General features: G+C 36.3%; 5 protein-coding genes and 1 pseudogene across 6 annotated transcripts; 5 read left to right on the plus strand and 1 right to left on the minus strand.

Moving 5' to 3' along the window:
- The window catches only part of LOC120225237, a 1,047-nt pseudogene extending 286 nt beyond the window's left edge, over nt 1-761 (minus strand).
- Nucleotides 762-17,542: 16,781 nt separating this feature from the next.
- Nucleotides 17,543-18,540, plus strand: LOC120225264 (olfactory receptor 5T2-like). The gene has a single exon (XM_039223516.1). The coding sequence runs from the start codon at nt 17,620-17,622 to the stop codon at nt 18,538-18,540; it is 921 nt and encodes a 306-aa protein (XP_039079447.1). The 5' UTR covers nt 17,543-17,619.
- Nucleotides 18,541-25,222: 6,682 nt separating this feature from the next.
- Nucleotides 25,223-26,170, plus strand: LOC120225257 (olfactory receptor 8J2). The gene has a single exon (XM_039223510.1). The coding sequence runs from the start codon at nt 25,223-25,225 to the stop codon at nt 26,168-26,170; it is 948 nt and encodes a 315-aa protein (XP_039079441.1).
- Nucleotides 26,171-31,570: 5,400 nt separating this feature from the next.
- LOC120225254 (olfactory receptor 8K3-like) lies at nt 31,571-36,458 on the plus strand. 2 transcript variants are annotated; one of them, XM_039223507.1, is made up of 2 exons: nt 31,571-31,592; nt 35,539-36,458. In XM_039223507.1, exons 1-2 carry the CDS (start codon nt 31,571-31,573, stop codon nt 36,456-36,458), a joined length of 942 nt encoding a protein of 313 aa, XP_039079438.1. The 2 variants fall into 2 exon arrangements, with proteins under 2 accessions (XP_039079438.1, XP_039079437.1); XM_039223506.1 differs by lacking the exon at nt 31,571-31,592 and having other exon boundaries at nt 35,508-36,458.
- Nucleotides 36,459-43,706: 7,248 nt separating this feature from the next.
- Nucleotides 43,707-44,693, plus strand: LOC120225238 (olfactory receptor 8K3-like). Its single transcript, XM_039223491.1, has one exon. The coding sequence runs from the start codon at nt 43,707-43,709 to the stop codon at nt 44,691-44,693; it is 987 nt and encodes a 328-aa protein (XP_039079422.1).
- Nucleotides 44,694-68,732: 24,039 nt separating this feature from the next.
- LOC120225246 (olfactory receptor 8J2-like) lies at nt 68,733-69,680 on the plus strand. The gene has a single exon (XM_039223498.1). The coding sequence runs from the start codon at nt 68,733-68,735 to the stop codon at nt 69,678-69,680; it is 948 nt and encodes a 315-aa protein (XP_039079429.1).
- The last annotated feature ends 2,409 nt before the right edge of the window (nt 69,681-72,089 follow it).

The following is a 72,089-nucleotide window of genomic DNA, read 5'->3' on the forward strand; positions in this document are numbered from 1 at the left end:
GCCAACAGAATGAACCCATAGGAGATCAGAACTATCAGGATAGTGACTATCTCAATAGAGCCCACGAAGTAGAAGAGCAGGAGCTGGTATGTGTGAGTGTCAGAACAAGAAATGGCGAGGAGAGGAGGGATGTCACAAAAGACATGTCTAATTTCATTGGATGCACAGAAGGACAGGCTGAATGTGGCCACTGTGTGTACAGAAGCATGCAAAATGCCACCCACAAAGGAAGCAACGATGAGTGGCACATAGACTGTGGGTGACATGCTCACTGAGTACAGGAGAGGGTTGTAGATTGCTACATAGCGGTCATATGCCATTGCAGCCAAGAGAAAGCATTCTGTGGTCCCAAAGGTAACAAAGAGAAGCATCTGTGCTGCACATCCAACATAGGAAATGGCTTTATTCTCTGCGAGGAAATTGACCAGCATTTTTGGGGTGACAACTGAAGAGTAGCAGGCATCCAAGAAAGACAATACGCTCAGAAAGTAGTACATGGGATTGTGGAGCCGAGAATCCTCAATGACCAATATAACCAGTCCCAAATTTCCTACCAGAGTAAAAAGGTAGATTGCTAGAAATAGTAAAAAGAGGAAGATTTGCACCTCAAAATCACCTGTGAAGCCCGTCAGTATGAACATGGTGACTTCAGTCACATTTTTCATCTGAATTCTGTAGAAATTTAAATCTGATGGGAGCCCTGACATCTCACTTTTTATTTATGGGTACTAAAGGCAATATCTTGTGAAATTAGAGTCCATCCAATCAAATCCTCATATTTGTTTCTTAGCAGGGTACCATGATTTCCTTGGCAGTGATGATAAATTAAGCATTGATAAAGGTATTGTACTCAACTGGCTTCATTTTGCTGTTAAATAAAAGGAAGAAACTCATGTTCAGTCATTGACTACATTTATCAAGTTAAAGATATTCTGTTGATTGAAATGGTTTCTTTTCTAATTCATTTTATGCTAAATATTTTGCTGTCTTTTTTCATATCACATAATCTTAAAAGGCACAATGATGAATACAGATAGGAATATTGAGTCTTAAAACATTATGACGGAAAGTACACATCTGAATACTAGTTCTGGGCTGGCTACCATGTGCATCATAGTCTTTTCTCTAATATTCTCATCTGTTAAAATTGGAGTAAGCATTTTCTATCACAAATTTGGGTTGAATTTAAGTGAGAAATACTATGGAAATTACTTATTTTTAACATGTTTCCAGATGACTAGCAAATGAATAAGTTACACATCTCAACTTGTACAAGGCTGCCTTTCCCAATAAAATGGTTTGCATATTTTTTTCTGACCATTACCTGTTCCATTGGTTTCTATTCCAAAGCAGGGGTGAACAGAATAGCAGATAATATTCTATAATATTCTTGAGATAGATGCACCTTATTTCCAACCAAAAACAGCACAATGTCTTTTGTTTCAGTTTTTTTTTTTCACAAAATACACATCATCAACTTGTTCATTTTGACCTTTGTGGCTTATTGTACTGTTAATTTTTTTCAAATTATATCTTAATTAAAAGGTAAGATTTTTTCTGTTTATGTGATAATTGCTACAAAATCCTTGGATAGATTTTAAGATATATTTCTATCAAAAATAAATCCTGTCCAGTTTTTAAATAGATTATAGCTGTTTATGGAGTTTCTAAAATAACTGTGAAATTAATGTCACCAGATAATAGATATTAAAATTGTTTCTGAAATTTTTGCTATGAGAATAAAATCACTAAATTTGTCACAAAATAATTTTTTTCTCTTGATGTCATCATACCCTTTATCATTAAGTGGATAATGAATAAAGGAAACAAAAAAAAGTTAAAGAGACACCTATATCTGGACTGAAATCTCAGTTATTGAAACACAGCTAATTACTGGGTCCATCATACGTAGGGGACAGATTTCAGCATGGTGACTTTTGGTCCTCCTTTGGTATGTTATAACCAAAAAGTGTTTTAAAAAAGTAAAATAAAAATCCACAGTATATAAGGCCGTGGGATTTAGTCACTTACAAATGATTTATATGTATGATGTGAAATATGCTACAGTTTTGTTATGTTGAGATGCCCACACATCAGTAGACAATAAATAAGTTAAGCCTACTGTTAGAAAGAAAAGAAAGTCACATGTCTTTATTTTCCCAGAAATGTTCCCAGAGATTCTCGTGGAAGGCATTTCTAATGAATAGAATAGATTCATAAATATGAGTGTCCAAAACCCCAAAATGTTCACTTGATTCTTAGAAAAATTGAGAATAAGAAATATATAATTAAGTTAAAATATGATTTTTGTATAAATCTAGATAATTTACATAATTCTTAGGAGAACACACACATATACTTTAAGTAATGTATAGTTAGGTTTAATTGTTATATTAATAAAATAGTTTATAATGATATCAATGAGGAATATAAATACGATTAATGTGTTTGGGGTATCACCAAAAATATATTTTTGTTTAAAAACATTTCTATTCTAGGGGCGCCTGGGTGGCTTAGTTGGTTAAGCGTCCGACTTTCGCTTAGGTCATGATCTCGCGGTTCGTGGGTTCGAGCCCCGCGTCGGGCTCTGTGCTGACTGCCAGCTCAGAGCCTGGAGCCTGTTTCAGTCTGTGACTCCCTCTCTCTCTGACCCTCCCCTGCTCACGCTGTCTCTCTCTCTGTCTCCTAGAAATAAATTTAAAAAAAAAAAAAACATTTAAAAAAAATTCTATTCTCTCTCTTTCTCTCCCAAACTTTTCTCCTCTTATCTCTCAATTCCATGAATACAAAAATATCTACTAAAGAGAGTCAGATACAAAATAGGAGTTAAGCAGATAAGAATAAGTACAGTGAAAACAAAACACACAAGCAAGTTTTGAAAAATGTACCAATAGGTTGTATGCTAAAAATTTCCATCACAAAACACATTTTGACTCATATACACAGAAGAAACATCAAAAATATGACAAGTCTAAGCTTTAATTAACCATTGTGCCTGAGATAAGAAATTGTGGGAGATTAAGAACATTATATTTGGACTCTAAAACCACCTGGTCACAATGTGAACTTGGAAAAGTTACTTCTTGTAAACCAAAGAATAACTAAAATGGACCCAAATTTTCAGGCATATCTTTTTAAACTACATCTGTATGACAATTGTAAAGTGTTTATTTATCTGATGCATTAAAATATTTTGTGTTACCTTGACGTGCTAATCATACGCAGGAGGTGCATATAAATGAAATATGACCTCCAAATTTATTTAATTCCAACAAAATAAATAGGGATTATACAATCAATTTTTTTTTTAATTGAGGCATTTTGGAGCACCTGGGTGGCTGAGTCAGTTGGGCATCTCACTTCAGATCAGGTCATGATCTCACAGTTCCTGAGTTCTAGCGCTGTGTCAGACTGTGCTGACAGCTCAGAGCCTGGAACCTGCTTCGGATTCTGTGTCTCCTTCTTTCTCTCCCCTTCCCCTCCCACACTCCTTCTATCTTTCTCGAAAATGAATAAACTTTAATAATAAATAAAATAACATAAAATAAAATAAAATATAAAAGCATTTTACAGTTAAAGGTCCCAAACAGAAGCAAAGTACTTCAAGTTATACATATGTTTGTTATACGGCACTAAATATATTAAAATATTATTCTATTGAAATTAAATCCAGTGGATCCCAACATTCTGTGCCCTATGTAACTTTAAAATCCGATACATTTGTTTTTCTAGTAATGCTTTGTGTCTCTACTCTTGCCTGCAGAAGGAGAAAGTGGTTTATGAATGAAGGTATGTTCTATGCCAAACCATGTCTCATTAGAGCATTTACCTACTTCACTTCAGTGGAGTCATGATAGAGAAAATTATGAGGTTTAGGTCCTGCATCCAACTGCTTTTCAAACAGGCATTTCTATTAATTGAAATTTAGGAAAACTAGAACTGGTTGCATTTATGTCTTGCTATTTCACTTCTATAGGGGCTAGAAAGACAAAAATACAGATCCTGAATTTTTAACAGTGTGATCAATCTGGGAGACTAAAATAAAATCAGTTTCTCAGCACTCCTGGTCAGACATAAAAAGTATACCCATGGCAACAGTATTACAAACACTCGGTTCAATAACAAGGAAAGCTATGATTGTAGTCACTATATGTCATTAACTGGCTGCTAAGAGTTAGGAATTTTGTGCACATTATTTAATACAATCTACGTAGCAACCTAGAAACTAAATAATTCAGTGTCATTTTATAGAGGAAAAAATTAAAGTGTAAGTAGATATATAACTTGACCAAAGTCATAATATTTAAGAGATATAGGATTCAAGCTTTGATTTTTCTGACTTCAGACTCTACACTATTTCCACCTGACCGTATTAAAACTAAATTATGAGATGCGATAATTCTGGAAATGTTGTCATATAGAACCAGTGAGATAACATCCTTGTATGTTGGAATTCTATTTTTTAAGCAATTAAACTTGAATAGACCATGAAAAAAAAGCTATATTTGCCACATCAGTGGGCTAAGTAGTAAAGTAAAACTTAAAATTTATTTATATCCATTCATCAGAAAAAAAATTGTGATTACAAAGTTGTGTACACATTAGCTGGTTAATAGTTAATGTTTCCTCCATTAACTTTAAATATAACCCCTTAATTCTATTGTCCCTAAATTGACCATGATCTTTCATCAAGAATATTTAAGCATTCTAATTTAAAAACATTTAAGTTTCTAATTTACAGCTCTATTGACAAAATATGTAGGAAACTCTTTCTATTTTCCCTGCTATATCCCTGAAAGGCATGTCATCAATTGTTACTATAAATTTGAGTTAACTAATTAACTAGAACCTTCTCTCTTAAATACACACATTAAAGCATATTCTCTAGTTTCAAATTCAAAGGTCTAGTTACTAAAATATTTTTAAGTTATGAAAAACCTTTCCTTTTACCTGTAGAAATGAACTGCCTTTAGGGTATGCTGTGAATATAATGCATTTAGATTCTTATACCATCTCAAGGTCTTAAAGTTCACCATGATGCCCCAAGAGGAAAATGCACTAATTCTTTTCTGGGACAGAAATGTATGAAGATGATTTTTTTTTTCATTGTAGACAAGTAAATGGTTCTGGATAATGAACTACATGGTAAAAATGATTACATAAATGCACTTTGGCCTCTGGTTTGAAATGATCCCTCAGAGGAAAAGAAAGCTAATGAAATGGGACATAGTCCTGTCTCTGATACTAAGTGGCTGTATGTCATTGGGTTGATGACTTAAATTCTCTGAAATCCAGTATCTTCTTCCCAGAAATAAAACCTGTTTACTTCCTTCAAAATCCTATAAACATGGACATAATGAAGTAATAGGAAAGCATAACCTATGGCAAACTTCATAATAATTTAATAAGGATTATTTTATTTTCAATAAATTTTAAAATTTGACACTCCCAAGTGGTCTGAGAAATAGATTCAAGCTATTTGAGAGTTAAACAAGAAAGGTATGAATACGTGAATAGGAATTATTGATAGGAGAGACAGAGCATTGTATAGAAAATGGTAATATTCTATGTAATAGAAAAATAGAAATATGTAATAAGAAAACAACAGAGGTAAAGGTGAAAAAATTTAGTTGCATAGGATTTTGTCTTATATTTGAGATATTAAATATAATACAAAGTAGTGAGTATGTACATAAAGTACTCTTAGAAAAATTATGGAAAGGGGCACCTGGGTGGCTCAGTCACTTAAATGTCTGACTCTTGATTTTAGCTCAGGTCATGATTTCATGGTTCATGGGTTTGCGCCCTGCATCAGGTTCTGTGCTAACAACACCAGAGACTAATTGGGATTCTCTTTCTTCCCCCAACCCCACTCATTCTCTTTCTCAAATAAATTTTTAAAAGAAAAAAGAAAAATTATGGAAAATATATGGATGCCTAAGTACCACAGTCAGAGATTATGAGTTACTAGATAGGCAATGCTGCACATAGAAATGGAATTTAAGAAAAAGAGATGATATTGGCATGCAGCCCAACTGTGAAAAATTGGGTACACCACAGTTTATTTATCCATTTATCTATTGAAATGCATCTGGTTGCTTCTAGGTGTAATTTTGGCAATTACAAATAAAGTTGCTATGAGCATTTGTATGCAAGTTTCCAAGTGAACATAAGTTCTCAACTCCTTTTGGGGCTCCTGGGTGGCTCAGTTGGTTAAGCATCCAGCTTTGGCTCAGGTCATGATCTGATGGTTCGTGGGTTCGAGCCCTGCGTCAGGCTCTGTGCTGACTGCCAGCTCAGAGCCTGGAGCCTGTTTCAGATTCTGTGTCTCCCTCTCTCTCTGACCCTCCCCTGCTCACACTGTCTCTCTCTCTCTCTCTCTCTCTCTCTCTCTCTCAGAAATAAATAAATCATTAAAAATTTTTTTTTTAAAAGTTCTCAACTCCTTTGGATAAATACCAAAGATTGTGACTGCCAGATCACATAGTAAGAGTGTTTGACATTGTAATTCCTCCCTCCTTTATCTGTTATTGCTGGTCATTTATTTCTCTTATATGTAAGCATGCATAAACATATATACATGCACACATACATAAACATATATATATATTATATATATACATAAGATACATACATATGCATATATGATCAAGTGCATTGTTCCTATTCTATCATTTCACTGCACTCACTTCTTGTTTGAACACTTATTAAGAAGTTGGATGTTATTCTTATTTGCATTCCTCTACAGGTGAGATGCTTTTTACTTTAGCCTCTTTCAGAAGTTTTGGGGTTATTAAATTTTTTTTTAGTTTTTAATTTTTATATGTGATTTCCATAGTTTGAAAATGATACACCAGGGTATAATTTCCATGGGATTTATCTTGCTTAGTGTCTTCTGAAATTTCTGGACCTAGATCTGTGGTCTGGTGTCTGGAATTAATTTGAGGAAATTATCAGTCATTTTGATTCAAATAACTCCCTTTTCCACAGTCTTTGGATATTATATTCCAGCTTTCTGTTTTTTGTTTTGTTTTGTTTTGTCCCTTTTTTTCAGTCTTTGTTCTCTTTACTTTTTGGTTTTCAAAGTTTCTGTTGAGGCATTCTCAAGTTCAGAGATTCTCTCCTCTGTCATGTCTAGTCCACTAGTAAGCCAGTTAAAGGCATTCTTGATTTTAGTCACTGCATTATTGACCTTCTAGCATTTCTTTTGTTTTTTCTTTCCTTAGGATTTTCATTTCTCTACTAACATTGCTCCACTGTGCTTTTATGCTATCTACTTGATCCATTAGAACACTTAACCATGAGAGACTCTTGAATGCTGACAAAAACTGAGGACTGATGGATGTAGGGGGGAGGGGCGATGGGCATGGTGGAGGACACTTGTGGGGATGAGCACTGGGTGTTATGTGGAAACTAATTTGACAATAAACTGTTTGTAAAAAAAAAAAAAAAGAACACTTAGCATATTAATCATAGTTGTTTTAAATTCCCAATCTGATATTTAAGTCCCAAATCTCTGCCAAATCTGGCTCTGATACTCGTTTTGTGCCTTCATAGTGCTCTATTTTGCCTTTCAGCATGAATTGTAATTTTTTTCTGGGTAGCCAGACATGGTGTACTGACTAAAAGGAACTGTTGTAAATAGACCGTTAGTAATATTTTGGCCAAGTGTGAGAGTTGGAGAATCTTTTTTTAGTCTTAAGATTTGATCTCAGCCTTTTAGCGAGCCTGTGCCACCAGATTGGTAACTTCACAATTGTTTCTTTATCATATTCTTTCTCCTTAGGTGTGTCTGGATGGCTAGAGCACCTGAGGTTGGATATTTCCCTCCTCCCTCATTACTTAGGCTCTGATAATACCCCACAGCCTAGGCACTGGTTAGCTAATTTCTCCTGAAGCAGACTTCATTTTATTGCATGTGTGTGTGTGTGTGTGTGTGTGTGTGTGTGTGTGTATAATTTGAAAATAGTTCCTTCTCTCTCCCTTTGCAGAAAGCACAAGGATATTTTCTTTGGTATTTTCTGTGGGAATCAGGTCAGAACTCCTGAAGGTAATTTACCTGAAGGTAAATTGAGGCATGGGGGGGCACCCTATGTCTAGATACCCCTGAAATCTTTATGACACAGAGTTGTTCACACTCTACCTTCAGCAATTTGTCAGTTATAGTTCAGGTTTTCTTATCTAGGCACTGATTCCCATGGTGTTTTCTGCTCCTGAGCTTCTGCTCAGGTAAGATTTGACTCCTTTTATTTGCCTGTTTCTGCAGTCTTGGAGGCTGCTGCTTGCCTTCTGTCACTTTCTTTACAAGAATCCAAGAAGGGTATAGTATGTTCAGTTTTTTCCTTGTTGATAGGATAGAGTTGTGTTTTCCAAGCTCCTTTCCTCTGGAGCTACAGATCAGAATTCTCTAATTTTACTTTATTAATTGTTTCTTTTGTTCTCTTTCCCATAGTAGAGGATTTAATCAAATGTCTGGTAATATATGTTGTTTGTCCATCATTACAAGTGGGTAACTAAAAGAAATTTTTTAAGTTTATTTATTTATTTTGAGAGACAGAGAGGGAGTCCATGAGTGTGGGGGGGGGGCAGAAAAAGAGAGAAGGAGAGAGAGAATCCCAGGCAGGCTCCACACTGTCAACACCAAACCTGGTGCATGGCTTAAACTCTCTAACCATGAGATCATGACCTGAGCTGAGACCAAGAGTCAAGACACTTAATCCAGGTGCCAGTAAAAGCAATTCATAATATCATGTTATATCACTTCATTCAAATTTGTTCCTGACATCACCATAAAAATATGTGTATTTCTGTGCACAGAAATGTATATGTGCTGTGCACCACCATGAAAATATTCCCCATCCCACCTGCAACATCCCATTTTACCTTCTTACTTTGTTTCTATCCTTGGTGTTTATAGTCCCTAACATCCTTTTGTTTCTTCCCAACCTAGTAAGCCCTCAAAAGTGTTTTTGGAACAGATAAATACATGAACAATTTTCAAGTTATTTTACTACCCCAGAGCTTAGTTTTTTTTTTCTTTAGAGTGAGAAATTGTTCACTATATCTAGTGTTTCCAATCCAGCTCCTCATTGGGACCATCTGGAGAATTGACAAAAGATAAGATTCTTCTGATGCATAGGGGCACATGTACACCAATGTTCATAGCAGCACCGTTTTTTTTTATTTTTTTATTTTTTTTACAAATAGTTTATTGTCAAGTTGGTTTCCATATAACACCCAGTGCTCATCTCCACAAGTGCTCTCCTTCATGCCCATCTCCCTCCTCCCCCCACACACCCATCAGTCCTCAGTTTGTTCTCAGCATTCAAGAGTCTCTCATGGTTTGCCTCTCTCCCTCTCCCCTGCTATTTCCCCACTTCTTCTCCCCCATGGTCCTCAGTTAAGTTCCTCCTAATCCTCCTATACATGCAAACATATGGTATTTGTCCTTCTCTGCCTGACTTATTTCGCTCAGCATAACACCCTCAAGGTCCATCCATGTTGCTACACATGGCCAGATTTCATTCTTTCTCATTGCCATGTAGTATTCCATTGTATAGATAAACCACATCTTCTTGATACATTCGTCCATTGATGGACACTTAGGCTCTTTCCATGTTTTGGCTATTGTTGAGAGTGCTGCTATGAACATTGGGGTACATGTGCTCTTATGCATCAGCACCCCTATATCCTTTGGGTAAATTCCTAGCAGTGCTATTTCTGGGTCATAGGGGAGTTCTATTGCTAATTTTTTGAGGAACCTCCACACTGTTTTCCAGAAGGCATAGCAGCACTTTCAACAATAGCCAAATCATGGAAAGAGCCTAAATCTCCATCAACTGATGAATGGATCAAGAAGATATGGTTTATCTATACAATGGAATACTACATGGCAATGAGAAAGAATGAAATCTGGTCATTTGTAGCAATGTGGATAGAACTAGAGGGTGTTATGCTAAGTGAAATAAGTCAGGCAGAGAAAGACTGATACCATACGTTTTCACTTATAAGTGGAACAGGAGAAACTTAACAGAGGACTATGGGGGAGGAGAAATGGAAAAAGTAGTTGGGGAGAGGGAGGGAGGCAAACCATGAGAGACTCTTGAATACTGAGAACAAACTGAGGGTTGATGAGGGTAAGGGAGAGGGGAAGGGGGTGATGGGCATGGAGGAGGGCACTTGTGGGGATGTGCACTGGGTGTTATATGGAAACCAACTTGACAATAAACTATAAAAGAAAAAAAATAAGATTCTTGATAAACTTCCTTTGCCTATCAATGTTAAATTTCTGTATTTAAGTTCTAGATGTGTGTGTGTGTGTGTGTGTATGTGTACATATAGATATATAGATATTACCATGTCATCCAAATATGCTATAAGTTAGTATTCAGGAATCTCAATATTGCATGATTTATGGAGTCTTACTGAGCTGTGTCTATGTCTTGTATTCCACATGCTTATGGCATTTTGTATTTTTCTCATCCCTTGAATAACAAATATTTCAACAAGTTCAAAATTTATGCTTTTCACTTTACACATAGCACTTGATGATGCGAACAGAGTAGAACTATAATGAATGCAATGAATTTGGATTACTGTAAATCCATGTGCTATATATTGCAAAAACTGTAGTGTAATTTTACATTTTATAATTTCCCATATAAACTGATTTGTTGCAATATAAATAAGTGACACTGCCAAGATGAGGAGACTGAATGTTAGAGAAGCAAAGTGCTAACCCGGTACCAGAGATATTATATAAGATCATAACTCGTGTCGGGGCGCCTGAGTGGCTCATCCAGTTAAGCATCCGACTTTGGCTCAGGTCATGATCTCATGGTCCGTGGGTTCAAGCCCCTGGAGCCTGCTTCGGGTTTTGTTTCTCTCTCTCTCTCTCTCTCTCTCCCCACCCAGATCACACTGTCTCTCACACTGTCTTTGTCTCTCAAAAATAAATAAGTGTTTATAAAAAAAAATCATAACTCATGTCTTAAGAGTTCTCATCTAATATTAAAACACATATGTATGTGTGTGATTTCACAGATATATACTTACGTCTTTATTAAGGTATAAGTGACATGTAAAATGCTGTTCCTATTTAGTGGACACCACTTGAAGAGTTTGGGGACAAGTATACACTGTGAAAACATCACCACTATAAGAGCCATAAACACATCCTCACATCCTCAAGTTTCCTCTGTCCTCTTTGTTACTATCATCTTGTAGGAAAAATATTAGCATAAGATTTCTGCTCTTGGTAAATTTTAAGTATACAACATGATGCTGCTAATTATAGGCACTATGCCAGCACTTATTTCACTTGAGTTATTGAAACACTGTATATTTTGATTATTACCCCTCCATTTTCCCCACCCTTTAACTCCTGGAAACCACCATTAGAACCTTTGATTGTATGAGTTTCACTATTTTATTTACTTATTTAAAAATTTTTAATGTTTATTTGTTTTTGAAAGAGAGAGAGAGAGAGAGAGAGCACAAACAGGGGAGAGGCAGAAAGAGAGAGGGAGATATAGAATCTGAAGCAGGCTCCAGGTTCTGAGCTGTCAGCACAGAGCCCAATGAGGGGTTTGAACCTGTGAACAGTGAGATCATGACCTTGAGCTGAAGTTGGTCCCTTAACTGACTGAGTCACCCTGGCGCCCCTGAGTTTCACTATTTTAGGTGACTCATAGAAATGAGATTGTATACTATTTGTCTTTCTGTGTCTGACTTACTCATTTAGCAAACATCCTGCAGGTCCGTTCATGTTGTTGCAAATGACAGAGTTCCCTTCATTACTAAGGTTGAATAATAATACTCTGTTGTATGTATATACCACATTTTCTTTATCCATCTATCCATAAATAGACATTTTTTAGGCCATTTCCGTATCTTGGGTACCATGACAAATGTTGCAGTGAGCATGGGAGTGTTCCTCCTCCATCCTGATTTCAGTTCTTTAGGATGAGTACCCACAAGTGATTGCTAGATTATATGATAGTTTTATTTTAATGTTTTGAGGAACTTCCATCCTCTTTTCCATAATGGCTGTATCAATTTCCATTCCGATCAGCAGTGCACAAGGCTCCCTTTCTCCATATCCTCAGTTTTTCTTTAATAGTTACCCTAACAGGTGGGAGGTGATATCCAATTGTATTTTTGGTTTGCCTTTGATAAAATATCCATACTACCCTAGGCAATCCAAAGATTCAACGCAATACTTACCAAATATCAATGGTGCTTTTTATAGAAATAGAAAAGAACAATTTTAAATTTCATGAGGTAGCAGAAAAGACCTCGAATATGCAAAGAAATTGTAAGCAAGAGGAACAAAGCTGGAGTCACCACCCTTACTGATTTCAAAATATATTACAAAGCTAAGGTAACTGAACTGTACAGTATTGGTATAAAAACAGACATCTAAGGCGATGCAGTAGAAATAAGCCCATGTTCATAGAGATGATTGAACTTCAACAAGAGTGTCAATACTACACAATGGGAAATGAAAAGTAACTTCAACAAATTGTGTTGGGAAAACTGGATATCCACATACAACATAATGAAATCCAACCCTAATCTTACACCAGGCACAAAAGTAAAACTCTTAGACGAAGACAGAAAAGGTGAAGCTTTATGACATTGGGCTTGGTAATGATTTCATGGATATGACACCACAAACACAGGAAACAAAAGGAAATTTAAGTAATGGGAATACATCCAATTAAAAATCACATCACTTGAACGGTCATTCTCCAAGAAAGACATGCAAATGGATGTATGTCTTTAGAGAACAGACATTGGAGAACTTGGAGAACAGTCATTCTCCAAGAAAGACATAAGGTATGGAAAAATACTGAACATCGCTAATCATCAAGTAAATACAAAACTAAAGCATTGTTATATATTAGACGCTGGGGCGCCTGGGCGGCTCAGTCTGTTAAGTGTCTGACTCTTGGTTTAAGCTCAGGTCATGATCTGGTAATTTGTGAGACGAGCCCATGTAGGGCTGTGTGGAGCCTGCTTGGGATTCTGTCTCCCTCTCTCTCTGCCCCTTCCCCACCTGTTCTCTCTTGCCTCCTCTCTTCAAAATAAATAAATAAACTTAAAAAAATTAAGTACTGGAAAAAATATGTATTCAGTCGATATTAACGTGTAGTGAATTATTCCAGAACCATTTTTTTTTTTACTAGTGAGTAAATCACCATGAGAATTTTGAATGAGTAGATAATTGGAGCATATTCCCCTGGGGGCATACCTGTGGTTTCATCAACAATTGAGTGATTGGATATAAGCAATATGAATTAATCATATTCATGTTGTATCTACTCCTGCTTTTGCTGTTCTACAGGTAAGAGAAAATTTCAAGTCATTTGTAGAATATTTTAAGAGGTGGGATCTAAAATATCAAGGTCAAACATGTTATGAAATCCCTAATACTAAACCATTTAGTTTTTGCCTGTTGCACAGGTGAATAAGACAACAAAGAAAATAGCAACTAATGAACTTATGTTTGTAGAGTAAAATAAGGGTGCTCTAAATTGAGAACACTTTCATTTTCCTGATGGAAAACAGAGAAATTTCGAGCAAAAACAATTAGGAAAATGTATCACTGAAAGGCAAGAAAACATTTGGCCTATTCACCACTCTGGGAGCTTTTATTTTGCTATAATGAGGAAAACAATCAATTACCTTTTTATTTTGTTAGCTTTGTGAGGTCAAAGCCACTTCAGATTATTGCCATTTCATAATGTTTCTCTAATCTTAATGTTTAAAAATTATCTAAATATTTATCGAGAATCATATTGTATTCTACTAGCAGTTGCACGTGAGGAGGTCCGTTACAGAACGAAGCCATGATATTACAAGAGGTAGTATAAAATGGTGAAAAGTGCATGCACTCTGAGTGGGGCATGGGAGTGAATCTGGGCTCTGAGACTTATCTGTGACAATTGCTGTAAGACTGAAAAAAAAATAGTACACATAAAAGTCTGTTCTGGCTACATGTGCTCAATACACAGCTATTAATTTTCTTCATTTTTAAAAACAGTGCTTCAATGCTGAGCCAGACATATTTGCAAGTTTTCTGCCTCTAAGTTGTACTTTTAAAGGTGACTTTACCAGAATTTTAACAGTTGACGTTGTATTAAATTCTTCCAGAATCTTAGTTATTTTTCCTCTGTCACATGGAGTCCTTTCAGTCTTCTAATATTGACATGCTTATATTCAGTATGCATTTTATCTGGACATCTAGTAGAAATTCCTATTTCAAGGGAGATTTAGCTAAAGTTCTTAACATTATAGTCTTTCCTTATCCTTTTTAAGTCCCAGTAAATTTAAGTCCACTGTAAAGTAGCGAATGGAAATGTGATGATCTATGTATGTATTTTTGGTATCAGCAGATCATACAATTCACAACACTTCTTTACTCTTTAAAGAATAATCCAGGGGCACCTGGGTGGCTTAGTCAGTTAAGCGTCCGACTTTCACTTAGGTCATGATCTCGCGGTTCGTGGGTTCGCGCAACCGCGTCGGGCTCTGTGCTGACTGCCAGCTCAGAGCCTGGAGCCTATTTCAGAGTCTGTATCTCCCTCTCTCTCTGACCCTCCCCTGCTCACGCTGTCTCTCTCTCTCTCTCCTAGAAATAAATAAAAATATTTAAGAAAAAAAGAATAATCCAGATACTTAAAGAGTAAGAAAATAATAACATAATTATAATAGAAGTCATTGGATTTAATCCTGAGAGGATAATGCTTTAATGTGTATTAACAATTACTAAAATAGGGGTTCCTGAGTGGCTCAAAGTACTAAGTATTCGACTTCTGCTCAGGTCATGATCTCACAGCTGGTGAGTTCAAGCTCCGTGTGGGTTCTGTGCTGACAGCTTGGAACCTGAAGCCTCCTTCAAATTCTGTTTTCATCTCTCTCTGCCTCTCCCCTGCTCTCTCACTCTCTCTCTCTAAATATGACATTAGAAAAATAATCACTAAAAAATATATCACATGTAGCTGAAGAATGAATTATCTGGCTCAGGACTCTGGAAATGTATACTTTTCAGTGATTCCTTAAAATATTAATTTTGTGACCCAATATTTGCTAATGTTTTAAAAAGTATATCTGATTACATTCAATCATATGGGGATCTTAAATTTGTTTTATGTATTTCTTGTTTTATACATTTAAATAGTCAGCTGGCTGTATTTTATTATATTATTTTGTCTACTTCATCATTCAAATACATTACTATTTTTAAGAAAAGTAAACTTTGGATAGAAAGCCTAACATCATACATGGCTTTTAATCATGAACCTGGCTGAGGTAGCCTGGGTGTCTCAGTCAGCTAAGCAACCAAATTCGGCTCAGGTCATATCTCACTGTTCCTGAGTTCCAACCCTGCATCAGATCCTCTATCTTCTTCTCTCTCTCTGCCCTTACCCTGCTTGTGCACTCTCTCTCTCTCTCAAAAATAAAATAAACATTAAAAAAAATCCTGATCCTGGCCGATGAACACCTGCTTTCAGATTCTAAATGTTGTCTTGTCTTGAACAGGGCATATCATTGAACTGATCGCAAGAATTGTATTTGGGCTGATATTTTTCTTGTGACTCCCAGTCACACTTAAAGAAATAGACTTCATCATACTCATCAAAGTTTGTATTACATTTCTTTTGATTGTGCTTATAACTCATGTACATAAACTCTTTTACCCTTTGTCTAAATGAACACTGTACCAACATCTGTTCAGCTATATGAAGTTTTCTCAATCAAGTTAAGACATTTTAATTCAGTTATACATTTAAAAGCATCTTATAATAATAGAACTACTTAAGAATAGCTAGTTAATTAGAGTACATAGCTTGTGGGTCTAATTCATTTTGTTTATATTTTTATTTTTAATACATAAGAGTCAACCTAAAATCTGCCTTCTTGATGTTTTGTATAAATTTTTTTCTTTGTTTTCTTTGTCTTTTATCTCTCCAATAATCCTATGGAAATGCTTTCTGATGATATTGACAGTTTTTCTAGGCATGATTTATCTTTTCTAGAAAGTTTTTGGGATGTGCCTCCTTCTGCTTCCATCATTATTTCCAATCCAAATGGCTCTTTCTGTTACTGATGGGATCCATGTTAATGTATTGAAACAAAAGCTTGACTTCCATTATGAATTTAAATAGAATACACATTTTTATTAGCAACAGGTCATGTGCTCTGAAGACTGACTTGAATTTCATATGAGTATTTAAAAAAACAGAAAGAAAGAAAGGAAAGAAAGAAACAAAGAAAGAAAGAAAGAAAGAAAGAAAGAAAGAAAGAAGAGAAAAGGAGAAAGAGAAAGAAAGAAGGACAGAGACAGGAAGGAAGGGAGGAAGAAAAAAAACCCTAAAAACTTACTTCAATAAAATTTGTCCTCAAACTTGTGCTATATAATTGAAACTCTGGATTCAGGTACAGGTTTGACTCTGATTTTTTTTAATAGTGGGGTTACCCACGAAAGATTTTTTTCATTTTTTTTCATTTCTTCCTACTTTTTTTGCTCTCGAATATGCTGTTTTGATGTATGCATTGTTTATTTTTGTTGTTATACTTGAATTACTATTTTTTTAATGAACTGCTTTAGTTGTGACTCTTAGATAATAAATATCTAATTGTTATTTCACTAGGTAATAAATAATACATGGATAAGAATAATACTTAAAATGTATTAAATATATTTCAGAATAATTCTTCCTTTTTGCAGCCCAGTTTTTGAAAGAGCCAACAGCTTATAGAATTTAGATATCCGGAGTAATAATATGACCAACCATCTCATCAAAGAAGGACAGTGTGATGTCAAGTGTTTGAGAAATACATTTGAATGAAATATAAATGGTCATATAATTGCTTATTTTAATTGTGTCCTATCATCCTGAAAAATAATTGTAATTAGTTCTGTCAGATACACTCAAGATCTTACAGAGCTCGAAAAACTTTAGAGATTATTTCATAAAATATTACCACTCAAAAGTCTGCTACTTTGTAGATCAAATCTAATTTAACACATTCTATTTTAACATAGTTTTAAAGATTCAATCTTATTAACATATTTTGTCTTTCAGCATTTTCTCCAATATTGTAAAATAAGTACTAACATTCTCATTCTACAGGTAAATAGATTATAGCAGACCATTTTATACAATTACTGAAAGGTCTAGAATCCTGAGATTTTGTTCCAGTGTCTGTATACTGATAAACTTTCTCATATGTATAGATGTCAAAGGAAATCATTGTTTAGCCAATCACTTGGCAATTTACTGTGCGTTATTACAAAACAGCTAATAAAATGCAGTGGCAAATTAGCCAGTTGACATGATCATTTTAGAAATGAAAGTAATTCAATCCATGAGTGAACACCCATATTTTCCACTTGATTCTGCAGTGAGTGGCATGAACACTTGACCCACCATCTTGTCACTGTCTTCTGATCTGCAACTGAGAAATTTCACATTGCCAAAAAATGAATGTGAGGGTATACCTCATGTTTTCTTGAGTTAAAATAGTGAGTCACAATATTATTTATTCTTTTTCTAGTGAATAAATTATTATTTTCTGAATGTCTTCAAGTTTGTTCCATGAAGTATCAACATGAAGAATGTCACTGAAGTTACTGCATTCGTACTGAAGGGCTTCACAGACAAACTTGAACTACAGATCATCTTATTCTTCCTGTTTCTAACAATCTACCTCTTTACTCTGATGGGAAATTTAGGACTGGTTGTATTGGTCATTGGGGATTCCCGGCTCCACAATCCCATGTACTATTTTTTGAGTGTGTTGTCATCTGTGGATGCCTGCTATTCCTCAGTAATTACCCCAAATATGTTAGTAGATTTCATGTCAAAGAAGAAAGTCATTTCATTCCTTGGATGTGCAACACAAATGTTTCTTGCTGTTACCTTTGGGACCACAGAATGCTTTCTCTTGGCTGCAATGGCATATGACCGCTATGTAGCAATCTACAACCCTCTCCTGTACTCAGTGAGCATGTCACCCACAGTCTATGTGCCACTCATCGTTGCTTCCTTTGTGGGTGGCATTTTGCATGCTTCTGTACACACAGTGGCCACATTCAGCCTGTCCTTCTGTGCATCCAATGAAATTAGACATGTCTTTTGCGACATCCCTCCTCTCCTCGCCATTTCTTGTTCTGACACTCACACAAACCAGCTTCTACTTTTCTACTTTGCGGGATCTATTGAGATATCTACTATACTGATAGTCCTGATCTCCTATGGTTTCATTGTGTTGGTAATTCTGAGGATGCATTCTGCTGAAGGAAGAAGAAAAGTCTTTTCGACATGTGGTTCTCACCTAACTGGTGTGTCAATTTTTCATGGTACTGTTCTCTTCATGTATGTGAGACCTAATTCCAGCTATGCCTTTCATCATGACATGATCGTGTCAATATTTTACAGCATTGTGATTCCCATGCTGAATCCCATCATCTATAGTTTGAGGAACAAAGATGTAAAAGAAGCTATGCAGAAAGTGTTCAAGAAAAATTGATTTATCAATGATGCATATTTTACAGTAAAAATTAAATTAAAAAATGAGAGTGATGTTCTGCACTTCAATATCAAGAAGATATGATGAAAATATTTTTAGTTTATTAATGTATTTTTGTCTCTCTGGATATTTTAAAATAAAGGTCAGAGGAAACACTCTACTCACATTGTTTTCATATGGAGAATATACGTATCATCCATTTGCTTTTTAGTATGTTCCTGCTGATACATGTATGCACACACACATAAATATATACACACATATTTATATGTAGAAGCTATACTAATGGATACAATACCAATGCACACATAAGTATATATGTATGTAACCTTTACTTTAGAATGTTACATGCTGTTTTCTTTAATCTCCATATTAATTGAATGTATAGACTACAATGTTTTCAATTACAAATTCCATTACAATGATATCTGACTAGCTTGATCAACTTCCATCTAATTGGTAGCAAAGCCACATCTCACATAATCCCAATCTACTTTCCATGGTTCATTGGTTTAGACTCTAGTTCAAAGTACTCTGCTCCATCTTTAGATTTATGCATTAGCAGCAATCCAATCCCAGTTTATGGATCAGGGAACGTAGATAATATGTTCAAATCTCTGGAGTTACTAACACTCTGCGAGGATGCATTCCCTCCCCCACCTTTTTTTTTTTTTTTTTTTTGTCCAGAGCATGGGGTATTCAACCAGCTTTAATTTCTCATAGAAAACAAGGTCTAAGCACTAGCATCTTTCAAGATCATACTTATATTCAAGAGTGACAAAAATCAGCACCTGGGTTTGCCAGTTGGCTAAAGGTCCAACTCTTGATTTCAGCTCAGGTCATGATCTCATGATTGGGCTCTGCTCATATATAAATATGAGGGTATACTTCATGTTCCTACAGGTATGTATGTTCATGTATATATGTATATACATTACTGAAATAAAAAATTGTGGACCATAATTGGGAAATATATATGTATATATACGTATATGTATTTATGTGTATATATATACATATATATTTTTTCTAATTATGGTCCACAATTTTTTATTTCAATAATTGTAGAGCCTAGACTGTGACACACCTTTTTTAGGTATTAGGAATTTGTTAGATATTAAGAACATCAATATGAAGAGGAACACTGCATCCTTCCCTAAGGTTGTGAATATTCTAGAGAATGAGGTGCAAGTTGTCACTATTTCTTTACCAAAGTTAAAAACACATTAAAGATACTTGACAGAGCTAAAAACAAACTCTCATATTTTGTTTCAGAATTCTAAGATGAATATTTTATCCACTCATTCACTTAATCTTCATTCATTCCATCAGTCAGTAAGTCAGCAAATAACTTTTCAACACCTACTCTTTCCTGGGTATTATTTTAGAATCAATTAATAAAAAGGCAAACTATTTAGACTACCCTTTTCACTTAAAAATCTTACAGACTAGAAAATCCCACACAAACAGTAAAATAAAATATTATCACTATTTAATTACAATATTTATACCTATGTGAGGAAAGATCACAAAATAATATGAAAAATGCAATTTCCATCAAATGATTTTAATTAAAAGCCAACAATCAGACAAGGCTTTCTGAATTTCAACAAAACAACTGATAATTAGTCTTCTTACAGTGATGCACGTTTTGAATGTATGCTGTATATCATTTGATTTTTATAGCAAATAACATCAGAACGTGTTCCTGGCACCTGAATGGAGGCTTTGGAGTCAGTTCTATTCTGAATATTCACAGCAAAATGGAACATTGGGGCCAGAATCCTGTGCTTTCCAACTGTTGGATTTTCTCCACTTCAGGGCCAGCAGTCACTCTTCCCAACCAATACAGGGGAAGTCATTGCACGTGATTGTTACTCAGTAGGATCACCTACGTGTGTCCCTAGGCTAACCCCACATTTTCACTCTAGGGAGCAAGTGTTGTGTGGAGACTTGAATGTTTGGTCTTTCCTTCCCTGGGGAATCAGAACTTTACCTGGGATTCCTGTGTTCATGTGTGGGGACTGGAGCCATAAACAAGCTTAGTTCAGTGTGTAGGTCTTCAGGGACTTCACACACTTGTAAAACTCTTAAGAAGACCTCCCGCAGAACCTCAGAAGAGGGTCTCAGCAGATCTCTGTGCACAGGTGGGTTCAACCCAACAATTTATTTCGTACTCATTCTGGGTATGAAGACCAAGTACTTGGGGAGCTTTACCGATTCAAAGCAAACTTGGGACTGAAATGATATCTGCTCTATTCTCTTTTCCTGAAGACTCAAATCTGTGCTGTCTGTTGGCTAAATGGAAGGGACAGGGAAATGACTCAAACAATGGTATCCAGCATCCCTGTTGATAAATTGGACTGTGTGAGCATTTCTACAGAATAACCAATAGTCATTATGAAGTGTCTATTTCAGCTAAGGGTAAAGAGGAATGCTTTCTGCCTTAGAGCTGGCAGAACTGAAGGCACTCCACACCACAAAGGCAGCATATGAGGTGTCTTTGAAAGACAAGATTTCTTCCCCAAGAAATACCTACTAAATTGTTTAATATCAATAAAAGTAAGTTACTCTCCTTTCTGATTTTCACATTGCCCAGGGTGACAAACCATTTGGTGGAAAGAGTCCCTGATGTGAACAAGCCGGTTTATGTTGTGGTGGGCACTGAGAGCTCATATCAAGATGCAGTTTGTTACTAACATAACTTGGGATTAAATAAATGTAAGAAAATTGTACAGTTAGAGACCAATATTGAAATCATTTCAGAAGCCATTTAAAAATTGTGCAGTATTATTTCTCAGCCATACTGTTATATAAATGACTCATATTAGGTAAATATTTAAAGTTCCTTTACTGACATGTTATTATTTGTTAGACTTATAAAATACAGTAAAACCTTGCATTGCGAGTAAATTGTTCTGTGAGTGTTCCCTAAGTCAAGCAAACATTTCTAATAAATTTAACTTGATAAACAAGTGATGTCTTTTTTTTTTAATTTTTTTTTTTTTATTTCTAGGAGAGAGAGAGACAGCGTGAGCAGGGGAGGGTCAGAGAGAGAGGGAGACACAGACTCAGAAACAGGCTCCAGGCTCCGAGCTGGCAGTCAGCACAGAGCCCGACGCGGGGCTCGAACCCACGAACCGCGAGATCATGACCTAAGCGAAAGTCGGACGCTCAACCGACTAAGCCACCCAGGCGCCCCAATAAACAAGTGATGTCTTGCAATACAAGTAGTACATGATGCCGAACATTACACGATCACAACTAAGCCCATAGTTCTTCTATCTTCTCTCTATCTCTCATTGAGGGATTGTGGGTGATCGCCTCCTCTGCTCCGAGGCTTGGCCTCAGGCCATGGTGTTTGGCAGAAATCAGGGATTTTTCAGAACATTAGAAGATGCCCACAACTGGCACTAGTGTATTTTTTTTTTTTTTTTTTGTCACTCTGAAGCACCTATGGAAAGTCCTGTGCTTTTCCATTGAGGAGAAAGCTTAGGAATGCTTTGTTTCATTCTAGGTCATTGGGCAGGTTCTTTGTTGAAATTGCACAAAAAGAAAAATGTTCCATTGAGTCCATAGATAGCAGTGATTCCCTTAGTGGTAGTGAAAGTCGTACTACACAATAACTCTCCTCTCTCTTGTCTCCCTCATACCAGTCACAACGGTTTTCAAAGGTAAGTGCAGGTGAATTTGTGTGCCTTTATATTTTTTATTTTCTATATTATTTTGTATCATATTACAAAATATATATGTACTTATTTTTATATGAATATATTTGGGTTGTGGAACGAATCACCTGAGTTTCCATCACTTCTTTCAGGGAATTCCCTTTGATATACAAGTACTTTGGATTACAAGCATGGTTTCAAAATGAATTATGCTCTCAAATCAAGGTTTTACTGTATTTATTTTCAAAAACAAATTTGAAAAAATACGTATAAAAAACTAATGTAACTAAACAGAAACAATTATGTCAGAAATGGTTCTGAAAAAACAGGAATAAAATTCTTAATGTCAGTGACATACCTCAGGGAAAAAAAAACTAACCTAGCTTTGCCATTAGTGATATTTCATTAGAAAAGGAATTAATAGGGGCACCTTGGTGGCTCAGTCGGTTGAGCATCCGACTTCGGCTCAGGTCATGATCTCACGGTTCATGGGCTTGAGCCCCACATCAGGCTCTGTGCTGACAGCTAGCTCAGAGCCTGGAGCCTGCTTCTGATTCTGTGTTTCCCTTTCTCTGACCCTCCCCTGCTCACGCTGTCTTTCTCTCTCTCAGAAATAAATAAAACATTTTTAAAAATTAAAAAAGGGAATTAATAACAGGTAGTGATACAGGCAAATATATCTGTTTTCAAAGTTAATTTCATGAATTTATAGTAGACAAGTTATAATTACTGCTGTTAGTGATTTCTCTTTTGCCTATGTTAAATTAAGAATACTTTTCTGAATATATTATTTCTCAGAGTGAAACATGCACTGAAGAGCTTTATGTGCAGCAAACAAACAAGAAATGTTTTGTATAAAGTGAATGTCACCACTGGGTTTTCAGCCATAAACTTGCTTGTGAATTTCTTTTCAGATGCGGTGGTAGGGAAAGTGAGATGGGGTGTCTGGTGCAGCACAATTGTTCTTACAAGTTCATCAGACATACACTCGATTTATGGAATACAGTATTTTTTCAATTTTAATTTTTTTATTCTTTAGTTTAGAGAGAGAATGTGTGAGTCAGAGAGGGGGCAGAAAGAGAGTATCTTAAGTGGGTTCCATGCTCAGCATGGGACCATCCTGAGGCTTCATATCAGGACCCTGGGATCATCATGACCTGAGCAGAAATCAAGAGTCAGACGCTCAACTGACTGAACCACTCAGGTACTCCTGGACTACAGTATGTTTAATGAAACAAACAAACACCACAGATTTAAGAAAGAATAAGGTTGTGGGAGAACACAACCTGATTTGTTTGATAAGTATATAGCTATATATTATGTGTCCCAGTTGCTTGGATATGCACAAAAATAATTCATTTGCTGTCCTATTTCAACCATGAACTCCTCAGTGAGGTAGAATGAGTTACTAGGACACAAACCAGAAACTACATTAGAAAGTCGTTCAAAACATGCTAATAACAATCATTGCTGGCACCAATTATTTTGCATTTATTGTTATCAGGCTCTGTACTAACCTGTGTTTGTGTATTACCCAATTACATTCACACAACACAAGGATATAAATACTTGATCAAAGTCACAAACTAGTAATTGGTGGACTAACATCCAACCAACCAAGTAACCAAACAAACCAGTGAACAAAACACATAAAGCAAAACTGTAAAACTACACAATTTGCCAATATTCTATATAGACTCCTTGAGTGGCTTAATCTCATTGAGCTTCAACTGTCTCATTAGACAAAGAAATAATTACTTCCATCTACTTAGCACACTCTTGAGGAATAATGAGAGGATTATTTTGAAATGGTGAGCATAGTTCTGGGCCCAGAGTACACTACATACTTAATAATGTTGAACTGTTCTCCAAACATTTCTCTGTACAAGTAAAACAAAGTGATCAAATTTGAGCAAAACAAAAGTAATATTTTTAAAACATCAAAACAGTCCTGAAATAATTGATTTTACTTAAGTTTTATTTATTTTGAGAGAGGCAGAAGAGCATGAGCGGAGGAAGGACAGAGAGAGAGGGAGACAGAAAACTCCAAGCAGGTTCCATGTTGTCAGTGCAGAGCCTGATGAGGGGCTTGAACTCATGAGCAATGAGATCTTGACCTGAGCTGAAACCAAGAGCTGGATGCTTTACCAGCTGAGCTACCCAGATACCCGAGGGCCTTAAACAATTTAAAAGATAGAGATATAAGCTGGAAAAAAGAAAGGGCTTCCAGAGCACAATAATAGAGAACCACTGGAGGATGTAGATGTCAGAATGAGAGAACGGATTAGTTTATTTGGCCAAAGAAATGTGATTTTTTAAAAATTCAGTTACAGAATGGCACTGAGGAGGAGGACTACTAAGGTGAGGTCTGTTGGTGGACAGGTGAAGCAGTGAGGTGTGGTAGAAATTGATAAGAAAAAAAACCAGCATACTCAATAATTTCTTCCACAAATATTGACATTCCCAAGGATGGCGGAAGAAATGGGCTAAAGGGAAAACCAGTGGCAGCTAAGGAAAAACTAACTGAATGTCAGTGAAAGTCACTCTGGCTCATCAACTTCTCATAGGTAGCTATGTTTTATCTTAGGAAATATCACAGAGACTGTGTATATATGTAAATGTATACAGGCATGAATATATATATATATATATATATATATTCTTTCAATGTTATAATCAATATATTAAATAAAGTCATAAAACATTAATACATGTAATACTATAATAATGTATATTCATCCAATAAGCTATATCTAACACTGAATACACAAATTGATAGCTTGCTAATACAGTGTTAAGAACCTAAAATTGGCTTTCAGAGTATTCATATTTTTGAATTTTGTGAAAGAATTGGAACAAAAAACTTAAGACCTGACACTTTTAAGTGTTTGTGAACAAAAAAATTCTGCTTTAAATGAAACATATTACTTTCTTACATCTACCAGAAAAATTGATTTTACCATCTATTAATCTCCTTCCACTTTCTCCTTTAGAAGATGAAAGCCACAAAATAAATGGCTCCAGGGAATCTCACCCAGGTGACTGAGTTCATTCTCACGGGAGTCTCAGACCACCCAGAGCTCCAGATTCCACTCTTCTTTGTTTTCCTGCTGATCTACGGGCTGACCGTGGCCGGGAACTTGGGCATCATCACCCTCACCAGTGTTGACGCTCAGCTTCACACCCCCATGTACTTCTTCCTCAGGCACTTGGCTGTCATCAATCTTGGCGATTCTACTGTCATTGCCCCTGAAATGCTGGTGAACTTCTTGGTTTCAAAGAAGACCATATCCTACTATGGATGTGCAGCCCAACTGGGTGGGTTCTTAGTCTTAATTGTGGCTGAGATTTTCATGCTGGCTGCAATGGCCTACGACCATTATGTGGCTATTTGCAACCCCCTGCTCTACATGGTGGTGGTGTCTCCACAGATCTGCCTTCTGCTGGTATCCCTCACATACCTCTACAGTCTGATCACAGCACTGACTGTCACCTCCTGTGTGTTCTCTGTGTCATACTGCTCTTCCAATGTAATCAACCACTTTTACTGTGATAATGTCCCCTTGCTGGCATTGTCCTGTTCCAATACCTATATTCCAGAAACAGCAGTGTTTACGTTTTCAGGGATCAATTTGCTTTTCTCTATGGTTATTGTTCTAATATCCTATTTTAACATTGTCCTTGCCATTTTGAGGATACGTTCCTCAGAGGGCCGACGAAAAGCCTTTTCCACCTGTGCCTCTCACATGCTGGCTGTCACTGTGTTCTACGGGACTCTTCTCTTCATGTATTTGCAACCAAAGACCAACCACTCATTGGATACTGATAAAATGGCCTCTGTCTTCTACACCCTGGTGATACCAATGCTGAATCCCCTCATTTACAGCCTAAGGAACAAGGATGTGAAGGATGCATTGAAGAGATTCCTAAATAAACCATGTCAGTCTTTCAAATTCATGTAAATTTAAAACCCCATTTAAGGATTTCTCTTTGTTTCTGAAAAGCTAATCTCTGCCAATTGCAGAGGCAATAGATAGTTAAAAATTCTATCAATTTCAATGGTAAAGTCCTAACCCTTTCTCTTCTAACCTCAAATGCACAACTTTCTCTAATACAAAATGTATTAGTTGACCCAAGAAAGTAAACTTATTTAAGTAGTAAACAATAATTTCAAAATAAACTTATTTTAAAGCACAATATAACCCGTTACTGGGTTTTTATAATTTCTAATCAAGGAAGAGAAAGTCTGAAAATTTGGATGTTGGTTAAGAGTCAGGTCATGTTCCTCACCATACATATGTTTTGGTCAACTGTAAAAAGTTTTATTTTTAATTGTGGCAGTATTTTATAATTCAATTTCTTAACCTTTTAAAATCCATATTTATCTTGCACTTAACATAAATTTAAATCACAGAAAAAGAAACCTGTCAGAGAAAATAGAAACTAAACAAAAAATGCTTAGATATACATGGACATAGGACACATGGGAAAATAGAAAAAGAAACCTACAAAGGGGGATTCCACTTTTCCATTCTTCTCCTGTGGTATATGTACACAAAGCAAAATGTTGATATTCATGACAATGTGACAAAATTAATATTCTCCATGTCATAATCTCATAACAAACACTGGTGTAGAGTTCATTGTATGTGTTATTGAATCATAACAGCTAGCGCCACATCTTTTAAAACATGTATTTTTAGTGTTTTGAAATAAAGTGTTATTAGAATAAAAATAAAGCCAGTGTTCTCAAAGTGACACCAATTTTCAAGAGCACCATGGCCATACACGCTCCCAGACACACACACACACACACACACACATAGAGTTTATAGTCATTATACACACACACACACATACACATAGAGTTTATAGTCATTATGTGTCATATCCCTGTCTGTACATGTAAAATGCTGCTAACTTACAGTAGAGCAAGGAAGACTAGTTAGAGCATGCAGGATCAGAAGATGTCTGTAAATAAACTAGATTTAGGAATTATTGAGGGAAGTCAGAAACAAGCCAAATATAGGAGCCATGACACTCAGGTCTATGAGCTAATTTCTAACTTTAGTCATGAATAAAGAGCAAAGCTGTAAACAGAAAGTCACACTACATGATGGCTACTTCTTTTTTTAAAATTTTTAAAATTTATTTACTTTTGAGAGACAGAGAAAAACAGATAATGAGCAGGAGAGGGGCAGAGAGAGAGAGAGAAAGACACAGAATCTGAAGCAAGCTCCAGGCTCTGAGCTGTCAGCACAGAGCCTGATGCGGGGCTCAAACTCATGGACCACAAGATTGTGACCTGAGCCAAAATCGGACATGTAACCGACTGAGCCACCCAGGTGCCCCTATGATGGATACTTCTGGTCTCCTTTTCCATAGAAAGGAACAAGTTCACACTTCTGGGGTTTGCATATGGGCATCTTTGGTGGGTAGGTTGGGGCATATGATTCTTCCTAAAACATCTATATCCATATCGGCATATTTTGAGAAGCTGGGCAATCTAAAATATTATGTCTGTCTCATTCACTATTGTTCAATGAGATAGTGTCCAGAGGCAATTAAATCCCCTGAGTGGTGACAGGAGAGAGAAGATGCAAGACAGTCATAAGACAAAATCTGACAACTTCTATAAAGTTAGGACAGACTTCAAAGGACACCACAGGGCCCCTCATTCTGCAGCTGCCACAGAGGCAGTAGATTGACCTGACTCCATAGATAGGGATGTTCTAAGCAGAGAGCAGGTGGCACATTCTGAATCCTCTCAAGACCACGAAAATAAGAAAAACCATCAAACTTTCCCAAATTCAGCATAGCAAATGCAATTTCATAAATTCAAAACCAAAACTTACTGAAGGATTATTTTCACAGCAGCTGATTTTGTTTTGAATCATCATGATCATAAACCTTAATATTTTAAGTATATCCCAAGACATATGCCTAGTATTAAATATTACCTACTATATCAATAATATGATAGATAATAGAGATTGGCATGATTCTGAATTTTTTTTTCATTTCAAAGCTTAAATTGAGGAAATGTAAGTCTCCTGATGGAGATTTTCTTGTCCTTTAAGGTTTATATAAATTTGATTTGAACTGCTAATACCATCTTGGTGGAAGTCCAGAAGAATTCACCAGATGTCTACATGTCATAGGTCACATCTATCATCTCTGCTTTCCAAATGGCTATTTCCACAAGCCACCTTAATGGCAAAGAAAAAAGTCCTTTCAAGGAGATTATCCATAAAAAAATGACATCACTTCACTTATGGGTGGACGGAAGCAAAATAGAGATTTATATGATAACACCAGGTTTCTTTTTGCTTAGAGGAACTTAACTAAAGCCCAACAAAGTAATTCCCCACTGCTCTTCTTATATCCCTAGACTTAAACCTTATACTGGCTCTTTGTCTTACTCCCTGTCTTTACCCCAACTTTCTTTTGTCTTTGTGTCTCAATAAAACCTACAGAATTTTTTTCCTTCCTTCCTTCTATTCATCAGAAGTGCTACTTATGAAGCTTGAGATCCTTCCACAAATTCTTCTCTGTGTCACTGTTACAAGCTTCTGTCCAGGATTGGTTTTGGCTCTTTCAATATTTAAAAAGCCATTTTTATGGACAATTATTATTTGGGTTGGAGAAATTTTATTGACAAAACGGCTTTGATAAACTCTTACCTCAGTTTACAATATACAAGTCTTTGAGTTAATTAAAATATAAATATGAATATATTTACTTCTTAAAAAGCCTATATAATGGAATGTTAGTCAGCCACAAAAAATAATGAGATCATTCAATTTGTGACAACATAGTGATACCTATGGGTTATGTTAGTGTTAATAAGTTTGACTGAGAAAGGCAAATACTATATGATTTCACTTACTTGTGGAGTATACAAAAAATAAATAAATAAATAAATAAATAAATAAATAAAACAACGAACAAACAAACAGTTGCTTAAATGCAGAGAGCAAACTGGTGGTTTCTAGAGAGATGTGTGAGGACATGAACAAAAGATATAAAAAGTATTAAAGAGACAAACTTCCAGTTATAAAATAAATAAGTCACAGATATGGAAGGTACTATATAAAGAATATATTCCTTGATATTGTAATAGTAATCAATGGTGACAGTGGTACTATACTTATTATGATGAGCACTGTGTAATGTATAGAATTATAGAATCCATATGTTATACACTGAAACTAATATAAAATTGTATGCTAATTATATTTCAGTTTAGAAAGCATCTGACCACAAAAGCAATTTGAGCTATAATTGTCAGAAGAGGTTACTAATGATTTTTTTTAATATTTATTTCTAGGAGAGAGAGAGAGACAGCGTGAGCAGGGGAGGGTCAGAGAGAGAGGGAGACACAGACTCTGAAACAGGCTCCAGGCTCTGGCTAGCTGTCAGCACAGAGCCCGACGCGGGGCTCGAACGCACGAACCGCGAGATCATGACCTAAGCGAAAGTCGGACGCTTAACCGACTAAGCCACCCAGGTGCCCCATACTAATGATTTTTAAATACACTTTAAAGCGCAAAAAAAAAAGAAAAAAAACCTTAAAATGTCTATTTCAAAGACTTAGTAGCTTTCCTGAATGATAAAGGTTATGAATGTTTGCACAATCGTAAAAATATGATTAAGACATGAGCCCATGAGATTATATTATATTAATTTAAAACCTTTATGAAATATGTAGGTAAGATATTTTCATGTTAAGATATGGATGCCTAAAACACTGCATATTGATCAGAGAATAAATGAGATGGGGCAAACTAATCATTTCTTGATCTCTGTTGTAATCACTTTTCTCTTCGTTGGCTTCCTTTCTCATAATTCTTCAGTATTCTATTTTCATTTCATGGTCCACCAGAGGGAACTAGAATCTCTGAAACAGAAAGGTGCTCTGGGAAACATTCAGGACAAGCTCACAGTGGTAGTGAGATTGGCAGCAGATGGGGAGAGGCTTCGTTACCACAAGTGAGTCAAGGCTACAACTTGGCCACTTCTCCACACCTATCTGCCAGGAGGCTGAGACGTCCACTAGCCAGGTGCCCTGGAGGGAAAGCAAGATTTGGAGGGCCCCCCCAACCTCCACCTCAAGATGTGTGTCAGAGTTCTGTCACCTAAACAACTACTTTAATATCACTTTATAGACATCCAAATAATAAGATTATATTAAAATTAATGTGTATCTGTCTTAGTTATAGTTTCTGAACTTCTTTGTTGGCATGGATTATACTTAGTGCATTTTTCTATTTCAAATCGAGACTGATATTTGGATTCCTTAAAAAAAGAATGTATCACATCAAGTAAAACAATTTTAGCTCTCAAAAGGTACATCTGATTTAATTATTTGTTGCAACTTTTATCATTTGTATAAGTAATACATATTTATAAGTTAGATGTCAAGACTATGATGTGCTTGGATGCTGATGGTGGAATATATATTAATGAAAGAAATCTTTAAGTAGAACCATCTTTATTTAAATAAAATAAATGTGTCTGTTTTTCCCAAGTCAGAGACACAGAAGATATATCACAGATATGTCCATTCACGGGTCAATAGGGACCACAATACAAAGTTGTTAATTGTGGGGAGACATGTAAAAGTCAGAAGTTAGTAACTAACTACATGACTGTTACTATGGGACCAAACCTATTGTAAATGAGGACAGGGTGATGTAATAGCAACTTTATTTCAATAGAAATTAGCAAAATGTAGGAATGTATATAACTAAATGAATATAATTCAAAAACATATAATTAAGAACCTTTAGATATCAAAATGAGCTATGTAATATATTATGCAACTTAAAGCATAGGTCATAACTTTTATAAAACTGTATTCCATTTTAAGGACATGTATCAACTTTTGTGAAGGAGGTACCTATGTGGAGAGGGGAAATACTAGTGGGGAGGGAAAAGTAGTAATGAAGATGTACATGGGATGTGGAATTAGGCTGTCATTAACTCAATTTATTCCCTGAGGTTAGAAAAAGAAATAAAGATAAGAGTTATGGGGTGCCTAGGTGGCCCAGTTGGTTAAGCGTCTAACTTCAACTCAGGTCATCATCTCACACTCTGAGTTTGAGCCCCTCATCAGGCTCATGGCTGAGAACTCAAAGCCTGGAGCCTGTTTCAGATTCTGTGCCTCCCTCTCTCTGCTCCTTCGCTGCTCGCTCGCTCGCTCTCTCAAAAAAAAAAAAAGAAGAAGAAGAAGAAGATAGGAGTTACACACATATTTATAACTATTATTTCTTCTGAATCTTTTAAAACCCTATTGGTCATATTTAAATAATTTTGTCTTTATCTTTGGATATAAAACATGGAAGAGGTATCTACAGAAAATGCTGAAAGTTTATATAATTTGTAGATGATTAAGACATCTAAGAAATAATCTATTAAATCCAGACACTGAGTAAATTCAATAAAAATAACAACTAATGAAAGCAGGTGGATTGTATATGTAAAAATTTTTTTTTCCTCAATAGAGAAATCAAAGTTACTCTGGATAATTAGCAAACACTAGTGGCATCATTTCCTGTTCTCAGAGGTTTTGGGAATAACCAAGAATTGCATTCAAGCTCCCATGGGAAAGTTGTAAAGGGAGAGGACACTCATAAATTCTTCTGACAGCAGTCATGCTGATAATCACATGGGGGAACAAGAAGCCAGTCCTTGCTTAGGTAAGTAGATGCCACTGATTATACTAATTGCTAGATTAGCAATGATGGTTTTTAGCACTGATGATTTTTGATGGCTGTCTCCAATTTAAATTATAGATATAAATATAGTCACCAATTCTAGACTCAGTAGGTTATATCATGTATAGTGATAGAGTCTTTTCATAACTAGTTTTTTTTTTGAGATATGGTATATGTTTACCACTATTATTATATTCATTGAAGGTGGTGAGAAACGCCATTTCTATTCATCTTTAGTCCTACATTAATGTTGAGATTCTAGACAATAAACATCCTGAAGGAAGAGTCAGCATTTGGGGAAGTTCAACTTAAAATCCCCCCCCCTCCTTCCCCTCCCTCTCCTTCCCTCCCTCCTTTGAATGGGAGAGCAATATTTTCAGTTTAGCAAACTTATTTATTTATTTCAATTGAGGCTATTGGCAAATGTTATAGAATATTGAGGTGAGATTGGGTGACTACATTCTCATAAGAGGGCATCCTGGAGCTTCATGTCCATCCCCCTGGTCCTGCTCCTGCTCTGGAGTTTCTGCTTTCATCTGATAAGAGTCAGATGTGATGTTCAATTTCTTTGTTTCTTTCTAGGCAGTGGGTCCAGCTGGTGTGAGGAGGGCCACTTAAATATATACTCCACTGAATTTCAGAACTCCAGGAATTGTAAAATCATAATAAAATGGATGTTGGGATGAAGAGGTTTGCCAAACTGTACAAACTACTGTGGAATAGTCCTAAATATATATATATATATATATATATATATATATAGCTTAAGGCACTAGACTTTGTCATCTGTTTGGTTGTTGCTAATGAATGTTTGTTATTGCTTTGCTGTAAATAATTTGAACAGATTTTCAGATAGAGCAAACTTTGTGAAGTAGTTTTATCACCCAAATTAAACTTGAATTTCTTTTTATTTAAGGACGACCAGAGATTCTAGTTTTTAAGGTTATAAAAGTTTAAATTTTTCTTATGATGTTATGTCCTTGACCAGTTTAGGGCTGATTTTTATAAGGATGAGCTAAATATCCAATTTCATCATCCTGTGTAGGGATAAACATTTTCCTTAGCTCCACTGAATACTGACTTTGCATGCTTGACCTAACATGCTACTTCAGTCATGAACTAGAGTTCTATACACTCAAGGATCTTTTTCTGATGTCCTTATTCTGTTCCACTGAGGTATGCTGTATTGTCTCAATAACTCCAGCTTATAAATTTTATCATTTGGTAGCATAGGTCTTTTTAAAAAAATGTCTTGGTTATTCTGTATAATTTGCATTTTCTAAATTCCTTTGAAATCATTGTCAAATTCTATAAATGTCTGTAGATTTTGATTGGAAGGGCATTGAGCAAATAGACTAATTTCAGCAGAATTAACATTTTGTCACACTGAGTTGTGTAATCCAGGAACATAGTATTTGTACTAATTTACTTAGGGCTTCTATGTTTCCAAAAAAAGTTTTAGTTTTTCTCCTTTTAAGAGTAGGTTCAGCCTTGTTTTTATAAGACATCTTATCACTATGGAATTTTCCTTTTATTCTTAAATTTTATAGCTTTCATCTATCCTAAATGGTATTAATTTTTCATCTACACAAATGGTCTTTTTTTTTCTAATTCATTCTGATAATGTGGTGAATTCTAATTACAGATTTTCCAAAATTAAACCTTCCAGCCAAACATGGGATCAACACAGCTTGAACAAATGTTTTGTAGTTCTTATACATTTTGAAAAGTGATACCATTGATATATAAATATTGTTTAGGGTTTTACATCTATGTAATTGAAATTATAGGCCTGAATATATTGTGTTTTTTTAATTATATTTTTATTTTCTAAATCAGGATTTGGGGACTCCTCGAATGAGTCATGGTATATTCCTCATTTCTTACATATTGAAGAGTTGGTAATAAAATTAGATTATGTTCCCCCATAAAACTTTGGAAGCACTTACCTTTAAAAACAATCTGAAGGAGAAAGGAGTTGGAAAAGTAGAGGCAGATAAAGTACAATCCTTAAATGCAATGTGTTAAAACAAACCATTTTATTATTTTTGATAGAAGATAAAATAAAGGGCTAAGAATTGTATTCAAATTAAACTATAGTGAATATATTCCATTTCTATCCATGTCAGATCCTGTTGGCTTTATCTGGATCAAATAACCATTTGTCCTGGTCCATGTACATTTAAACAGGTAAAATTTATGTACATGAAATAATCCATGCCACATCTCATTCTCCTTGTTCCCCATCATCTTTGTCTTTCATTCATGCACTTCATGCAATATTATCTGCCAGTCTCTAGGGTATTTGAGATAGCTCTTCCTACTTTGGAATGACATTACTCTTTGTTGAATAAGTATTTTGTAACAACTTACTGGGTGATTTTAGGATGTACACTAACAAATACATTTTAATAATTTTTATTTGCTTTAATATGTGCTAGAAAGCTATAACTATGACATTAAGCCCACATTAGATATATTATTTCTTAGCTCAAAGCACATGTGAGAATAACACCTAATTTTTCCTCATATTAAATAACTTCTAGATGCAGGTCTCACTTGGTATGCAACATGGTTAAAATAATAAACTGAAAAAAAACACAAGTGCTGAAATTTAATATGCACTATTCTAGAGAAAATGAAAGTTCCTTATAAACATTATAGCACACATGTTGGGGACTTCTGCAAAATACTATATTGTCTATAATCAAAAAATATTTAAAACTCATAAAAGCATAGTAGAATGAGACTATGGTTTCAAAAATGAAATGAATGGTGGAATGGGAATGCCATTAGTATGCAGAGTTATAATAAGAAAAGTAAATCACAGTCTATTCAATTAGTTAAACATGGTTTTCCTTGGAGTTTGAGACTAAGGTTGCAAGGTCAAGAAGCAGAGGGTACTCCTTTCTTATAATCCCTTTCTGTACATATGTTTTAATCAATTAAAGGTATTTTAAGTGAAAAACATTTCTAAATGATATCAGGATTCCCACTCAAGACCCAACTTTTCTAATGATGCTTTGTTTACAGAGCCATGAGAGGATTATATAGTATACATATATATAGTATATATAATGTTATATAGTATACTATATAGATTATAATATATATAATGATTGGTAATGATAATCAGCAACTGGCACAAAAAAATGGCTAGTATATATCTTATGTTGTAACACTTTCTAAATTTGGTTCCAGTTTCAATGATGGAGGTGAATCTTGTTTTAAGTCACCTCATCTAAGTTTTTTAATGTTTACTTCTGAGACAGAGCCGGAGTGGGAAAGGGGCAAAGAGAGAGGGAGGCACAGAATCTGAAGCAGGCTCCAGGCTCTGAGCTTTCAGCACAGAGCCTGACATAGGGCTCGAACCCACGAACTGTGAGATCATGACCTGAGCCAAAGTCTGATGCTTAACCAACTGAGCCACCCAAGCACACTTTAAGTATGTCATATAGAAAATTGGACCTGTCTTACCCATAATGGCTTTGGGTGCTAAAATGTTAACAGATATTAACAGATATTGTCTCCGGAATCTCAATGACTCTTGTGATGGTTCTTCCCACAGCATTTTTCCTTCATGGCCTGGACAAACCAACCAAATCAAACAGTTCTAACAGAATTAATCCTAATGGGAATCACAGACCAGCCTGAACTGCAGGCTCCCTTCTTTGGGCTCTTCCTCATCATCTATGTGATCTCAGTGATGGGCAACCTGGGCATGATCATCCTTACCAATGTGGACTCCAGGCTACAGACACCCATGTACTTCTTCCTCAGACACCTGGCTTTCATTGATCTTGGTTATTCAACAGCTGTGGGACCCAAAATGTTAGTCAATATCATCACTGATCAAAACACAATCCCCTATATTTGGTGTGCCACACAGCTAGCTTTCTTCATCTTGTTCATCATCAGTGAGCTTTTCATTCTGTCAGCAATGGCCTATGACCGCTATGTGGCCATCTGTCACCCTCTGCTCTATACGGTTGTTATGTCACAAAAGGTGTGCTGGGTGATGGTAGCTGTTCCCTATGTCTACAGTGCCTTTCTTTCTCTAATAATCACCATAAGGATTTTTATGTCATCCTTTTGTGACAATAATGTCATTAGACATTTTTATTGTGACAATCTTCCCTTATTAACTTTGCTGTGCTCAAGCACACGTGACATTGAGTTGATAATACTGATCTTTTCAGCGTTTAATTTGGTATCATCTCTTCTGATAGTGCTGGTCTCCTACACCCTGATCCTTCTGGCCATCCTCAGGATGAACTCTGCAGAGGGCAGGCACAAGGCCTTCTCCACCTGTGGATCCCACCTAACAGTGGTCGTTATATTATATGCGACTCTTTTCTTCATGTATGTGCAGCCTAAATCCAGTCATTCTTTTGATACTGATAAAATTGCCTCCGTATTTTACACATTGATAATACCTATGCTGAATCCCATGATTTACAGCTTGAGGAACAAAGAGGTAAAAGGTGCCCTGCATAGGATATGGAAAAATCTGCACAAACTTCCTATGTAGAGTTCAGCTGTGAACAATATAAATATATATAATATATATATAATAAATTAGTTTATAGACTACTGTTTTTTTATATGCTATAGGCCTTAGAAAGGAATAATATGTAAAAGTCAGGGAAAACTAGAAATATTTTTCCTGTTTTTGATGTATAGATGTTTCAGTAATGGTGATCCTTCTGATACCAATTTTGGTTTCAGTGGAAGTGACTGAAGACTGAAGACCTAAATTATTAGTTCTCACATTGCTAAGTACTTATGCTGCAATTAAAGACAAGTTGCTTTAGGGCTTTCTTATAATACATTTTCCTTTAAATATTATTTTAAAGCGTTTCTTGTGTCTTTTCTTAAATATTAAATAAATGACAAAGCCCACCACAATAGCATATGGCATGTAGAAGATGACAACTATTGTTCTTGTTGAGGGAAATACACACATTAATGAATAATGAACAATATCTGCCTTAATGACACTTGAACTCTATCTCCTTGTTGTGGGTAGCATCTAAGCTTTTGTTAAATGATATGTAAATCTGTATATGCTGGGGAAAGTAGGGAATAAAATGTATTTATTTTCAGGTGGCATATTTGTTTACATTAAAATTTCAAAAACTCTCCTTGCTGAAACATTAGAAATAATAACTGAATTTTGCAAGGTTAGTGCATGTAAAGCCAGCGTATTAAAGATGAGACATTTTGCTTCCCACTAGCAAAAATAAGTGAAAATAACATTTTAAACTATTAACTACACTAGAAATAAAAGCTCTATAATACCTAGGGAAAATTAATAAACAATTTACATGATATCATTGTTAGAATCTATAAAAACATTACTAAATTATTAAAGAAGTCATAAGTTAGCTTAGACCATACCATTGCTAAGAAGAAATAATATTCGGGCTCCTGGGTGTCCGACTTTGGCTCAGGTCTTGATCTCACAGTTTGTGGGTTCGAGCCCCACGTCAGACTCTGTGCTGACAGCTAGCTGAGAGCCTGGAGCCTGTTTCAGATTCAGTGTCTCCGTCTCTCTCTGACACTTCCCTGTTCACGCTGTCTCTCTCTCTGTCTCAGAAATAAATAAAATATTTAAAAAATTTTTAAATAAATAAATAAATGAGTATTGCAAGATTGCTAGTTCTCCCTAAATTATTTTATATAGTTAATGTAGTATTAATCAAAACTGCAGTAGTATTTTTTAATAGTCAAGTTGATTTTAAAAATTACGTGGTAATACAAAGCATCTAGAATGTCATAAAGAATATAGAAACATTCTAATAACAGATATAAATTCCTTTAATTAAGATATATTAGTTCAATATATAAAATTAGATAAACCTAGATTATTTTTTAAAAATTATTATAAAAACTATTTTTAATCTTCCTTTATTTTCTTCATTCTTTCATGATCTTTTCTTCTTCCTTTTAGAATTGTGGAAGTTGATTATAAAATTAATATAGGCAGTCAAAATGCCAGAAATATAAAGATAGTTTGAAGAAAGGGATTAAAGTTACAGGAATTACACTACCAGATTTCTTGACTTCTTAAAAGCTACAGTAACTAAAAATATTTTTTCCTAACTGGTATAGTTACTGTGGAGATAGTGATTCTAAAAAATTAGAAGTTCCTCTAAAATTTAAAAATGAAAATACCGCATGATCAAAGAATGTCATTACTCGGTATTTACCCTAAGAATATAAAAACACTAATTTAAAAAGATATATATACACCTCCCTATTCATTGCAATAGTATCTACAGCACCCAAGATATGGAATCAGCTCAACTAGCCACTGACAGAGGATAGGATAAAGAAAATGTGGAATTTATACACAATGGAATATTACTCAGCCACAAAAAGAATGAGACCTTGCCATTTGTGACAACATGCATAGACACAAAGGATATTATAGTAAGTGAAACGAGTTGGACAGAGAAATACAAATACCGTATGATTCACTAATATATGGAACCAAAAACAAAACAGGCAAATCAACAATCAAAGAGCACAAGTAGACCCATAAATACAGAGAACAAATTGATGGTTGCCAGAGAGAAGGCGGATGAGGGAATGGGCAAAAAAGGTGAGGGGGAGTAGAAGATACAGATTTGCAATTATGAAATGAGTAAGTTACAGGAATAAAAGGTACAGCATTCAAATATAGTCAATGGTATTATGAAAACATTTGTAAGATGACAAGTGGCAAATATACTTGTGGTTAGCATAACATAATGTATAAATATGTTGATTCACTGTGTTGTGCATCTGTGTGTCAGGCTAAAGTAACATTGTGTGTCAATTATACTGCAATAAAAATAAAGAAGGAAAGAAAACATTTTCCAGAAAACAAACTAAAATGGGATAGCATAGTGGCTTCAGAAACAGATCCAAATACACACTGTTACCTAACTTACGGTGGATACATCATTATTTTCTCAAAGATCAAGAACAATCTTTTCAATAAATACTATTACATAATTTGTACATTTATTTTGAGGGGAAAAAAGAATGTGGATATGTACCTAGACCCTATATGGAATCAATTCTACTTGGATTAAGGATCTCAATGTGAAATAGAAACAACATTTAAAAGGAAAGAATAGTGACACATCTTGGTGATATTGAAATATGTAAAATGTTTGAAACAGACCACACAAAACAATGACTTTCTCATATTTAAAATGATTCATTTTGGGGGTCCTGGGTAGCTCAGTCAGTTAAGTGTCCAACTTCAGCTCAGGTCCTGATCTCATGGCTTGTGATGAGTTTGATCCGCATCAGGCTCTGTGCTGACAGCTTGGAGCCTGGAGCCTGCTTCAGATTCTGTGTCCCTCTCTTATTCTGCTGCTCCTCCACTCATGTTCATTCCCTCTCTCTCTCTCTCTCTCTCTCACACACACACACACACACGAACACACACACACACAAATACACACACATATAAGAATAAACCTTTAAAAATGATAAAAAATAATAAAATGATTCAATTGTTTTAAGAAATTATGTTTATCAAAATTAATAGTATGAGAAGGAAACTCTCATAGTCGGAGAGGATTTTTTAAATGTTTATTTTAAGATGGTGGGACAGGCAGAGAGAGAGAAGAGAGTTCAGGCTGTGCACTAACAGTGTTGACACAGAGCTCAAACTCACAAACTGTAAGGTCATGATCTGAGCCAACATCAAGATTTGGATGCTTAATCAGCTAAACCATCCAGACACCCAACGGAGAGGATACTCTTATCAGACTTGCATAATCAGACAAACAGAGGAAAAGGGATTCATAAGCATAATATAAAAGTAACTCATACAAATCCATAAAGAGTTGACAAGAAATACAATATAAAGCTGACCAAAGACATTAGTATAGACATCCAGGTCGTGGGAGTAACTGTTTTTAATGACCATTTGCAAGAAATTCTGTATATCAGGGTGACATTTTTCATAAACTATAAATGATTATCTTTAATAAATGCATGACAAAATCCAAATTTTATTATTAAAATAACCCCAAAGATGTGAAAAAGGAAGTTTTAGTTCCTAAAAATGTTGGATAGAATAGAATGTTTATAATATCACTAGCCATAAAACATGCATTTTAGAATGAATTCTAATATTTGATGATAACACAGTGAATAATCTGTGGTATGTTAAAAATAGAGTTTTACACAGAAATGAGAAAGAACTATCTAGAACTACCTGTAACAACATATTAACTGAAAGATGTCAGACCAAAAAATAACATGTATAGGATTTCTTTATAAAAGTAACAAAAATAGGTGAAAATAACTCAATGTTGTTAGCAGGCAGAAAAATATTATTCATGTGCATGTACGTGTGTGTGTGTGTGTGTGTGTGCGTGTGTTTGTGTTTAAGGGACACTTCATCACAGAGATCAGAATGAAAGATTCTTCTGGGGTCCTGACAATGTTTTAATTTCACTATCGTCATAGCTGTTTTTTTTTTTTTAATGTCTATTTATTTTTGAGAGAGACAGACAGAGTGAGAGCAGGAGAGGGGCAGAGAGAGAGGGAAAAACAAGATCTATAGCAGTCTCTGGGCTGAGCCGTCAGCACAGATCCCGACACTGGGCTCGAACTCAGGAACCACGAGATCATGGTCTGAGCCAAAGTCAGAGGCTTAACCAGCTGAGCCACCTAGGTGTTACTCATCATAGCTGTTTGATCTGGATTCTGATTACACAGTTATCCTGCACTTGTAAAAATATATGACATATGCTTTTGTTAATATGTATATTCTATTTAAATAAGTTAAAACACCCCCAAAAAGGGGGAAATGGGTGTATATTATTATACATATATATTATATGTATATATGTATATATTTTAATGATGTAGTAAGCATCTCTCAATCACCTTCATTATGTTCCCAGACATAAAGTCATAAAAAGCTCCTGTAGTAAAAAAGGGTAATTAAGGGTTGCAAGAAAAATGAAAATATCTTTCCTATAGATTCAATGATTTGATTCCAGATCGCTGGGTTACAACTGAAAGACTTTCAACCCAGAAGACACTGTGGAAAGATATCTGGCATAACTTTATTTGCAGGGGAATATAAAGATGTCCTATATAATTAAGAGATATGCCAAGCCTTTGCTTGATGCTTTCAAATACTTTTGGCATAATCAACTAGTATTCTTTCTCCTCAGGGAGAGACTCAGAGGAATAAAGTCCCCCATAAATCCTTACTGGGTTGTGCTATAAACAAATGGAAGGCTAGAGACTTTCGTCCTCACAGGTGCGTCCACTGTATCTTTCTCTGTGACTAACTCTAAGTCTAATAACTTTTCAGGTCCCCACCTCCCATTTACATTAGTGTCTGAAAACTCCCATCCTGCTTCAGTGATTTAGCTATCTCTTTAATAAGGTTCTTTGCTAACTGAAGTTTCTGGGGAAATACAAGGTTGTAAACATCTTTATTATAACTTTCGGTGAAAGCTAAATATTTACTAAGATGCAACAAGTTTGTAATCTTTGAATAGTGAAAAAAATTCAATCTCTGAAAACGGAGTTCTTTTAAGAAAAATCACACCCAACACTTAAAGATTTTCATGTTTAGTTTATTTCACTTGGACCCTTAGTAAAATATACTATTATATGTAGTTAACTGGATGTTTTCAGAATTTTTAAACTCAAGTAATAACACATCTCCATAGAGGTTCCATTCCCTCTAAAGTAAAAAGATTGTCTCAATATGTTTATAACACTTGCAACTTCTCTGTTTCAAGTACACCAGGGATTTCCCAAATTCACCAATGTTCTTTGCAAACCATCACTTTTAGGGAAAGCATTGCTATCACTACATAATGCCTCCATCACCCCATAACGTCTGATTAATAAGAGGATTGATTGCCCCTCTTCTTTACCTATAAGCCTTGGAAGAGTCTCTGAAATGCCATCAGATTATCTTTTAAATGACTGAAAGCACATCTCATGTAGATTGGAATTCAGATTAAAATGCATACACATATACATCCAAATTTCAGCAAAGAAGAATCCTTGCAAAATTACAGAGCGGTAATATGTATTTTGGTTACAGCGAAGGTCTATTTTCCACCTATTTTGTAGCTTTTTCTGAAACTCTCTACGCCCCCTTGAAAATTACTTTGAGGTGTAATTACATATATTTAAATGTATATTTTGTTGATCTTCCATTGTAGAATATACTCATTGTCACTTAATTTAGTGCAAAGACCTGTGTTTGGCAATGGGACGATGGAGCAGGGCTGGGGAATGATTTAATTCTCTCACCTCAAGTCTTAGGATAATTTTACAGTAAAGGTCCAATGCTAATCTCATTGTGTTTTTTACATATTTGAAAAAACTTTCGGAGGGAAAGAAAATAGAATTAAAAGGCAAGAAGCAGGCTACCTTCAGTAATCATAGAAAATAATGTAAATAGAGCCATGTAAAACAGAGTTTAGGGCTTTACATAGAATTCTAAAGATAGAAACATGTTTTATCTTTTCTCATAAATAAAGAGACTTGTATTTGCGAGCATGGATTTAAAAGAGAGCACACATTTTGATATTCGCATTTATTCCATTAGGTTTATGATGCTTTTTATATCTACCCAAAATATGTCCCTACCTTTTTTGTCTCCTGAGAATTGATTTAGTGTTTCTGACAGCTTATCTGCTTTCTGTCTCTATGGATTCATCTCTTCTGGATATTTCATATAATGGAATGATATAATATGTACACTATGTTCCCTTTTATACTGAGGTTCTTTTCTTAGCATGTTTTAAAGGCTCATCCGTGTTGCCACATGTAAGAACACTTCTTTCCTTGTATGGATTACGAATATCACATTGTGTGGATAAAACACATATGTGTCCTCCATTGGTTGATGGACATTTGTGTTGCCTCTAAGTTTGGCCTATCATAAACCAGTGTAACTATTATGAATGTTGTTATGAACAATCTACCTGCAAAGTGTATGAATGCTTGTGGTTGTCAATACTTTGAGGTATACGCTAGGAATGGAATTACTGAATCAAAATGGTAATTCTACATTTAACGTATTGAGTAACCATCAAAATCCATCCATAGTGGCTGCACCTTATTACCTTCCCACCAATACACAAAGGTTCTAATCTCTATACCCTTGTCAACCTTTGTAATTTTTTCTTTTTTTTTTTAATCCACTTTAAGACAAGAGAAGTGGTATCTCATTGTGATCTTGATTTGCATTGCCCTCATAGCTAATGATGTTGAATATCTTTTCATATGCCTATGTATATTTTCATAACTTCTGTAAGAAACATCTCTTCAACCCTTTGACTGTTTTTTAATTTTAGGTAATTTTTCTTTTAGATGTTGGACTGTAAGAGTCCTTTGTATATTTTATATACTAGACGCTTACTAGTAGAAGAGTTGCAATGATTTTCATTATATGAGTTCCATTTTAATTCTGTAATAATGTCCTTTAATGAATACATTTTTTCTGGTTTTTATATTTTGGTAAATCCAATTTAGAAGTTTTTTAATTTTGTTGTTTGTTCTTTTGGTGTTACATCTAAGAAAGCTGTAAAGAGCTCAGCTGAACTGGGAGACAGAGAGTGAGAGAGAGAGAGAGAGAGAGAGAGAAGTGAGCTGGCAGGTGTTGAAACAGTCAATAAAGGCAATAGGCCATAATGAAAGATTCAAGCTTTAGTCATTTATTACAATGGCCCTCTCAGTAATATCATGAAAGCTAATGATTATTTTTATATTTATTCCCAGTATAGGTTTCCGAATGGCCTGCACAGACAAACACAATTTAACACTGTTGAAAGAATTCATTCTAATGGGAATCACAGGCCTCCCTGAGCTGCAGGCTCCATTATTTGGACTCTTCCTCACTGTTTACCTGGTCTCAGTAGTGGGTAACCTGGGTTTGATCATCCTCACCAAGATAGACTCTAGGCTACAAACACCCATGTACTTCCTCCTCAGACACCTGGCTTTCACTGACCTTGGTTATTCAACAGCCGTGGGACCCAAAATGCTAGTAAATTTTGCTGTAGATCAACATACAATCTCCTTTAATTGGTGTGCCACCCAGCTCACTTTTTTCAGTATTTTTATCATCAGTGAAATTTTTATTCTGTCGGCAATGGCTTATGACCGCTATGTGGCCATCTGTAACCCTCTGCTCTACACAGCTGTTATGTCACAAAGATTATGTCAAGGGCTGGTGACAATCCCTTATCTCTATAGTGTCTCTTTGTCCTTGCTGATCATCATGAAAATTTTCCTTTCATCATTTGGTGACCATAATGTTATCAGGCATTTTTACTGTGACAGTCTACCATTGATAGCTTTGCTCTGCTCAGGCGCGCATGAGATTAAATTGATAATTCTGATCTTTTCTGCTTTTAGTTTGGTGTCTTCTCTTCTGATAGTCCTTGTCTCCTACACTCTAATCTTTGTTGCTGTCCTCAGGATGAACTCTGCAAAAGGCAGACACAAGGCCTTCTCCACCTGTGGGTCCCACCTGACTGTGATTGCCGTGTTTTATGGGACTCTATTCTTTATGTATGTGCAGCCCAAATCTGCTCACTCCTTTGATACTGATAATATGGCCTCCTTATTTTACACGTTGGTTATACCCATGCTGAATCCAATGATCTACAGCTTGAGGAACAAAGAGGTGAAAAATGCCCTATACAGAACTTGGAGAATGTGTGTAAATAAAGGCTTACCTCAGAGATATTGCAGGTTTGGTTCCAGTCCACCATAATGAAGCAAATTTCACAACAAAACAAATTAAATGAACTTTTAGTTGCCCGATACATATAAAAGTTACTTTGACACTGTATTATAGTCTGTTAAATCTTTTTTAGCATTAGGGGGTAATCATACAATGTGTATACCTTAAGTAAAGAAACATTGTATTGCTTAAAAATTCCGTCATCTGAGCCTTCAGAGTTATAATATTTTGCTGGCAGAGAATCTTGCCTCCATGTTGATCGCTGCTGACTGGTCAGGGTGGTGGTTGCTTAAGTTGAGGGTGACTTTGGTATTTTCATTTTTTTAATTAAAATTTTTAAAATATTTATTTATTTTTGAGAGAAAAAGAGACAGATTGCAAGTTGGGGAGGGACGGGGCCGGGGGGGCGGGGGGAGAGACACAGAATCCAAACAGGCTCCAGGCTCTGAATTCTTAGCACAGTGCCTGATGTGGGACTTGAACTCTGAATGGTGAGATCATGACCTAAGGTGAGGTTGGATGTCCAACCAACTGAGACACCAAGCACCCCAACTGTGGTAATTTATTAAAATAAGACAACTGTGAATTTTGTTGCATTGGTTGACTCTTTTCTGCATGAATAACTTCTCTGTAGCATGTGATGCTCTTTGATTGCATTTACCCTCTTTAGGACTTCTTTTGAAATGGAGTCAATCTTCTCAAACCCTGTTGCTGCTCATGTGTATGTCATATTCTAAAAACACTGTTGCCAGTTCAACAACCTCACAGAATCTTCACCAGAAGTAAATTCCATCTGAAGAAGTCACTTTCTTGGTTCATTCATAAGAAGCGATTCTTCTTCCATTAGAGTTTTGTCATGAGATTTCAACCATTCATTCACATCTTCAGGCTCCACTTCTGACTCTAGTTCTCTTTCTGTTTCTACCACATTTGCAGTTAGTTCTTCAACTGAAGAAACAACTAAGATTGTTTTAACCTTAGACTACTGCTTGCGTAGGATGGGTTAAATTATGATTTGTGACTACATGCATGCTTAGGAAAGCATAAATAAAAGTATTATTATTTTCAACCTTCATAATTGTGTACGTTAAAAATTCAAAAGAGTGTTTACTCTGAAACATTAAAAATTATAATTAAATTTTGCAAGGTTGGTACATAGAAAGTTTCCATATGAGATATCAATTATTTTGCTATACTAGTAAGAAACAGGGAGAAATGAAATTGTAAACTATCAATTACTCCTGAAAAAAATCTGTATCATAGTTAGGAAAAAATCTAATAAACAATTTACATGATTTTGTTGTTAGAAACTACAAAAGCCTTACTCAGGTATTAAAGAAAACATAGATGAAGGAGTGTGTCATGTACGTTGGTTGGTAAGAAGAACGAATGCTGTGATGAGGTCAGTTCTCCTTAAAGTATCCTATAGATTTAACACAGTAACAATCTATCCCCAATAGTGCTTTTAAATACTTAAGTTGATTTCAAAATTTATGTGGAAATCTAAGGGATTTAAAATAGCCAAGGCACTATCCCAGAAGAAGAATCTAATGACAGGTACAAATTCCTTTAATAAGATTAGATTTTTTTATACGTTTATTTATTTATTTTGAGAGAGAACACATGTGCAAATGAAGGAGGGACAGAGAGAGATGGTTTAGAAAGAATCCCATGCAGGCTCCCTGCTGTCAGTGCAGAGCTGGACTCAGGGCTCCATCTCACCAACAGAACCATGAGCTCATGACCTGAACTGAAATCAAGAGTCAGATATTTAACAGACTGAGCCAGCCAGGTTCCCCAAAACCACAAAGTTTTTTAAACAAAAGGAAAATGTCTTCATGACTTGGCATAATCAAAGAAGGCCAGGGAGGTGAAGAATGAATGGATATAACATTAAGTGAAAGACACGAGTTTCTCCCCAAATCACACTGTGTATGCAGATATAAATGAGATTGAGCGGTACTCATTTGGTATTTTATATGAGTGACCCATTTTGTTTTAGAATATTTGATACAGGTGAGGAGCACTGCTTGTAGGCAAGAATGCAAGGCTGATTTCACATGTGAAAACCCAATACATAAATCACATAAATCAACATCCTGATAGGCTTATATTAAAATTCAACACTGATTTCTAATAAACTGCCTAGGTGAACAGAATTGAAGATTTATATAAACAAACAAATAAAGAAATAAAAGTTTGAGTAAATGACCAGTGTTACAAATAATATCTATAAAAACCCTGCCCACGGGGGAATAAATAGATTAAACACAGAGGTATTGAAGTTACTGTAAATACTTGTATGATATTTTAATCATGGAAACATATTACACTTAAAGGCCTACAGAAAATGTGTAATATAATACTGAAACATGGAACATTTTCCTTCTGAACATTTTCCCAAGACTAAGAGGCCCAGACTCACCATTTATACTCAGTATGTATTGGACATTGTAGCTGATGTGACATGGTGATGTTAGGAAATAAAAAGTATAAAGACAGATGGGAAACCACATACTGCCATTAAAAAAATTCTTTTTGATAAGTGTTGCGATTAATTACATAGAAAAAGTCTATACATAATTTATTAAAAATAATAAGTGTATTTAGCAAGTTTGCTAGATTTAAAATAAATTTAGTATCTTCAGTTTATTTCTACATCCCACCCATAATAATTAGAAAAATTGAAGGAGAGATAATATTTATGTGTTTATGTATTTTGTATGACTTCCTTTACGTGAGGACCCTAGAGCTGTACAATTCATAGAAGCAGAAACAGTCGTTACAATGGGATGTAGGGAAGGAGAATGGATATAGATGTTTCATTTGGAATGATGAGAATGTTCTGCAGATAGATAACCATAGTGTTTGCAAAACAATATGCATATATTTAATGACACTGAAATATACACTTAAAATTAAAAGTCAAAATAATTAAAATGATATACATTATGCTATATATCTTTTAAGACTATAAGAAGAAAGTGCAACAAATTACTTCAGTTGAGGTTTTTACTCTTTTCAAGGACTGTGAATTCAGAAAATTGGTTATTTCCCAAGTCCCTTCTCTTCAAGACCAGTGTACACTCAGTAAGCTCAGAAACTTTATAAGTGATAAACTCCATTGGAAATACACATGTAAGTTATTTTTTAAAAGAATTCATGTAGCATGAGAAACATAGTTTTTCATTTTGGCTCAGATTGGAAGTCATTCTCTCCATAGGAATGAGTAAAGTTTTTAAAGGCTGCCCCTTTATATCACTGCAGAAGGCAACAAATTGCTATTGTGCAGATGCACAGACATGATACAAACTAAAAGAGAAACATGCTTTTAGGTATTCCTGGATTTTTTTTTCATCAAAAAATTGAATAGAATTATTTAGAACTATTTATTGTTGGTATAAAGACTTTGTATTTGGAAGACCGATCTTGGAACAAATGCTAAATGAGAAAAGTTGCTTGGCAGAGTGTCAATAACTCTTATAGAAAATATGTTTGAGTACAAAGAAACATGTTATTGTTTTATGATTTTGCCAAATGACTATACAATAATATTCATAAGGAAAATATATTTGAATTATGCAGTCCTGTAAAGTAGTGGCCTAATGTATCTGAAACAAGCTGTAACACAAGACGTTGGAGATAACTGAAAAGTTTCATATCATGGAAATATATGAAAGATATAAGTTTGAAAAAATAATTTAATATTAAGAATAGTCCAGCTCTTGAATACTGAGAACAAACTGATGGCTGATGGAGGTGAGGGAGAGGGGAAGGAGGGTGATGGGCATGAGGGGGGCACTTGTTGGGATGAACACTGGGTGTTATATGGAAACCAACTTGACAATAAATATAAAAGTAAATAAATAAATACAAAAAAAAAAAAAGAATAATCCAATTCATAATGGTGGCAATAAGAGTAAAGTTCAACTTCCTCCTTGACAATTTGGATGCCATTTTATTTCTTTCTGTTGACTGGTTGCTGAGGTTAGGACTTCCAACACTATGCTGAGTAACAGTGGTGAGATTGGACATCGTTCTTCTCCCTGGCCTTCGGGAGAGAGCTCTTGGTTTTTCTCCACTGAGGATGATATTAGCTGCGGGACTTACATATATGGCTTTTATGATCTTGAGATATGTTCCTTCTATCCTTACTTCTTGGAGGATTTTTTTTTTTTTTTACAAATAGTTTATTGTCAAAGTAGTTTCCACATAACACCCAGTGATCATCCCCACATGTGTCCTCCTCCATGCCATTCCCCCTCACCCTCACATCCATCAGTCCTCAGTTTTTGTCAGCATTCAAGAGACTCTAATGGTTTGCCTCTCTCCCTTTCCCCCACCATTTCCCCCTTTCTTCTCCCCCTTGTTCCTCAGTTAAGTTCCTCCTAATCCTCCTATATGTGCAAACATATGATATTTGTCCTCTGTCTGACTTACTTCGCTCAGCATAACACCCTCAAGGTCCATCCATGTTGCTACACATGGCCAGATTTCATTGTTTCTCATTGCCATGTAGTATTCCATGGTATAGATAAACCACATCTTCTTGATCCATTCGTCCGTTGATGGACACTTAGGCTCTTTCCATGTTTTAGCTATTGTTGAGAGTGCTGCTATGAACATTGGGGTACATGTGCTCCTATGCCTCAGCATTTCTGTATCCCTTGGGTAAATTCCTAGCAGTGCTATTGCTGGGTCATAAGGGAGTTCTATTGTTAGTTTCCTGAGGAACCTCCACACTGTTTTCCAGAGGGGCTGTACCAGTTTACATTCCCACCAACAGTGTAGGAGGGTGCCCGTTTCTCCACATCCTCGCCAGCATCTAGAGTTCTCTGATTTGCTCATTTTAGCCACTCTGACTGGCGTGAGGTGGTATCTCAGTGTGGTTTTGATTTGTATTTCCCTGATGAGGAGGGATGCTGAGCATCGTTTCATGTGTCTGTTGGCCATCTGGATGTCCTCTTTGGAGAAGTGTCTGTTCATGTCTTCTGCCCATTTCTTCACTGGGTTGTTTGTTTTTCGGGCGTGTAGTTTGGTGAGTTCCTTATAGATTCTGGATATTAACCCTTTATCTGATATGTCATTTGCAACTATCTTTTCCCATTCCGTTGGTTGCCTATTAATTTTCTGGGTTGTTTCCTTGGCTGTGCAGAAGCTTTTAATCTTGATGAGGTCCCAACAGTTTATTTTTGCTCTTGATTCCCTTGCTTTTGGGGATGTGTCAAGTAAGAAGTTGCTGCGGTGGAGGTCAAGGAGGTTGTTTCCTGCTTTCTCCTCTAGGGTGTTGATAGTTTCCTGTCTCACGTTCAGGTCCTTTATCCATTTTGAGTTGATTTTTGTGCATGGTGTGAGAAAATGATCTAGTTTCATTCTTCTGCATGTTGCTGTCCAGTTCTCCCAACACCATCTGTTAAAAAGGCTGTCTTTTTTCCATTGGATATTCTTTCCTGCTTTGTCAAAGATCAGTTGGCTGTATACTTTTGGGTCCACTTCTGAGTTCTCAATTCTGTTCCATTGGTCTATGTGTCTGTTTTTGTGCCAATACCATACTGTCTTGAGGATGACAGCTTTGTAGTAGAGGCTGAAGTCTGGGATGGTGATACCTCCCGTTTTGGTTTTATTTTTCAGTATTACTTTGGCTATTCGGGGTCTTTTGTGGTTCCATACAAATTTTTGGATAGTTTGTTCTAGTTTTGAGAAGTATGCTGGTGCAATTTTGATTGGAATTGCATTGAATGTGTAGAGTGCTTTAGGTAGTAATGACATCTTAACTATATTTATTCTTCCTATCCATGAGCATGGAATGTTTTTCCATTTCTTTGTGTCTTCTTCAATTTCCTTCATAAGTTTTCTATAGTTTTCATCATACAGATCTCTTGTATCCTTGGTTAGGTTTATTCCGAGGTATTTTATGGTTTTTTGTGCAATTGTGAATGGGATCAGTTTCTTGATTTCTCTTTCTGTTGCTTCATCATTGGTGTATAAAAATGCAACCGATTTCTGTACGTTGATTTTGTACCCTGCAACTTGGCTGAATTCTTGGATCAGTTCTAGTAGGCTTCTGGTGGAGTCTGTCGGGTTTTCTATGTAGAGTATCATGTCATCTGCGAAGAGTGAAAGTTTGACTTCCTCTTTGCCAATTCTGATGCCTTTGATTTCCTTTTGTTGTCTGATGGCTGATGCTAGGACTTCCAGCACTATGTTAAACAACAGTGGTGAGAGTGGACATCCCTGTCGTGTTCCTGATCTCAGGGGGAAAGCTCTCAGTTTTTCCCCGTTGAGGATGATGTTAGCTGAAGGCTTCTCATAGATGGCTTTGATGATGTTTAAGTAGGTTCCTTCTATCCCAACTTTCTCGAGAGTCTTTATTAAGAAGGGATGCTGTATTTTGTCAAATGCTTTTTCTGCATCTATTGACAGGATCATATGGTTTTTATCTTTTCTTTTATTGATATGATGGATCACATTGATTGATTTGCGAATGTTGAACCAGCCCTGTAACCCAGGAATGAATCCCACTTGATCTTGGTGGATGATTCTTTTGATATGCTGCTGGATTCGATTTGCAAGGATCTTGTTGAGAATTTTTGCATCCGTATTCATCAAGGATATTGGCCTATAGTTCTCTTTTTTTGCTGGATCTCTGTCTGGCTTGGGAATCAGAGTGATGCTGGCTTCATAAAATGAGTCCGGGAGTTTTCCTTCGACTTCTATTTTTTGGAATAGCTTGAGAAGAATTGGGATTAATTCTGTTTTAAATGTCTGGTAGAATTCCCCAGGGAAACCATCAGGTCCAGGGCTCTTATTTGTTGGGAGATTTTTGATCACTGATTCGATTTCTTCACTCGTTATGGGTCTGTTCAGGTTTTCTATTTCTTCCCGTGTGAATTTTGGTAGTGAGTGTGTGTTTAGGAATTTGTCCATTTCTTCTAAGTTGTCCAATTTGTTGGCATATAATTTTTCATAGTATTCCCTGATAATTGCTTGTATTTCTGAGGGGTTGGTTGTAATAAGTCCATTTTCATTCATAATTTTGTCTATTTGGGTGCTCTCTCTTTTCTTTTTGATAAGCCTGGCTAGAGGTTTGTCAATTTTGTTTACTTTTTCAAAAAACCAACTCTTGGTTTCATTGATCTGTTCAATTGTTTCTTTGGTCTCTATGTTGTTTATTTCTGCTCTAATTTTTACTATTTCTCTTCTTCTACTGGGTTTAGGGCGTTCTTGTTGCTCTGCCTCTAGCTCCTTTAGGTGAGCTGTTAGATTTTGGACTTGTGCTTTTTCTAATCTCTTGAAATAGGCCTGGAGAGCAATGTACTTTCCTCTTAGGACTGCCTTGGCCGCATCCCATAGATTTTGAATTGTTGTGTTTTCATTTTCATTTGTTTCCATATATTTTTTAATTTCCTCTCTAATTGCCTGATTGGCCCATTCATTCTTTAGAAGGGTGTTCTTTAACCTCCATGTTTTTGGAGGTTTTCCAGACTTCTTCCTGTAATTGATTTCAAGTTTCAAAGCATTGTGATCTGACAGTGTGCATGGTATGATCTCTATTCTTTTGTATTTATTGAGGGCTGCTTTATGTCCCAGTATGTGATCTATCTTGGAGAATGTGCCATGCGCACTTGAGAAGAAAGTAAATTCCCTGGCCTCAGGATGTAAAGTTCTAAATATATCCATCAGATCCATCTGGTCCAATGTGTCTTTCAAGTCCATTATTTCTTTAGTGATTTTCTGTCTGGTTGACCTATCCATTGGTGTAAGCGGAGTATTAAAGTCCCGTGCTATTATCACATTCTTATCTATAAGCTTGTTTCTGTTTGTGATTAATTGTTTTAGATATTTAGGTGCTCCCATATTCGGTGTGTAGACATTTATGATTGTTAGTTCTTCCTGATGGAGGCACCCTGTAATTATTATGTAATGCCCTTCTTCATCTCTTGTGATTGTCTTTAATTTAAAGACCAGTTTGTCTGATATAAGTATAGCTACTCCGGCTTTCTTTTGATTTCCTGTAGCATGATATATATTTCTCCATCCCCTTACTTTTAATCTGAATGTATCTTCAAGTCTAAAATGAGTTTCTTGTAGACAGCATATAGATGGATTTTGGTTTTTTATCCATTCTGCTACCCTATGTCTTTTGAGTGGAGCGTTCAGCCCGTTTACCTTCAGTGTTATTATTGACATATGTGGGTTTAGAGTCTTTGTATCTTTTGTAGGGTTCATGTTTGTGGTAGTGTCTCTGGTATTTTTGTTCCTTGCAACCTTTCCTTCAGAGCATCCCCCTCAGGATTTCTTGTAGGGCTGGCTTAGTGGTGACAAATTCTTTCAATTTCTGTTTATTTGGAAAGGTTTTTATCTCTCCTTCTATTTTGAATGACAAGCTTGCTGGATAGAGGATTCTTGGCTGCATATTTTTACTGTTCATCATATTGAAGATCTCCTGCCATTCCTTTCTGGCCTGCCAAGTTTCAGTCGATAGGTCTGTCACCACTCTGATAGGTTTCCCTTTGTATGTTAGGGCCCTCTTCTCCCTAGCTGCTTTCAAAATTCTCTCTTTGTCCTTGTAGTTTGCCATTTTTACTATGATATGCCGTGTAGAAGATCGATTCAAGTTACGTCTGAGGGGGGTCCTCTGAGCCTCTTGTATTTCCACATTTACTTCCTTCCCCAGGTCGGGGAAGTTCTCTGTTATAATTTGTTCCAGGACTTTTTCAGCACCTTTCCCTCTCTCTTCCTCTTCTGGGATTCCTATGATAGGGATATTGTTGCGTTTGACCATATCGCTGAGCTCTCAAACTTTTCTTTCCTGTTCCTGGATCAGTTTGTCTCTTTTTTTCTCAGCTTCTTGTTTTCTATCATGGTGTCTTCTAAATCACTTATTCTCCTTTCTGCCTCTTCAATCCGTGCATTGGAGGCCTCTAATTTATTATGGATCTCATTTATCGCATTTTTTAATTCTTCATGCCTATTTTTATTTTCCATTCTGTCTGTAGCCATAGTTTCTTTGATGTCCCCTATGTTTTTTTTAAGCCCAGCTATTAATTTTACCATTATTATTCTAAAATCTTGTTCAGTTATGCTGCTGATATCTGTTTTGAGCAGTTCATTAGCTGTCGTTTCTTCTTAGAGTTTCTTTGGTGGAGAGCTCTTTCGTTTCGTCATTTTAGTTAGCTTTCCGGCTCTTGTTGGTTTTAAACACCTGTTAATGCTCTCTGAATCTATGAGCTCTGCTATATCTAAGAAGAGTCTTTGACTGTCCAGGGCCTATCCTTTCAGAGTGTTTTTTGATTGGTATCTCTTGGTCTCTCTTGTTGGGACCTTGGTTATTTTATTTTCCTATTCGTAGTGATATTGGGACTCTCCACCTTGTGTACTCTGGCTTGTTTCTTGAGGTAGCCCTGGAAAAGAAAACAGACAGACAAACACACAGGGAGCAGGAGCACACAAACACACAGGCTAATCCAACTAACGTGCAAAGCGAGAGGGAAAACGAAAAAGTTAAGAGAAAAGACGGAGGAGGTTTGGGCGAATAATAGGGAGTATAAAATACATAAAAGGGTCAACAAGGAAAAAAGAAAAGGAAAAAAGAAGAAAACCGATGGAAAAAGAACGGTGTAAAGCATATAACTGGATTTCCCAGCTACATTTAAATAGCCGTGTATATGCAGTGCTGGTTGAAGAGCATAGAGAAAGAGAGAGAGAAGACAGGGTGGGGATGAGGCAAAATTGGAAATAGAATGAACAGGCAGAAGGGATAAGAAGCTTTTTTCAAAGAGGTAAAGGGTAGAATATGGTTGGATAGGTGAGAGAAGGATGCTGGCATTATCCAGAGAAATTATATAGTCTAATTACTCCTGAGAGAAAGAGATGAAAATGTCGGTAGGTGTAGAATTTACATCTGCAGAATGGACTCGTTGTGATTGTTTAAGCAAGCCAGCGACCAGAGTTAATCAGGTCAGTGTTCTGGAAAAAAAAGAGAGAAAAGAGAAAGAAGAAGAAAAAAAAGAAAAAGAAAAGGGAAGAGGGCAGCTCTCAGGCAGGGATGGGCGTGGCGTGATCCAATGCCTCAGGCGGGAGCTCTGCCTGGGCGGTTGTGGGGAGGAGAGTGACGGTGCTCCAGTCCCTTCTTGAAACAAGCGCTGCACCTCGCTTTTTTGGGCGTGTAAACTCCCCGTACCGGGGGCACAGCCAATGTTGGTTACACTCTTCAACCCAGGCCAGTCTCAATCTCCAAATCCCAGTCCGTGCGCCCCGCTGAAATTGCCTTAGACACAGCATCCCATCAACCCCCTCAGGGCAATTCCAGGCATCCTGCCGAGCTCTGGGGGTGGAGTCAGAATCGCTGCTTCCTTCTCTTGGTCAGGCTGGCACGCATGCGCGGGGGCTTGCCTGCCAGGTTAGCGGAGCCTGCTAGAGTGAGGAAAACCGGATCCCTCTATGGCTCCTCACCCGAAACACGAACTCACAGGCAAATTTCCCAGTTTTTAGCTCTTTGCCTTCCCTCTGGAGGCCCAGCCAGCCAGGAGCGCGGATGCCCGGTGTCTGGGAGCGCGGCTCTTTCTGGGGCCCAAGCCGCCCGGGAGCTACAATGGCGGCAGGCGCGCCGCCACTCTGAAGTCCAGCCTTCAGGAGCCAGAACAAAGCAGCAGTCTGTGCGCTCAACAACCCCCGGGACCAGTAGGCGCGAGAGGACCTGGCGTGCAGGTATTTGGCAAGTACGGTCTTTCTATGCCCCGAGCGGAGGTTTTTCCCCCCGAGCGGAGGTTTTTCTGTTTTGGACTCTCTCTTTTTCCTCTCACTCCCCGCAGAGGGGGATCGCCTCCCACCCTGGAGTCTCCAATCCCAGCCCGATTTTATCTTCCCCAGTTCGCTCTCACATTAGAAGGCTTTCTCAGTGGATTCTGCGTCCTTTTTCTCCCAATCTCAGGTTTTGTAAGGTTTCCAATGGCGTCAGATCTTTTCCGTGTGTTGTATGTGCACGAGTGCAATTACGGAGCTCCTTACTTCTCCACCATCTTGCCCCCTCCGGAGGATTTTTTTAAATCAAGAAATGCTGCTCTATTTTTCAAATGTTTTTTCTTCTTCCTCTGAGAGAATAATGTGGTTCTTATCCTTTCTTTTATGAATCTGATGTGTCACATTGATTGACTTGCAGATATTGAAGAAACCTTGCATCACAGGAAGAAATCCCACTTGATCCTGGTGAAGAATTCTTTTAATGAATTGTTGGATTTACTTTGCTAGTATCTTGTTGAGAATTTTTGCATCCATGTTCATAAGGGAGATTGGTCTGTAGTTCTCCTTTTTAGCGGGGTCTTTTGTTTTAAGATCAAGGTAATGCTGGCCTCATAGAATGAGTTTGGAAATTTTCCTTCCATTTCTATTTTCTAGAACAGCTTCAAAAGAATAGGTGTTAACTGTTCTTAAATGTTTGGTAGAATTGCCCTGGAAAGCCATCCAGCCCTGCACTCTTGTTGTTGGGAGATTTTTGATTACTGATTCAATTTCTTTACTGCTTATGGATCTGTTCAAATTTTCTATTTCTTTCTGTTTCATTTTTGGTAGTTTAAATGTTTCTAGGAATTTGTTCATTTCTTCCAGATTGCACATTTCATTGGCATGTAATTGCTCATAATATTCTTTTATTATTGTTTGTATATCTGCAACATTGGTTGTGACCTCTCTTCTTTCATTAATGATTGTATTTATGTGGGTCCTTCCCTTTTCCTTTTAGATCACTCTGGCCATGAGTTTATAAATTCTGTTAATACTTTCAAAGAACCAGCCCCTGGTTTCATTGATCTGTTCTTCCTTCTTTTTTATTTCAGTACATTAATTTCTACTCTAAGCTTTAATATTTCCCTTCTGCTGCTGCTTTTGGGTTCTATTTGCTGTTCTTTTTTCCAGCTCTTTTAGGTGTAAGTTTAGGTTGTGTATTTGAGAACTTTCTTCCTTCTTTAGGAAGGCCTGGTTTGCTATATATACTTCTTTCTTATGACCACCTTTGCTGCATCACAGTGGTTTTGGACTGTCATGTTTTCATTTTCATTGGCTTCCATGTACTTCTTAACTTCCTCTTTAATTTCTCTGTCAATTCATTCATTCTTTAATAAGATGTGCTTTAATATCCAAGTATTCATGGTCTTTCGAAATACTTTCTTGTGGCCGATTTTGAGTTTCATAGCGTTGTGGTCTGAATATGCAAGATATGATCTCGATCTTTTTGTACTTGTTGGGACCTGAATTTTTGACCCAGTATTTGATCTACTCTACAAATGTTCCATGTGCATTTGAGAAGAATGTGTATTCTGTTGCTTTAGGATCAAATACTCTGAATATGTCTCTTAAGTCCAATTGGTCCAGTGTGTCATTCAAAGCCATTGGTTCCTTATTGATATTCTGCTTAGATTATCTGTCCATTGCTATAAGTGGGGAGTTGAAATCCCCAATAATTATGGTATTATTATTAATGAGTTTCTTTATGTTTGTAATAATTGATTTAAGTATTTGGATACTCCCACATAGGGACATATATATTTATAATTGTTAGATCTTCTTGGTGGAAAGACCCTTAATTAGATATAATGTCCTCCTTCACCATCCTGTTACAGTCTTTATTTTAAAATCTAATTTGTCTGATATAAGTAAGGCTAGTCCAGCTTTCTTTTGACAACCATTAGTATGATAAATGGTTTTCCATCCCCTAACTTTCAATCTGCAGGCGTCTTTCAGTAAAAAATTAGTCTCTTGTGAGCAGCATATAGATGGATCTTGTTTTCTTTTCCAGTATAATATCCTATGTCTTTTGATTGGATCATTTAGTCCATTTACATTTAAAGTGAGTACTGAAAGATATGAATTTGGTGTCATTGTGTTGCCTGTAGAATTGGTGTTTCTGGGGATGTTCTCTTGTCCTTTCCAGTCTTGGTTGCTTTTGGTCTTTTTTGTTTGGTTTTGTCTTTTCTCCACTCAAAGAGTCCCTTTTAAAATTTCTAACAGGGCTGGCCTACTGGTCATGAACTACTTTAATTTTCATTTGTTTGGGAAACTCTTTATCTCTCCTTCTATTGGGAATGACAGCCTTGCTGGATAAAGAATTCTTGACTGCATTTTTTTTTTTCTAATTCAGCATGTTGAATATATCCTGTCACTCCTTTCCCTTTTGCCAAGTTTCTGTGGGTAGGTCTTTTGGGAACCTATCTAATATATCTTCCCTGTTTGGTTAAGTACTTTTTTCCCCCTTGCTGCTTTTATCCTTATTTTCTTATATGTGTATTTTGTGAATTTGACTATGATATGCCTTGGTGATGGTTAGTTTTTGCTGAACCTAATGGGAGTTCTCTGTACTTCATGGATTTTGATGACTGAGTCCTTCCACAGATTAGGAAGCTTTTCCACTATAAATTGCTCACAAAAAGTTTCTATCCCTTTTTCTCTTTCTACATCTTTTAGGACTCCCATAATTTGGATGTTATTCCTTTTTAACAAGTCACTGAATTCTCTAAGCCTTGTATTGTGATCTTGCCTTTGTTTCCCTCTTTTATTTCTGCTTCATTATTTTCCAGAATTTTATCTTCCATATTGTTGAGTCACTGCTCTGCATCATCCACATTTGCTGTCATGGCATCCATTTGAGATTGCATCTTGGTTATAACATTTTTAATTTCTTCCTGACTAGTTTTGTTTCTTTTATCTCCATAGAAAGGGATTCTTTGGTGTCTTCTATGCTTTTTTTCAGTCCCAGCTAGTATTCTTATTCTTATGATTATGGCTTTAAACTCTAATTCAGACATCTTACTTATATCTGTATTGATTAAGCCCCTGACTATTATTTTTTCCTGTTCCTCTTTTTGGGGTGAATTCCTTAATTTTGTCATTTTGGAGGAAGAAAAGAAAGTGCCAAATTCTGTAGCTAAAGTTATACTTTATAAGTTATATATTAAAGGTGTGATAATCCTCAGATCAATATCCTAGGTGTTCAAAATGGTTTGGTGCTGATCTAGTTGTATTTCAAAGATGAGAAAAGCTCAGGGTCTCCTGCCGCTCTGCCATTTTATAACATTTTATAACATTTATAAAATTACTAACCTCCCCCATTTTATGAATAATTCTAATAAAAAATTATCTAAGCTATCAGTAATATGTATAAAAATTTTATAAGGCATTTAATCAATGAAAATTTATTCAAAATATGCTCATGGAATAGATTTACTACTATTATAATGACATCCAATATCTTTAGATGGAACTATAGTTTCAATAGGATTCCAACATATATTTTTTTCTTCTTCCTTCCTGCTTCCTTCCTTCCTCCTATAGAATTCTGATTCAATACCATTTTTTAACCATTTATTCTTTACTTTGGCCTGCCATCCTCATTCTTTTCTCATATTTTTAAATTAGTAGTTTATTAAGGACAGTTGTATATATTTTGGTTTCATTATACTTATGCTTGTGTGTTTTATGCTATTCTCATAGTATGTAGGAGTTCTTTGTAGTCTTAGTATGCAGAAAATAACTAAAATAATATCCCAGAATCTATAAACCTATATCTATATATACATCTATGTACTTATAAAGTTGTCTGTGTGCTTTTACTTTGCCAGTATTCTGTTGTGTAATATAGTAACTTAAAACATATTTCTTCTTTAAAGTAGAAGGTTTTTTTTTAATTTTTAAGTTTATATTTCATTTTTGAGAGAGAGACAGAGTGCGAGCAGGGGAGGGGCTGAAAGAGAGGGAGTCACAGAATCTGGTGTAGGCTCCAGGCTCTGAGCCATCAGCGCAGAGCCCAACGTGAGGCCCAAACCCACAGACCATGAGATCATGAACTGAGTTGAAGTCTGACACTTAACCGACTGAGCCAACCAGGTGCCCCAAGTAGAAGATTATTTTATCCAAAGGGAATTTTTATAAAATTTTGTTATGTAAAATCAATTCCAATGACTGCACTTTTTCCCAACTTGCTTGATGTCTTCATATTTTCCTAGATTTCTAAAATACAATATATGCCTAATATGTTACAAACCACTTGGCATATGTCAGTGGAATGAACCTGGGGAAAATGCACCTGGGGAGGGAGGAACATTTTGGTTTTAGGTGAATAATTATTACATGTTTACGAAAGGTAGAAATAGGTTGTCCTATCCTCTGCGCTGTGAGCACAGAGCCTGAAGCAGGGTTCGATCCAATGAACCATGAAATCATGACCTGAGCTGAAATAAAGGTCAGACACTAAACCAACTGAGCTACCCAGGCAACCTGATTTTCTCAGTTTTTAATTTGATTTTATTTCTTTTGACTGTTTTTGCATCTTACTTGCTGATCCTGCTAACCATTGTCAGGATGGACTCAGTGGAGAGTAAGCACAAGGCTTTTGCCAACTGCAAGTCCAACCTTTGAGTGGCCACAGTGTCCTATGAGACTATGATATTTATGTACGTGCAACCTGAGTTCAGTCATTCCTTTGACACTGATAAACGTGTCCAGATTTTATGCCTCTTTTATCGCCATGCTGAATCCCTTGTGTTGTGCCCGATTCGCGAGTCCCTGAGACCCCCAAGGAGCCGACACTGATGCAAGTACATAAGGGTCTTTATTACAAGCTCGAGCAGGGGCGCACCTGCCTACTGGTGTCGTGGCAGAAGGTGAAGCCAAGAACAGTAGCAAACAGGGTTTTTAAGGAGTAAGGGATGGGGGTGTTATAGTACATATAGCATCATCACATAAGCACCAATTACAATTGTACAGCAGCACCCATGGTAACAGCTTTGACCATTCAGTATCTGTGAGGTGTTCATTACTTTTGGTGGGACCCAATAATGACTTTTGAGAATCCTTTGAAAATGATTAATTATGAGGTGAGTTCAAAGGGCCCACGTGGAGTTCAGGCAAGCGGTGAGAAATTGGCTAGTTTGTACAGAATAACTGTCTACAGTTCCCAGCCTTGACTCAGACCACAGGAATGTTTTTTGATTAGCTGATCTGAGGGTGGTCCTAGGATGGCTTCAGCCTTAAGCAATCTGAGGAACTGGGGCTATGTGCAGCCCAAGGTTGCCCTTAATGGAAGCCTTAATTCCAAAATGATGTTACTTAGGCTCTTCACTTGATCCATAGCCTGAGGGAAATGATGTAAAATATGCAGGACAAAAGATATGGAAAGAAATATGCATACCTTCTCTTAATATATTGTACTGTGTGGTTCCTATGAATTAGATTATCATCATTAAACATTGTTATGTATTCTCTTAGAGGGAAAAGCAAGGATAAATGAGTCAACTTATATCTAGATATTGATTTCTATTCCAGTCATACTTCTAAGGGAACTTTCAGAAAGACATTCAGTATATAATACAAGTTAGTTTAAATACCTGCAAAATTCGGGGTGCCTGGTTGGCTCAGTTGGTTAAGCTCAGGTTAAGCTGAGCTTCGGCTCAGGTCATGATCTCATGGTTCATGGATTCGAGCCCCGCATCGGGCTCTGTGCTGACAGCTAGCTCAGACCTGGAGCCTGCTTCCGATTCTGTGTCTCCTCTCTCTGACTCTCCCCGGCTCGCACTCTCACTCTCGGAAATAAATAAAAAACATTTTAAAAATTAAAAAAAAAAAAAAAACCTGTGAAATTCTAGTGTTCTGTTAATAAGTACATAAGTATGAAGTATGAAGTTAATAAGTACATAAGTAAAAAGCTACATATGAATGACAAAATGTAGATAAAATTTACCTGTGGCAAAACAGATAATGTGATATGATCAGGGCCAGGATGAAGAGCAAAGCGAAAGTAAAAGAAGATTCAGTTTTATAAGAAAATGCATTTCTATGATAAAAGTAAATAAAAAACTGACTAATGTGACTATGTAAAGTCAGCTGTATTCCTATGTAATATTTATTATGAACAACAAATATGTTTTAATTTAGGAAAAGACATAGTCACATTGTTAATATTTTTTGAGCATTCAAACTTAGTAGAATCCCCAGTTAATTAATTTTGTTAAATTTGAGTAATTTGCAAAGCAAACTAATGTGACTTCATCAAATTTAAAATGTTATAAAATTAAAAATATCAAAAAGAAATTGAAATGGCATTATTTTATTGCATATAATAGACAAAATTTATTATCGATAATACATATAAATTAAATTACACATGTATGTAGCAATCACAGGATGTGGTAAACATCACTAATCAACTTATATAAATTTTAAAACCACATACGTGGTGGGGCGCCTGGGTGGCTTAGTCGGTTAAGCGTCCGACTTTCGCTTAGGTCATGATTTCGCGGTTCGTGGGTTCGAGCCCCGCATCGGGCTCTGTGCTGACTGACAGCTCAGAGCGTGGAGCCCGTTTCAGTCTGTGACTCCCTCTCTCTCTGACCCTCCCCTGCTCACGTTGTCTCTCTCTCTCCCTCCTAGAAATAAATAAAACATTTTTAAAAACCCACATACGTGGTGATAATATAATTTATGTATCCAAAAATATGACAGTAAATGCATTCTAGTTTTTACAAAAGACAATATGGATGAATCTTGAAGACACTCTACTAAGTGAAATAAGCTAGTAACAGTAATTCATGAGGCCATCTATGTGAGGTATATAAATAATTAAACATATAGAATCAGAGAGTAGAATGGTATGTGTCAGGGACTGGAGAAAGGGGGATATTGTTGATAAGCAAAAAGTATAAAGTTTCGGTTATGCAAGATGACTAAGTTTTAGATGTTTGTTAGAAAACATTGTATCTTTGATCACCAGTACTGTGTTGTGTACTTAAATATTGGTGAAGAATAATATTAATTAATTAACTACTATTAATATTAATCTCATATTAAGTTTTAAGGTTTTTTGCCACAATAAAAATAAATAAAAATATTTGGGAAAAAAGAAAGAGGTTGTATATAGTTAAGAGCTCTTGCCTCTACATGGGGTGGAGGAAATGGGAATGGAGACAATGAATTAGTGCATATTCAGGGTATATGTAACTAAAGTATTATTTAAAATAATGAATCATAGGGGCAACTGCTTGGCTCAGTCAGTTAAGTGTCCAACTCTTGATTTTGGCTCAGGTCATGATCTCATGTTTGGCAGGTTGGAGCTCCTACTTCGGCTCTACACTGACAGTACAGAGCCCGCTTGATATTCTCTCCCTTTCTCTCTTTCTTTCTCTCTCTTTCTCTCTCTCTCTCCCTCCCTCTCTCTCTCCTCTCTGCTCCTCCTCTGCCCATGCTCTCCTTCTCAAAATAACTAAATAAAATAAAATAAAAAATTAAATAATGAATCTTAGAACACTTTTTTTAAAAAATATTTTTATTTATTTCTAGGAGAGAGAGAGGAGAGAGAGACAGCGTGAGCAGGGAAGGGTCAGAGAGAGAGGGAGTCACAGACTGAAACAGGCTCCAGGCTCTGAGCTGGCAGTCAGCACAGAGCCCGACGCGGGGCTCGAACCCACGAACCGCAAGATCATGACCTAAGCGAAACTCGGTCGCTTAACCGACTAAGCCACCCAGGCGCCCCAAGATAACACTATTATTTAAGGTGAAGAATGGAAATACGGTGTCCATAATACAATCTCTTGCACATACATAGATTTGTGTATGTATATGTGTGTAGATGTGTGTATTTATGTTTCTTACAAATACTCTGAAAGGAAATTTTATGATTCAGGATGGTCCTACTGCCTGACCAAAGTATGTTTATATATCGCACTCACAACTGAGGAAATGGACAATAACTCTTGTTTAATAAATAATTCGCTGTTGAGAGATCAAACTGTAATATAACGCATTAGTAACAATGCAACATGTAAAAGTCATCAATTTTTAAATTTTACAACATTGTGGGAATGCTAAATGGATGGAGAAGTTGGCAGAGCTGATGAGGGAATGAAAGTACTATGAAGTGAGCAGGGTACAGACTATCTTCAGTCACATAACAGGCAACTGACAAATAATATTAGAGAGGAAGCAACAGCACAGCCTTCATGTGGGTACTTGGAATCTGGAAAGAACCTCAAGGATTTAAATTCATTGTCATGAATAAATTAAGATGTTTAAAAATATTTATTGTTTCATCTTTATGGTCTATAATTTGTTGGTCATTTCAATAATTGTAGAGCCTAGAACATGGTGACGTGAAGAGGGATCGGTGTGCCCTACCCTAAAGTAGTAAATATTCTAGAGAATGATCTGCAATTTGCAGCTGTTTCTTTACCAAAATGAAAATCACATTAGCATGCAGCACTAAAAAAAAAAGCAAACCTCATATTTTATTTCAGAACTCTAATATGGGTATTATGTTTGCTCATTCACTTATTCAACATTCATTCCATCAGTCAGTAAGTCAGCAAAACCTACTGTTTCCTGGGTATTATTTTAGAAGACATTAATACAAAGGCAAACTATTTCAATACACCTTTTTGACTTATAAAGCTTACAGACTAGAAAATCCCACCAAAGAGTAAAATAAAAAATGTTTTCAATACCTAATTACAATTTTTTTCATTATTGAGTAAAGATCACAAGATCACATGAAAAATGTAATGTCTATTAGTTAATTTTAATCAAAAACCAGCAGTAGCATCAGGTATATGATGGGTGCCTTCTGAAGTTTAATAAAACAATTGATAAATAGTCTTTACAATGATGCTTGAATGTATGCTGCATATCGTCTGGTTTTATGGAAAATACATCATGGCTTGTTGCTGATACCAGAATGAGGCTTTGACTCCAATGTATTCCCAATATTCACAGTAAAATGGAATCCTATACTTTCTAACTGTTGGATTTTCTCTATCCCAGGGCCAGCAGCCACACTTCCAAACAATACAAGGGAGAAATCAAAACAAATAAACAAACAATTGGTGGAATCATTGCACATGACTTTTACTCCGTATGATCACCTACCTGTGTCCCTAGGCTATCCCCACATTTTCACTCTGGGGAGCAGTTGTTGTGTTTGAGTGTTTGGTCTTTCTTTCCCTGGGGAGTCAGGACTTTACCAGGGAATTCCTATGTTCATGTGTGGGGACTGGAGTCATAAAAAAGCTTAGTTCAGTGTGCAGCTCTTCAGGGACTCCACACACTTGTAAAACTCTTCAGAAGACCTCCTGCAGAATCTTAGAAGTGGGTCTCAGCAAATCTCTGCACACGGGTAGGTTCAACCCAACAATTTACTTTGTGCTCATTCTGGGTGTGAAGACCAAGTACTTGGGGAGCTTTACCGATTCAAATCAGACTCAGGACTGAAATATCTGCTCTGTTCTCTTTTCCTGAAGACTCAAATCTCTGCCCACTAATGGCTAAGTGGAAGAGACAGGGAAATGACTCAAAGAATGGTGTCCTGTGTTACTACTGATAAATTGGACGGTGTGAGCTTTTCTGCAGAATAGCCAATAGTCATTATGAGGACTCTATTTCACCTTAGATTATAGAGGAATGCTTTCTGCCTTACAGTTGGCAGGATTAATGTTTTAGAAGGAATGCTACACCACATAGGAAGCTTCTTAAATGTCTCTGAAAGTCAACATTTTGTCTCTGAGAAAGATCTACTATATTGCTGAGCATCAAGAAAAACAAGTTCCTTTCCTTCATGATTTTCACTTTTCCCAGGGTGAAATATCCATGATGGAAAGATTCCCTAATGTCAGTAGGTGGGCTTCATGTTACTGAACCTTGAGAGCTCTTAAAAATGTGTGGTGTGTCCCTAATGTGGTCCATGTTTAAATAAATTTAAGACAAACTTTTATAGTTAGAAAACAATGGAATATATGCTGAAATCATTTTAGAAGCTATTTTAAAACTAATATGCAATATTATTTCTTAACTAAATTGTACCACAAAATGATTAACATTAAGTATATTTTGAAAAGTTTCTTCCCTGAGAATATATTGTTTTGCTAGAGCTATAAAAGATCTCTTTTCAGAAATACATTTGAAAAGAATTACATGTAAAAATCAAAATATTTTTACTGTGACATGTATTTACCAAAATAAAAAGCAACCTTAGCTTTGCCATTAGTTATTATTTCATTAGAAAATGAAATTAATAATAGCTAAAGGTATTTGTAAATATATCTTTTTCAAAAGCTAATTGCACAGGTTCATAGTGCACAATCCAATATTACTGTCATTGATACTTTTATATTTTTACTTTTGTTAAGTAAGGATATATATATTTATTGAGTATATCTCACAGTGAAACATTAACAGAAATGCTTTTTTCTAAAAAAAGCATTCAGGAAATGCTCTTTTCTAAAGTGAGTTTTGCTACAATGATTTTTATCATAAACTTACCTATGAATTTCTTTTTGGATTCAATGGTAGGAGGAAAGAGATATTGAATATCTAGTGCAACAGAGTTGGATAAGCTCATCAGACATGTATTTGATACATGATAAAATCAACACCACAATATTAAAAGAGAATCAGTTTGTGGGAGAACACAACCTGATTTGTTTTTTAAATATATAGCTAGATAGCACGTGTCCCGGGTGCTTGGATATACAAGATTAAGTTCACTGGCTATTCCTAATCCTATTTCAACTATAAACTCTTCAGTGAGGCAGAATGACTTACAGACACAAACAGGAAATCACACTGGAAAATTGTTCAAAACAGGGATCCCTGGTGGCTCAGTCTGTTGAATGTCTGACTCTTTTTTTTTTAATTTTTAAATGTTTATTTTTAAAGGAGAGAGAGTGTGAGGGACAGGTAGAGAGAGGAGACAGAATCTGAAGCAGGATCCAGGCTCTGAGCCATCAGCACAGAGCCTGATGCAGGACTCGAACACATGAAATGTGAGATCATGACCTGAGCCAAAGCTGGACACTTAACTGACTCTAAACATTTGACTTTGATTTCGACTCAGCTCATGATCTCAAGGTTCATGATTCTTGAGTTCTGCATCAGGCCCTGTGTTGATGGCTTCGATCCTGCTCAGGATTTTCTCTCTTCCTCTCTCTGCTCCAGTCCTGATCATGCTCTCTAAAAAAGGAAAAAAAAAAAAAAAAAAAAAAAAAAAAAAAAAAAATGTTCAAAATCAGCTAAGAATAAATGTAGCACCATCAGCTAAGAATAAATGTAGCACCAATTACTTTGCATTCATTGTTATCANTTCTTGAGTTCTGCATCAGGCCCTGTGTTGATGGCTTCGATCCTGCTCAGGATTTTCTCTCTTCCTCTCTCTGCTCCAGTCCTGATCATGCTCTCAAAAAAAAAAAAAAAAAAAAAAAAAAAAAAAAAAAAAAAAAAAAAAAAAAAAAAAAAAGCAAAAGAAAATTGTTCAAAATCAGCTAAGAATAAATGTAGCACCAATTACTTTGCATTCATTGTTATCAGACTCTGTACTAACTCGTTTGTGTTGTTGTTCACACAACAGGAGCATGTAAACACTTGATAAAATTCACACAGGGACGCCTGGGTTGCTCAGTGGTTTGAGCATCCTGCTTTGGCTCAGGTCATGATCTCATGGTGTGTGAGTTTGTGTTCTGCATTAGGTTCTGTGCTGACAGCTCAGAGCCTAGAACCTGCTTCAGATCCGGTGTCTTCCCCTCTCTCTGCCCCTCCCATGATCGTGCTTTGTCTCTCTCTGTCTCTCAGTGATAAATAAACATTAATTTTTAAAAAAATCACACAACTCTTAATTGGTGGACTAATATCCAACCAACCAAGTATCCAAAAACACGACCAAACAAAACACATAAAGCAAGATTCTAAAACCACAGCATTAATCAATATTCTGCACAGACTCTGCATGACTGAATCTCATTGAGCTTCAACTATTTCATCAGACACAGAAGTAATCAAATCTATCTTGTAAGAAACTCCTGCAGAATAATGAGATCATTATTTTGAAATGGGTAGCATAATTCTGTGCCCAGAGTACACTATATATTCAATAATGTTAACACGCCTCTCCACACATTTCTCTGTACAAGTAAAACAAAGTGATCCATCTTGAGCAAATCAAACTATAAATAATATTTTTTTAATATGTCAAAACAGGTATTAAAAAAATGCAGAGGAAAGTGGGATATGCTGGACAAAAAGAAAGGGCAGTCAGAACACAATAACAGAGAGGTGTCTGAGCAGATAGAAGCCAGACAATAGAAAAGGTTACTTTATTTGGCAGAAGAAAAGAAACGTGATTAAGTTAAAAAATCAGTTTCTGGATGACACTAAGAAGGAACACTACTGATGTGCAGTCTGTTGGTGGACAGCAGAGGCAGTGTGGTGTAGTAGAAGCTAATAAAGAAAAACCCAGCACACTCAAAATATTTCCCACAGAAATATTGTCATTCCCAAGGATTATGACAAGGAATGGGCTAAAGAGAAAGCCAGTGGCAGTGAAGGAAAAAATAACTGAAAGTCACTGAAAGTGATCTTGGCTCATCAACTTTGTTTGTTTGTTTATGTATTTTGAGACAGACAGACAAAGAGCGGGACACAAAGAGAGAGAGAATCCCAAGCAAGCTCTGTGCTGTCAGCGCAAAGCCTGACACAGGACTCAGTCTAACACACGGCAAGGTCATGATTTGAGCCAAAATCAGGAGTTGGATAATTAACTGACTGAGACACCTGGGTGCCCAACTATTTCTATGTACCTGCCTTTTATCATTGAAAACATACAAAAAGGCATTGTGTGCATGTGTGTATATATATATATACATATATATATATTTATGCATTTATATATATATAAAGTATCTGTGTATATGTATATATATGTGTGTATTTGCATATATATGCAATATAATTGTTTAAAAAGTGAATATAAATATTAATAAATATAACATATTAAATTAATGTAATCAATGTGACTAAATTAATTTATCCAAAAGGAATGGAAAAAAATAATAACCTGAGACAACAGTTTTAACAATCTGAAATTGGTTACTAGAGAGTTCGTATTTCTGAATTTTGTTCAAATATTGGAAAAAATCCAATGAAATTTAACCCTTTTAATTACTAACAGAAATAATCTAATTTAATGAAATAGTTTAAAACCAATTTTACCATCTATTAATCTCCTTCCACTTTCTCCTTTAGAAGATGAAAGCCACAAAATAAATGGCTCCAGGGAATCTCACCCAGGTGACTGAGTTCATTCTCACAGGAGTCTCAGACCGCCCAGAGCTCCAGATTCCACTCTTCTTTGTTTTCCTGCTGATCTACGGGCTGACCGTGGCCGGGAACTTGGGCATCATCACCCTCACCAGTGTTGACGCTCAGCTTCACACCCCCATGTACTTCTTCCTCAGGCACTTGGCTGTCATCAATCTTGGCGATTCTACTGTCATTGCCCCTGAAATGCTGGTGAACTTCTTGGTTTCAAAGAAGACCATATCCTACTATGGATGTGCAGCCCAACTGGGTGGGTTCTTAGTCTTCATTGTGGCTGAGAATTTCATGCTGGCTGCAATGGCCTACGACCATTATGTGGCTATTTGCAACCCCCTGCTCTACATGGTGGTGGTGTCTCCACAGATCTGCCTTCTGCTGGTATCCCTCACATACCTCTACAGTCTGATCACAGCACTGACTGTCACCTCCTGTGTGTTCTCTGTGTCATACTGCTCTTCCAATGTAATCAACCATTTTTACTGTGATACTGTCCCTTTGTTGGCACTGTCCTGTTCTGACACATATACTCCAGAAACAGCAGTGCTTACCTCTGCAGGGATCAATTTGCTTTTCTCTATGGTTATTGTTCTAATATCCTATTTTAACATTATCCTTGCCATTTTGAGGATACGTTCCTCAGAGGGCCGACGAAAAGCCTTTTCCACCTGTGCCTCTCACATGCTGGCTGTCACTGTGTTCTACGGGACACTTCTCTTCATGTATTTGCAACCAAAGACCAACCACTCATTGGATACTGATAAAATGGCCTCTGTCTTCTACACCCTGGTGATACCAATGCTGAATCCCATCATTTACAGCCTAAGGAACAAGGATGTGAAGGAAGCATTGAAGAGATTCCAAAATAAACCATGTCAGTCTTTCAAATTCATGTAAATTAAAAATTACAGGTGTCTTCTTTTAAGGGTTTTTATTTTCTCCTGAAAACCTAATCTTTTCTTAGTGTGAAGGAGGGAATCATTTAACATTCCATAAATTTTGATGGAAAAACCATTTTCTATTCCAATCTCAAATACCCAACCTTCCCTAATACAAAGATGTATGAGTTACTGAAAAAAAGTACATCTATGTAAGTAGTAAACAATGATTTCAATGTAAACACAGTTTACAGTGTAATATAAGTTCACTACTGGGTTTTTATAATTTCTAATCAAGGGAACAAAAACTTCCATGAGGTTATGTGATCTCAGTAGTGGGTAACCTGGGTTTGATCATCCTCACCAAGATAGACTCTAGGCTACAAACACCCATGTACTTCCTCCTCAGACACCTGGCTTTCACTGACCTTGGTTATTCAACAGCCGTGGGATCCAAAATGCTAGTAAATTTTGCTGTAGATCAACATACAATCTCCTTTAATTGGTGTGCCACCCAGCTCACTTTTTTCAGTATTTTTATCATCAGTGAAATTTTTATTCTGTCGGCAATGGCTTATGACCGCTATGTGGCCATCTGTAACCCTCTGCTCTACACAGCTGTTATGTCACAAAGATTATGTCAGGGGCTGGTGGCAATCCCTTATTTCTATAGTGTCTCTTTGTCCCTGCTGATCATCATGAAAATTTTCCTTTCATCATTTGGTGACTATAATGTTATCATACATTTTTATTGTGACAGTCTACCATTGATAGCTTTGCTCTGCTCAGGCGCGCATGAGATTAAATTGATAATTCTGATCTTTTCTGTTTTTAATTTGGTGTCCTACATTCTAATCTTTGTTGCCATCCTCAGGATGAACTCTGCAAAGGGCAGGCACAAGGCTTTCTCCACCTGTGGGTCCCATCTGACCATGATCGCCATGTGTTATGGGACTCCATTATTTATGTATATGCCACCCAAACCTACTTATTCCTTTGATAACCTACACACTCCTTATTTTACACATTGGTTCCAATCATCTACAGCCTGAGAAACAAAGAGGTGAAAAATGTCTTATACAGAACTTGGAGAATGTGTGCAAATATAGGCATACCTCAGAGATATTGTGGGTATGGTTCCAATCCACCACCATGAAGGAAATTTCACACTAAACCAAGTTAAATGAATTTTTAGTTCCCCAATACATATAAAAGTTATGTTGTCACTATATTATAGTCTGTTAAGTGTCTTTTAGTATTAGGGAGTAATCATACAATGTGTATACTTTAATTTAAAAAAACACTGTATTGCTTAAAAATCCTGTCATTTGAGCCTTCGGAGCCATAACATTTTGCTGGTGGAGCTTCTTGCTTCCATTGTGATGGCTGCTGACTGGTCAGGGTTGTGGTTGCTTAAGTTTAGAGTGACTATGCTAATACTTTTTAGTTTTAAAAAAAATTTAATGTTTACTTTTGAGAGAGAGAGAAAGAGCATGAGTAGGGGAGAAGCAGAGAGAGAGAAAGAAGGAGACACAAAATCTTAAACAGGCTCCCGGCTCTGAGCTGTAAGCACAGAACCCGACGCAGGGCTCACACTCTGAACAGTGAGGTCATGACCTAGCCTGAGGCTGTACATACAACCAACCAACTGAGCCACCCAGGCACCCTGAATGTAGTAATTTCTTAAAATAAGAGTGAAGTTTGTTGCATTGGTTGACTCTTCCTACCGTGAATAACTTCTTTGTAGCATGTGATGCTATTTGATTGCCTTTACCCACAGTAGGACTTCTTTCAAAATGGAGTCAATCTTCTCAAACCCTGTTGCTGCTCATGTGTATGTCATGTTCTAAAAACACTGTTGCCAGTTCAACAACCTCACAGCATCTTCACCAGGACTAGATTCCATCTGAATAAATCACTTTCTTGGTTCATGCCTCAGAAACAATTCTTTCATTAAAGTTTTGTCATGAAATTTCAGCCATTCATTCACATCTTTAGGCTCCACTTCTGATTCTAGTTCTCTCATTCTTTCTACCACATCTGCAATTACTTCTTTCACTGAAGTCTTGAGCCTCCAATTTGTTTAAAACATACACACAAGGGGCACCTGGGTGGCTCAGTCGGTTAAGTGTTCAACTTCGGCTCAGGTCTGATCTCATGGTTTGTGAGTTCGAGCCCCGCATCAGGCTCTGTGCTGACAGCTCAGCCTGGAGCCTGCTTCAGAATCTATAACTCCCTCTCTCTCTGACTCTATCCTTCTCACACTGTCTCTCTCTCTCTCTCTCAGAAAACACACACACACACACACACACACACACTTAGTGTATATGCTAAGTGTAATCAAGTGAAGTAGAATTAAGGAAATATGTCTGTATTTTATTTAAAATTCAGTTAAGATATGCTAACAATAAATAATGTGTTACCCAAT

This window comes from Hyaena hyaena, unplaced genomic scaffold (genome assembly GCF_003009895.1).
Source record: "Hyaena hyaena isolate Hyena2069 unplaced genomic scaffold, ASM300989v1 scaffold_1365, whole genome shotgun sequence".
NCBI lineage: Eukaryota > Metazoa > Chordata > Mammalia > Carnivora > Hyaenidae > Hyaena > Hyaena hyaena.

Excerpts from the sequence above, each read along its gene's own strand:
- LOC120225264 (XM_039223516.1), top strand. The coding sequence starts at position 17,620 with ATGAAGAATGTCACTGAAGTTACTGCATTCGTACTGAAGGGCTTCACA.
- LOC120225254 (XM_039223506.1), top strand. The coding sequence starts at position 35,508 with ATGGCCTGGACAAACCAACCAAATCAAACAGTTCTAACAGAATTAATC.
- LOC120225238 (XM_039223491.1), top strand. The coding sequence starts at position 43,707 with ATGGCCTGCACAGACAAACACAATTTAACACTGTTGAAAGAATTCATT.
- LOC120225246 (XM_039223498.1), top strand. The coding sequence starts at position 68,733 with ATGGCTCCAGGGAATCTCACCCAGGTGACTGAGTTCATTCTCACAGGA.
- LOC120225257 (XM_039223510.1), top strand. The coding sequence starts at position 25,223 with ATGGCTCCAGGGAATCTCACCCAGGTGACTGAGTTCATTCTCACGGGA.